Raw genomic sequence first — 57,993 nt, 5'->3', positions numbered from 1 at the left:
TGTAATATCCTCTTAAAATCCCTCTTACTTTTGTTGACAAAATTTACCCCTAGCTTAAAAATCTCCTACACACACATCCAGTGCAAAGGTGCAAATGAAATTTTACAGTTGCAGATTTATTCTTCTTTTTAAGAGTTTGATGAATAATAAAATGTTGTCACTTTGCCAGTGGCAAAATTAGTTTTGCGCTCATTAAAATAATCCATCAATTTATATATTATTATTCTTGATTATGTCAAAAAATATAAATTGTACCTTGTTTTGATGCATGGAGGAGGAATCCAACTCCATAAAAATGGTTTTCTTGAATAGAAATAATGATCATGAAGATGAAACATTCCATGCCTTGTTGCGAGCCCTTAGAAGTGCTCACCTTATTCAAATTTCAATTCTTTCTTATTTTAAATTTTAAGATTGAGAGAATTTGAACAATAGACACAACTAACATAAAAATAATAAATACAATAAGTTATCAACTATTATCTTGTTTGTAAAAAAAAAGAAGGAAGATGCACGGTTAACTTTAACAATAAGAGAAACGCAGAAATTTTTGTTTAAATACTTAAAAAAAAAAAAGACAACAGACATCATGAATGCCGTTTTTTTTTTTTTTGAAAAGAAAGTAAACCTTTCATTAAACTAAACTTTCAGCCATACATAACACATCAGCTGGGAAATTGTTTCTCCAAATAACAGATTCTGAGCTACACAAAGCTCTTTTAGCTAAAAAATGGGCAAAATCATTACACTTCCTTGGAACATGTTGGAAAGATATCAATTGGAAATCTTGTGTGCTCTTGTGGATGTCTGACATAGTCCACCAAATCTCTGTCCTGTTGCTAACTTTCTTATTTGCTAAGTCAGCTACATTTTTGCAGTCGGTCTCCATAATCACACTTGACAGACTAAGATCCTTGGCTACCTCCATACCCCACTTGACGGCATGAGCTTCTGCTATAGCTATGTTCCCCTGGAAATTCATGCTTTTCACTGCTGCTGCTAACACTTGCCCTCGATGATTTCTGATGACCACGCCCAAGCCTGCACTCTTCTTATCTTCTTTGACTGCTGCATCAACATTGACTTTCACTTTGTTGTTTGGTGGTGGAGTCCATATCTGCATCTTTCCCTCTACTGTATTTCCATGGCTCTCCCGTTTTTTAACCTGCTGTGCCTGATACACTTCCAAGACTGCTTTGCCCATAGCCACTGACCCTATTGGATCTATCTTTTTTCCTTGAAAAAGGAGTTTGTTTCTAGCATGCCAAGCAACCCACCAAATCGTGGCCACGTAATCTACCTCAGACTTAGCCCAATTATTCATGGCCCCAAGCATGACACTAAGCATGTCTTCTCTGATGACACTCTTCACCTCATTCTCCAAGTGAGTACATTTCCAGATTTTCCGAGCCACTCTGCATTCCATCAAGGCATGGAAAACATCTTCACAACCTGATTTGCATAAATGGCATATCGGTTCCTTCAGCACTTTCCTTCTCCACAGATTTTCTGCCGTTGGCAGCAGGTTCTTTGCAGCTTTCCACACAAAGATCTTAATTTTCTCTGGTAAGTTTAGCCTCCAAATATGTTGCCAGCCCTGTGGAGCTCCTGTAGATCCAGTTGGAGATTCAGAGAACTTAATTTTGAGAGCTAGTTGATATCCACTCTTTACTGAGTATATACCTTTCTTATCATAATGCCATATCACCATATCTTCTTGAGGAGTTCTCGGTAAAGGGATATTCCTTATGATTTCAGCATCTTCCTTTGCAAAGTTTTGATTGATCATTGTTTCATTCCATTGGTGATTTTGATCAAGAAGCTCTGAGACTCTAGATTCAGTAGGCAAGGACTGTACCAGGATTGGTTTGAAGGTTGAGGGCCTAGGAATCCAGTTGCTTGAATGAATCTGAATTTTTTCTCCATTTCCTATCCTCCACCTAATCCCTTTTTGCAGCACATGTCTCCCCCACACAATACTCCTCCAAATGTAGGAAGGGTTCGAGCCTATTTTTGCCTTGAGGAAATCTGTTTGCTTGTAATATTTTGCTTTTAGCACCTTGGCTACCAAGCTGTCAGGATTCTGTATTAGCCTCCAGCCCTGCTTTGCAACTAGTGCCTGATTGAAACTTGAGAAATCTCTAAAACCCAGCCCCCCTCTCATCTTGGCATGGCTTATTTTCTCCCATTTTTCCCAATGAATTCCCCTCTTGTCTCCTTTGGACCCCCACCAGAATCTTGCCACCGCTCGCTGAATGTCATTGCATAATCCTATAGGAATCTTGAAAACGCTCATAGCATAAGCTGGGATTGCTTGGGCTACGGCCTTAATGAGAGTCTCCTTACCACCACTTGAGAAAAACTTGTGTTGCCAATTAATGAATGCCGTTTGTTTAGGGGAAAGAGTGATATTTGTGTTCATAGAAATTATTTGATGTTTTAAATTATTTAATGTGGTATATTTAGAAAAGGGTTTTAGGAGGATAACAGAAGGGTGCCAATAGTGCAACTCATTGAAATAATTAAAATGATCCGCAGACCGGCTTTAACTTTACTATCCAACACAGTTAACTGAGAAGCCAAGGTTAATTAACTAGGTAGCTTGGTAAGTGCCATGTGATCAAAAAATAAAAGAAAAAAAGAACTAACTAATTAGTAAGTAGAGTGAATACGGACAAATTATTTGCAAGTAAGGAACTTATTGTGTCTTATTGATAGATTCTTGGACAACTGATTTGAATATTTTTAAATACACAATTTGGCATATAGAATAACAATAACAATTTGGACGGTGATTTATTTAATGCATCTATCTTTCAATTGTATCCGGTTAATGGAAAGTCCGAAATTAGTCGTCAAACAAAAATTAAATTAAAAAGAAGAAGAAAACCGTTCACACTTGATAGCTAGCATATTCCATAGTTGGCGGGCTCATGTCCCCAATAAATGCATAGGCTTTGGAATTTTAATATTTGAATTTTAACTTAAATTTCAATATCATGTGTTATTCATATATTAAATAATAAATTTTATCATTTATTATTTAACTGGGTTTGCTCCCCAGTTCGAGTCGCAGGGAAGTCGTTTTTGTTGGAAGAACATGTGCCTTCCGGTTCGAGCGGGGACTTCTAGTCTGGGTTGTGGTACGGGCTTAAAGGTGTCTCCCACAGTTGGGGCCTTTCCCAGAATACCTCATGGTTAAGACCAAAAAAATAATAATAATAAATTTTATAATTTATAAAATTACTTAATTATTATCTAATAAATAAATGCCACATTAATTAAGAATCAAATTGAATCATAGATTTCCAGTACCTACTATTACTCTTTAATCTTTATTTAATTCTAATTGAAGTCTTACTCTTTAACAACAAAAATATTTTTCTTCGTTGAAACCGACCCAGGAACAGCTAATCCTAACATTAATGACTTCAATTTAACGGTCAATAGTTGGCACACTTGTTCAAAAAGTCAAATTATATTAAGCGGAGAATATTGATGTGGCTTTTTTTGTTTTCTTTGGAAGAGAAACAAAAATTATGAGGCATCAATCTAAGCAAGGAGTAATGACTTTGAGACCGAGTAAATTGAAGAACGACAGGGTTTTAAATTTAAGCTTAGTAAACTGAAGACCCAGATCAGGTAAGAAATCACAAACTCAATTTTACTCCAGTTTTTGACATGAAGATCTTAAATATATCCCGTATCATTTTTCAGCCTAAATTAAACTACATCTAATGTTTATCAAATATTTAATAAATTTTACTTCATATCTAATGATTTCATTTTAGAATTATAATAAAAAAATCATATTGCTTTAATTTTAAACTTATCTTAACTAATTAAAGTTTTTTCTTCCTTCCTAAGGTCTATCTCCAGTGGTGAGAGCTGGGGTCCTAAAACTTAAGTCATAAGTTTGGACTTTACTTACTAGTGTGTGTGCATTAATTAAAAAAAATTAAAGGTTTATTTTTGTTTTCTCAATACGTGTAATTGATATGCTTATGATTAAAATTCAAAAATTCATTGATATATCATGAAAAGGGTTTTACCCCTTTTGCAGGGATTAGAAGCCCCTAAAAGTACCCTTATATTTACATTTGATAAGAGTAATTATGAGAGAGCATATGAAAAAAATAGGAGGGCAGTTATTGAGGTGGGGTCTCTGCATGGAGAGAGAAAACTTAAAAATTATTGATTATGTTATTTTGACAAATTTAATCAATTGATTTATCTTAATTCAACGAATACTAACAAATGAAAAAAATAAAGATACTTTCAGGAGCCGTTGGTCCACCCTCATGATGATACAACGGATAAGAAAAAAATTTGGACCATATAACAGTGTATTTTTATTTTTTTATTTTTAAGAAAAGAAGAGGTTCCCCAAAATCTATTAAAAACTGCCTTAGAATTCTGGCTGGACATGAATATCTTTGATCTCTGAACAACAAACAGTTTATGCAGAAGTTGAACTCAAGGCCTCAATAATAAAGAAGAAACACCAGTTCTCTCAACAATATGGGGCAAGTAAGTCAAAACGGTGAAATAGGTGGATCTAGCAGCGACGGCGGAGATAAATCAAAGCCTGAAGAAAGTAAGCAATCATCAAATGAGATCTTGGAACAAGGCCATGAGAACAACGTTTCAAGCTCGTCACCGAACTGTACCAATCAGCCTAATGTCCCGAAGGTCTCAAAGTCAAAACCACCAGCCAATGTTCATGGATTCGGTAATGAAGAGCTACATCTCCAAAAATTGCTTTCCAATCGCGGAACTGACGATCAGTTCAGGGCAATTGGGGTTGTAGGGGTTGCCGGGGTTGGCAAAACAACACTCTGCCAGAGAATCTTCCACAAGCCTGATGTAAAGACCCAATTTGTTCCCAGGATATGGGTCTGCACTATGTCTGGGCAGAAAACGGCTGAAAGTATTGTTAAAAGAATTCTCAACCGTCTTGGCGTTGATGATCGTACAACAAATTCCTTTGAGGGTCAAGGACTTGCTTTCCTGGATTATGTTCTTCAACAGCAGTTGATTGGCAAGAGATATCTGATCGTTCTGGATGATTTTGAGGACATGGAAGTGTGCAAACACCTTTCGAAAGTACTGCCTAGAGGATACGGGGAAAGATTGATTATCACAAGCAGAGATGAGAAATTAACTACGGAGATGGTTGGAGAGGAAAACTTGCATCAACTTCAGCCACTTTCCGATCAAGAGAGCTGCTGGTTAATATACAGAGACTCAGTTCGGGATAAGGATGCGGAGCTTAAATCTCAAGCTAGAAAAGATTTGGAGGAAAAACTTGAAAAATTGCAAGGCCAAAACGAGTCCGATGCCATGCTGATGGAGGAGAGAAAGTCAATATACAGAGACGCAGTTAATTTCCCAAGTTCAAAGCAATTAGTGGAGGAACTTGGAAAATTACAAGGCGAAAATACAAAACTGATGGAGAGAAAAAGGTCAATTCTAAGAGACTCAGCTAATTTACCAAATTCAAAACAATTAGAGGAGGAAGTTGAGAAATTACAAGGCCAGATTACAAAAATGATCGAGGAGAAAAGAGCAAAGCAGAGGGAGCAAAGAAAGAATGCAGAGGAACTCAAAAGAAAGTGTGGCGGTCTTCCATTAGCTGCAAAACTGCTGGGGGAAATTAAGGCCCAAGAAGAACTCCGAAGAAAAGAGAAGCTGCTGAAGGACATTTTGGATGAGATTGAGAGGGTTGTTGCAGCCAATAAACGACCTGAACCCGAAACTCAAGAACAAGATGCACAGACTCCGGCTACGGAGGGAGAATCCAATTCAGTCGAGCCAACGGCCAGCATTGTGAATGCTTAGTACTTCTTGTTCTTCTTGCTTCAAATTGCTTTGTTACTTTTAAATTCTGTTGGGTTTGATCTTTGCCGAGTTTGAGTTTTGATGTTGCTGTATTTCCTCTCATATGAATAAATTTTGCATTTCTGTTGTCTCTTGCTCAATGAACGTGCATTCATACTATTTGTACTTACAATTTAATTGAAAGGGATTTCCAATGAATATGACCCAATAACATTTAAATTACAGGAATATGAGTCAAAAAATGGGGGGAATTGCGCGGGATATACCCCATTTCCTCCAAAATACCCAAAATATACCTAAAATTATTACACGCTTTAATCTTATACATATATACTTTAAAAAAAATTAGAGAATATATAAAAATATCCTCTAAGTTGATTAACGAGACGGGTAACGAGTTGAGTATACTCAACTTCAATTGAACCATAACTAACTAAGTTCCCTAAATAATTCTCAACTTCTTTCGTGTAAGTCGATGACAAGTCGAGAATATTGGACCTCAATTGAACCATGATGATTAAGTCTCCTGAAAAAATTCTTGACTTCTTTAATCAAGTTGGGTAGCAAATTAAGTATAATTAACCTCAATTGAACCACGAATAATTAAGTATTCTAAAAAATTCTCAACTTTTTTAATGAAGTTCGGTAACGAGTTGAGTATATTCAAGTTTAGTTGAACGACAATCAATTAAGTAACTTAAAAAATCCTCGACTTCTTTCATGAAAGTTGGGTAACGAGTTGAGTATACTTGACTTCAATTGAACTATGACCAATTAAGTCGCCTGAAAAATTCCTGACTTCTTTAATGACGTCGGGTAACAAATTGAGTATACTCAACTTCAGTTGAACCATAACTAATTAAGTCCCTGAAAAAGTCTAGATTTCGTTCATGGAATTTAGGTAATGAGATGAGTATATTCAATCATGATTGAACCACAACCAATTAATTCCCCTGAAAAATTATCGACTTTTTTCATGGAAGTTAGGTAATGAGTTGATTATATTCGACTTCAATTGAATCATGACCAATTTAAGTCCCTTGAAAATTTTGAGACTTTTTCATGGAAGTTGGGTAACTCTGGACATTATCTGTATCAATAAGTCATTATCTTCCAAGTATATGAAAAAAGAATTAAAAAATAATAGTGACTGTAACAACCATAAAGAATCCAACAAAATTAAATACAATGTCATCTTATAACAATTAGTAAAGTCATCATTATACAATTTTAGTAGGGAAATCCTTACACAGTGACTCAGGATAGTCTTTCATCTACTCCAAGCACTCAAGCCATGACCTAAAAACTCCAAGACACCACCCCTTAAAGTTAACATACCATCTATGATCCTCCATCAAGCCTTGTATAGACAAATAATTTTGAATTTAGTACATGTTTAAACAACATCAAGGGAATAAATAAGCATAAATTGATGGCAATACATAAATGAATACAAAGAATTGAGACACTTGCATATAAATTTGAAACAAGGCGTTATCCTTAAAGACTTATTCCACTTTTACACTAGTTGTTCAAAAAATTACTCGACTTGTTTAAAGACTTACTAGACTTTTACATGACTTGTTCAAAAAATTACTTGGCTCCTACTCGACTTTAAAATTACTTATGTTCAAAAAACTTAAAATTGATACTCAACTTATTCAATAGACTTACTTAACTTAGACTCGATTTATTCATAAACTTATTTGACTTCTACTTAGCTTGTTCAAAGACTTGTACAACTAATTAGCCGAATTATTCTATACTACTTGACTAATTGCCTGATTTATACTTTACTACTAGGCTTATTATTACTCGACATATTTCTCAACTTCCTACTTGACTTACATTATAAGTTACTTGACTCACTTCAGTTTTTACTAGATTAGATATCGACTCAATCAACTCCCTTAGTTGACTTCATACTCAACTAAATACTCAATTTAATCAACTCCATTACTTCACTACTTGATTGACTAAATACTCAACTTCGTACTCGACTTGTTCCTGCAATCATTTTTCAATCACCCAAAACTTAAATTTAATATTTCAGTCTTAAATCCTTACATTTCATGCAATAGTGTGAGTGTGCAAGCACTAAAATGAATATAAACTATTTCATAAATCATTAGCATATATAATTGTAATAAAATTAGATCAAACCCTAAGCACACAAAGTATTTATATTTCAAACATACATTATCCACCAATTGACAATTCACATACTTTAAGTTTTTTGAAGAGTTTATATTTATCAAAAACCTTTGTATTGGAGGTAAGAGATGAAATAGTGAGAGTTGAGAAAATCATGAGAGAGGAAGAATGGTGAGGTGTGAAAAATGGCTTGAAATCTTGAGGTGAGGCGAGGAAATGTAGACATATGGTTTTTTTTTAAGGATATTTTTTTATTTTTCTCTCTTTCTTAGGGCATATGTATGTAATTGGGTATAAATTTGGTATTTAGGGGGCAAATGGGATATATTTAAACAAAAAACCCTAGAAAATGAATTTGCTAAAAATATGACAAATTCCATAATGAAACTATTAAATTATAAACACCCAACAATTTAAATGTTGGTTGAAGAACTATGGAGCATTTGTGTGTAATTGTGAAGAGTTGATTGCTTTTATGAAAAATAAGGAGTGTATTAAAACAAAATGTCAAAATATATAGAGAAAAGTATATTTACACTCACAAGGTATGGGACCTCCAAATTTTCAAAAAGGGATACTAAAGCCTTTTTTAATCATTATATTCTTTACCTTCATTATCCAAAAAAATTGACTTTATACTTTTTAATAAATAAAACTATTACATAAATAATTTAATCTATGTAGTAAACTAACAGTATTAAACTATTTTAATATTCTAATAAATTTAAATATGTAAATTATTATATTTATTTTAATAATATATTTTTATTTATTGTAGATAAGTTAGATAAATATTTGCGTTATATACATTTTACAATTAAAAAAATCTCACATACTAATAATGTTAAAATTAGTATTTTACTTAATATTCAAAATAATTTAAATTTTAATACATCTGTTTAATATTATGATTCTATTTATTATAAAATTTACATTAATATAATAAAAAATATATAATAGATTGTAAAATATTAAAATATTTTTTAAATTTGAAATTATCTTAAATGTATATATTATATTTATTTTAATGTTATATTTCTATTTAGTATAAAGCCTTTAGAGTCAGTTTTTTCTAGGATAACAAAAGGGGTATTATGGTAAAAAAAGGAGTTTTGGTGTCCCTTTTTGGATACTTGGAGGTGTTGGTGACCATTTTCCCAAACTTTGGGGGTATAAATGTCTTTTTCTTAAATACACACACAAAAAATTTAGGGGTTAGTAAGTCATAAATAAAAAATAAATCCTCACATTTATAACTTTTTTTAATATTTACTTTAGCCCTTTGCCTCCTAAAAAATCTGTTGACCTCTTGACCTATCAAATAAAACTAATAGTAACCACTAATTACCACATTGTATTTTGCTTCTAGTGCAAGAATATATTAACCAATGTTATCTTAATTAAAAAAATAATTGGACTACAAAATTTTGACAAAAATACAAAAAGACTAAAATATCAAGGTAATTATGAACAGTGTACTTCTTATCAAGACCTTTTAATCTTTTCATGATTTTTATCAAATAACCCAATTTTTTTTGTTGAAATCGTATTTTCCACCAAATCCAATATCATGGCTAAAACCTATAATTATTTAAAAGAAAACAAAAGATACAAAAGATGGTCAACAACCTAAAGGATCCGATCGGAAGAGAAATAAGAATAAATAGCATGCATGATAACTTATTCCACAATATAAAAAGACAAAACATATTGGTTCGAACGAAGCATAAATAAATAAAGAGCCACTTGCATGAATTATTGAATTACATATATCTTTATATAAAGTCTTCCCAAGTCTAATTTTATTTACGTTGATAAGTACGCCATGGCATCAATTGCAAGATAGACAATGGCATCAACAAATAAAAACTTGAATATAAGTTCTTGAAAATAACCTCAAGAATAATAAATTAAAGACTAGGAGAATACTGTATACATATGCGTAGCCTTTTTCTAAATTTCAATTACTCACTATTCTTTACTTACATTTTCTCCATGACCTTTCACTTCCTTTCTCCCACTTTTTCTTTTTCATTTAATTTAGTATCCTTAGGAACCCATGTTCCCACAAATCACAACCTCACTTAACTTTCTTAATCCCAATTTATATAAAATAACAATAGTCAAACATATACTCCTTAATCACAATCTACTCCTGTAAGCTGGAAAATTTGTTATTGATCTCTATGCAATTTTACTTTCGATTTTTTCAGTATTCTTGGAGAATTAGGATAAAATGTTCCTTGAAGCATATGTATATTTCCATTGCTAAATTCATATTTAGAAAGTATATATATAAGGTTTTTCATATATTTAATACATAACAAGGGAACAAATGCTTCATAATTAAGGACATGTAAAATCCATTTAGTTCTAGTGCACACCAATGAACAATAAGCAACATAAGAACAAAATTCAAATGAAGAACATATATAAAGTGAGAGGAAAAAAAAAATCAACTCATGAATTAATCAAGTGAGAAGAATGACAGAACGGATTAATTCATGATGCACGATGCTGTTGCTTGGAATTGTACAGATTGATCAGATCAGATTTTTCCCATATTCCGTAGCCATCGCATGGGCAAAGAGTGACTTTATGGCATTTGAATTTCTCCAAATATTCCAACTTTGGAAATAATTCTTGCAGCTCTTTCCAGTGTATCTTTAATTCATTCAAATACTTCAAACGTAAAACCTTAACTGTCTCCCACTCACTTCCCTCGAGGCTGTTGAGTCGTCCTCCTCTGATGTAGAGATTTTTCAAATTCTTGAAACTGTACGGATGTACCCAACTGGGCAACTTTTCATCAGGAAAACACTGGAAATCAAGCTTTTCTAGTTTGCTCTCCACATGTTGGCTTCTTTCCGTTACTCGTGTCCGGAATTTGGTTAAGGTCCTGGTGAAAAAATTACCTTTTCCGCCAGTTTGTGGTTCGGGTTTTGTGGATTTATTAGCAGATCCCCCGCCCCATGATACTTTCAACTGAAGAAGCCTTTTAAACGCTAAAACTGTGGACAAATTTTCTGTTTGAAATTTCTCACTGTTTATGTTGATGGTCAGCTTCCTTAGATGCTCTAACTTCTCCAGATCCTTGAGGCTGCACCACCGCTTCCATCTACGATCATCTTCAGCATGATCACTTATTACAAAGCCCTTTAATACTTGGAGTTTAGAGAGCAAGGACAGCTTCTTGGGTATGCCATCTAACAAAAAACATTCGGATATATCCAAGTGGGTCAAACTCTTCAGCTTGCCAATCTCATCGGGAAGTTTATCAAGATTGTAACAGGCTCTGAGATCAAGAATCTCCAAACTTGTGAGATATGAAATCTCACTCGGAAGCTCCTGTATTCCAGACATTCCTTGAAGGCTAAGAAGCCTTAGCTCTTTCATATTCTTCAACCCTTTCAAGTAGTCAGTGCTTTCTATTTCAATATGAGGAATATCATCCACCGTGCTCTGCCACCTTCCGAGATAAAGAACTTTGATTTTTTCCAATTTTGAAAACCAATCGTATTTGAACTCAGGAAATTCCTCGCTAACGTTGAACAATGTCTCGATCCTCCCCCTTTTCATCGCACAATCTTTAGCCTTGTTTTCAATTTCTTCTAGACTCAGATTGAAATTGAACAATTTCTTGATCTTCTCAAACTCAACAGCCTTTTGCTCAGGTTTCTCGCCGAAATTGAAGAGTGCCATGGACTCCGCAAACTGCACGGCCTTTTGCTTATCCTCACCAAGTCGCTTTTCTTCTAACAGTTCCATAGCTGCTAACTTAATAGCTGACTGCTCCAGCCGCAGCGGGACAGATCCTTCTTTATGATCATACACCAAGCATGCCCTTTTAAACGTTTCGTACTTCTGAAAGTTCATCGTCGGGATGCCCTCTGAATCGAAATGGAAAAAATTGTTCTCTTTAGCTAGCGTGATCACAGCAGAACGCACAAGTGGGCTCATCCGGAAGCTGTTGGCAACACCTCTGTGTTTTTTGTCCACAGGAAGAATAAATCCCTTCTCCTCAAATTCCCGAAGAAGCTTATCAGCAGCTTTCTCTGCTGAATTTTCACCTTGGATGCGTTCTTTCAGGAAGCCCTCACCGATCCACCAATTTACCAGCAACCTCTTCTTTATTACCGCATTTTCTGGAAATACAGCGAAGCACAAGAGGCATGATTGATCATTTCCAAGGCTTTGAAAAATTTTCTTAAATTCTATGAAGAAATCGTGTTCCTTAAATCTTGTTTTGTCGGCCATGTTAGGTAAGTCTTTGCTCTGATTGATCCGCCGACGCTGCTGTGCATCAGAATCATCGGATGAACTGCTGTTAACCGGTGGAATCTTGCTCTTCAAGTTCAAGAACTTTTGACTAATCCTCCGAATTTCGTCTTGCAGAGTCTCGACTTCCTGAACGGACTTTGATCCGGTGGCTTGTGATGTGAGGACAAGCTCAAGGTCGTCTTTAAGATCCTGGATTGATTTGCCGAATGTACCTTCAAAGCCTTTCAGCCTTTTTAGCGCGTATTGCATGTAAATCAAATCATGATCCAACTGGTTGAGTGGATGGACTTGAACGGACTGGTCAGCCTCGTTGGCGTCTTTCTCCTCATTCTTCTTGATCTGCTCACTGCTACTGATCTTTCCTTTGTTATTGCTGATGATTACATAATCCCAACAGTTGCCGTTGTTGGTGACGGAGTCCTCTGTTGTCGTAGGAGGCGGAGGCGGCGGCGGCGGCGGCGGAGGAGGAGGCTTCTTGTGATCTTGTGTGGACTGGGGAGTGTGTGGCGGTCGTTTTTCTTTTGAAACACGTTCATGCAAATTTGATAAAATATCAATGATGTTCCCAATTTCTGAGTACATGGTTGGGGCGGTTGATGGTTCAGAGGAATTTTGTGAACTCATGATAGTAAAAGCTATGATGAGAAACAAAATGGCTTGGGCTGGCTAGAGTGGTAAGGAAAAGATAGAAAGAACAAGTGCCACAAATTGAGCTTCTTGGTGAACTGGGCTGATTTTGATCCACTATCAAACTGAATCAATTTTCATTTTATAGGAATTCAATTGCAATCAAGGGTTTCCCCTAGTGTGAACTTAGGAATCACATAGATGGAACATTGAAAGTCAACTCCATGAGTTTTCAATTTTATATTGTCTTTAGAGACTTTTGACCGGGTCACATGTCTCTTTCTTCATGATGAGACAACTCTCTGTATTATTTAAACAAAGCCAACTAATCTATCGGATAAATCGTTAAGTCGCCCTATAATTTCAGGGGTAAGTCTACACTTGCAATCAATTTGAATCTAATTCTAAGTTGTATTGATTTCAAAAAGTTGTATTGTACATTGATTGCAGTATACAATCAAGATTTATTCACAAAATACTTTTATTTATACTTATCGATCATAATCGTATAGAAAGATCAACACGAAGCTCACATCAACATTGAAAATTGAAGTCAATTTCCATTAGTTGTTTAATTTTTGTATGATAAATTTCCTGCTTAAGGATTTCCCCTTGAGTTGAGAGATCAACAATAGACCCTTTATTTATTTATAGGATTTAAACTAAATATTGAGCTGAGTTTTGTATTCATCTTTTAGAATGATGAAATCAGTAGTTATTGTATGAATATATAGGTAGTTATAGATGATTAAATTTTAATATAGTAAAGTATCTTTATAGCAACACTTTATATATGAATAATCTTCATGTAGTCATAAAAAGTTATGGTCCTAATTTTGTGCTAAATAAGAATAAACTTCATATCGTTTTAAGAAACTTGCCTACACATAGCACAGTAAGATAATGAGAGAAAAACATTAAAGAGAATGCAAATGTTTAGGGACTTTTAAGATAATATTTAATTTGCTTATTTTAACACTATATAGAAAAATGTACTAGTTTTTTACAATTATGTATATCTTTTTTTTGTTAATGTCTATACATTAAATTTGACAGGCTCCATTAATTAAATATTAATATAGAGTATATTTTATCTCTACATCACTTGTACTAAATATAACTAAGTAAAAATAATAATTTTTGTAACTACAATGCTATTAAGTTATAACCTCTTTATAATAATAAAATTAGTTTAATCTCAACATTATAACTATTGAAAAATTTTCCTAATATATTACTATAAATGGATGTATAACAAAGGATTATGAAAATGTGTGCACAACTAAGTTCAATACTAGATCTAAATTCTCATTTAACATTGAACTAGACTATTATTAATTGGTACGCAGGTATCTAGCTAATTTTTATACCAATAAAAATGTAAAAGATTTTGTGGATATCACGTGGGTCTTGCTCCCTCTCTCTCTCAAGTTGCAAATTTTAAACTCTACTGGTACTTACTTTATTAGGAGTTGGCAGCAACAGACAAGAAATGAAATAAAATTTAAAGCAGTTGATAGCAACAGACAAGAAATGAAACAAAATTGAAAAGGGCCCGTGCTCCTTTATTGAAGTTTGGAATATAAAATAATGTATATAGTTGGCAATATTTAGGCACCAATAATGTACTTACTATTGACTGGTATTACTATTCGCATTCTCATAATAATGTGAAATGATGTATACATATAAATTGATAGCAATTGTGCATGAATTGATAATCTATAGCAACTTATATATTAAATATTAATGAACGGCGTTTACCTTGCAAAATTATTTACTTAACTAAGGGTTAGTTTGGTAATAATCATCTTGTGGGTTTTAAAACGATCATGGTCAGTTATGCTGAAGAATATTCCATTCCACTGTGAGTTATAAAGAAAGTTTATATGTGCTAATTAAAATTTTCCGTTAACATGTTGTGTCAATCATACGACTAACCTTATAATTGTACTGCGAAATAAAAAATAATTTCGCATATGCATACGTATGAATATGTAATTTTCATTTTATATGTTTTTTTTTTATCTCGTAATAAATAATTGATGGTGAAAAAACATAAACTATTATTTTTCATAAGGGTAAACAATAAGGAGATCTCCTCCATTCGTCTATCTACGAAAATTATGATAGCTACTTTTTGCAAGCAAGGATGTTGGTGTAATCTTTTCATATTAGGGCAATCGTAGCCTAGAACTATTACTCAGATGAATATTGTGAATTTCTTTTGAGCTATATTGTTTTAGGCAAAATATGATCTTTTAAATTGAAGTGAAGTTTGATTTGGAGGTAGTTGTCTTGAATTTCGGGAAGTCTAGGTTTTGAAAAATTGGGAAAGCCCATATTTTAGACGAGGTTATGTTGAAGTTTTGCTAGAAATTTCTTTGACATCTAAGCATATTACTCTCTCTATTTATTTTCTGATCAAATAAGTATCTCTTAACAAATAATGTTTTTAGTTAGCTAAACGAACATATTATTTTTCCATTGATTGTTATTTGTAAGTTTACTTTCTCACGTGCTTGGGTCAGGGCCTGACATTTTAGTTCTTCCATTTGTTCATCTATCCATCATCAATTATAAACGCCGAAGGCTATCATTTAGTAAGGGCATATTAATTTAATGCAACATCAGCTATCATCAACGCCTATCTTTCATTATTTAACTAAGGTTCTTAACTTATAGAACGTTCATGATTGAAAATTGTTGAAAGCAGCAGCTGTGAGAATTCAACAGCTGACTCTGATGACAAGCTGGCATGCCACCTCAGCTTCACTAATTTGCAATCAGAAAATGTAAAAGATTTACTGAGTTGCAAAATGAATTTACTGAAGAATCTCAACAAATGAGCACGCAAAAATTACGTTTCTAGAAGCTGAAAATGATTGGCTGATATTTGTCATATTCACAGGTTGTTATTTGTTAATTTCCAAATCTTACCCCTAGGCCAGCTCTTTCTTCTTTTTCCTTTCTGGATATAAATGAACCTAAGCTTGTATTCTCAATTCATTCAAGTCGTTATCTTTTATAAAGTATTTTGTGATTTATGCTCTGCTTGCTGTTCATAAGCAATTTATAGCAAATTTAAGTAAAACAACATCAAATTCCATATACTTTAACCGAGTAATCTTGATCATTAATTAAAATTAACTTCCATTATAGCTACGTCTTTATGAGGACATGATCTTGTTGATTGGCATAATTTTCCATACATACATACATACATATAGTAAAGATTGCTAAGTTTGGTCTTCATTCTCCAACGCCGTGATTGTTGCCGTGATTTTGGTGCTTGCATGTTGTTAATGGATGCAAGCAGTTAATTATCTTCTTTATGGTCTTTTCCTAATCCACCTCACCTAAAATCCCTTCTTTAAACTTCATTCTAAGATTAATGGATTAGTGAATCTTTCTTCTAAGAATTAAATTACTCATTTTAGGGAAGTGCGAAAATGGTATAGCCAATATCCATTTTAATTTAATGGGCAACCATCCTTAGCACAGAGAATGAATTTAAAAAAAAAAACAGTTAATAACATACCAACAGAACTTTCTGCTAGTAGGATATATATCAATGTCCGTCTATTATTAATAATAATATTATTATTATTTTACTCTTTGGAATGGGAGCTTTCAAAACCCCCCACGACTAAGTCCCCGTTTGGGATTGAGATTGAAACTCAATAAGCTGCTTATTTTATAATTTTTGATAAAAATAATGTTTGGTAAAATTTATAAAAAACTGCTTATTCCATAATTTTCTCTATTTCCCCAGCAGCTTTTAAAAGCAAGTAAAGGGTTGCTTTTCTTAAGCAGCTTATTCAATAAGTTACTACACCTTTTTAAAATACATATTATAACCTAAATATTTTGATAAAAAGGCAATTATATTGTAGTTATCCATAAACCCTAATATATAAATCATTAGATATTATATTACTGCCATAATTTTATTGCAAAAAATTATTGTGAATGTAATACATATTACTTTTTATTTTATTTAAATTATGTAAAAGAATAAATTTTTATCATATTGTATGTAATAGATTATGAAGTTCTTCAGAATTTTCTTAATTGAGTTTTTTTAATCAATTTTACATATTTAAGAAAAAAAATATGTCTAAACAATCTATTAAACATAAAATAAAAAAAAACAATTAAAACGTATGTCCACTTTGGTTATTATATAATACAACAACACTTTCGTAATAAGATTTACCAAACACATGTACTCTACTTTTCAAACTCACAGCAGCCGCAACAGCACAGTTTACCAACACCAAACAACTTTTTTAATCAGCAGCTTATTTCATCTGCACAGCACAAGTAGCTTATTTCATCAGCCTCCGCAATCCCAAATTGGTTCTAATTCTCGGTGTGAAAACAGATTATGTTCCAATGTGGAACGACATCTTGTGATAATGAACCATCTATTAAGATTATGCAATATGAATTCTTTAGAAGAAGTTATTTGTTCAACATTTAAAATTGATGTTAGCAGCTATGTTTATCAATACAATAATGCTAATTAAACTTACTTAGATAGAATACTTAGTTTGTATTCCAACTGATATGGTAAATGATGTGTCGCTAATTATTAATTGACTTAAGTGATAGTTAATTAATTATTAAGCCTTATCCTTTCTAATTTAAATAATAAAATTATATTAAGAACACATTAATGAAGATACAAATTAAATATCTCAAGTGAGTAAAAATAATACTACCCTTATAAATTAACTATTCTTCTTTGGACACCAGCTAGTTAATTGCATTGTAAATCACTAAAAAGCATCCTTTGGTTTCGTGGGCGTTAAACACAACACACAAATTAATTTGGATCAAGGCGTTAATTAAAGCCTTTTATGATTTTACGAGTTCAGCTGGCTGATTTGTTGAATACACAATTGATCAATGCCGAGAATTAGCACATGGGTTGTGGGATCCACCCAATGGCGAAGTTAAGGGTTGGCTAATCCGAGCTGCAGTCCGGGTAAGTTTTTTTAAAAAATAATAATTAATTATAATTTATGAATTTGTCTTTATTAATACTTATAAAAATAAATAAATTTAATAACTCACCCCAAAATATGGTGCTAGCTTCGCCACTGGATCCTTCTTCTGCTGTAATCTCTATGAAAACATTAGTTATGTAAATGTGCATATAGTGGATTAGTTTTCAATAAATTTCTGAAGTAATAATCCGAAATTTTCATGAGATTTGTAAAATAATCATCAGCTTTTCTTGTTCATCTACAAAAACAGACAAAAAATTTGTACCACCTATGGATTATAACTGTGTAAAATTAAGATTTAATTACAATCAGGACCTTGCATTTTATTCAACTCAAGATGATCAGGGAATACAATTTATACAAGTCAGCAGCTGATTTTATTAAAAAATTAGGGGAAAAAAAGACAAAACAGGTTATCATGAACTACCATTAGGGCAGATCCAAAGGCAAATAATAAAAAGAACACTAAATTATTCTGCATTATGAATGGAAAAAACAGTTCGGACAAACGAGGTATAAATAGATAAATTAAATAACCACTTGTAGGAATTAGGTATATCTTTACATAAAGTCTTCTGAGGTCATTATCTTATTTATCTTGATATAAGTAAGCCATTGGCCGAGACATCATACATAGGGGATAACATCAATGAATAAAACTTTTATTTTAGGTTTCATTAATAAAATGGCCAATGAAAATTTTGACTTAAAATAATGATATAAACTTTTATTTATTTATTTTTTAAATTTTAGCATTTGAACCATGGACCACTAGACCTAGTAGAATTCGAATATAGTATTATATGATATAAACTTTTATTGGGTCTTTCCCAATCCAATGGATGAAAATTTAAATACAAATTTTAAGTTGAAGGAAAAACCCAACAACATGTAAATTTTTTAGCTAAGCTAAAAATTGAACACAGTGAGAAACTAATGTGGAAACTTGAACGAAACAAATTTACTTGAAATAAAATGACACTGATCAATATTAGATTTATTTAGACGTAATAAAATGATCAAGAAGATAAGCGGCTTCCTGATCAAATCAATTCAAAGGACATGAGAAGCTTCACGTTTTTATACTCGTTGCCCTTGCGGTCATGAAGTGGAACCGCACGAATCCCTTGTCTTAGTTCAGAAACTGGTAAGCATGTTTGGCCTCCGAAATCATCCTTTTGGAGAATGTCATCACGCTCGTGAATTTCAATCCTGAGCAGAGCAAGTTCCGGAACGGTAAGCTGGAACTTGAATTCCTTGTTCCAAGCAGGTACCCAACTGTCCTTAATGGGCTCTGTTTGATCCGTCATTGAAGAAGTATCACCAGGGACTCCAGCAATACCCACCTTTGCATAAAAATCCGGAGGGGAACATGCATCAAAGTAAGTGTGATGAAACTCCTTATCCCATCCTTCTCCGGAGTATAGAGTCACCTTCAAAGTCGTTTTCACTGGTAAATTGACTTCGGAATCGAACAGGTCTCTGTAGAGTCCTGTCTTCTCCAACAGAAATTCCGGTTTCTTAACATACCCACACCCACCGTTGGCTCTGAACATTCCGTGCATCAACCAGAGTGGTCTGCCGTATCCCTGCATATTAAATGCAACCATTTGTGCCCCGTGCGACCAAGCAATTAGTGGGTTGTAATTCGATGAGTCTATACGTAGACCCTTCGGATACACCCTCAGTACATTACTCTGGGTGAATCTGACGATATCTTGTCCGTACTTTTTCGTTACAGCCCTTTCAAGCTGTAGCTCACTTAAGCTAAGACGTCTCACTCTATCGACCTCCACCTTCAACCATTCCTTTAAGCCACCTTTAGGCTTGCCAGCATGCATACTGATTAAATGTCTGTACTTTGGCGCCTCTACAACATTTTGCTGCGTCTTTCCAGAATCTCCATCAGCATTAGTGCTACCTTCTTCATCCGAATAATCTTTATCATTGGTACTACCATTAGTAGTTTTAACAATTCCTTTAAGGTTGGGTACCTCTTCTCCCCATTCAGCTTCATCGGCTGATGATGAAGCTGAGGGTCTTGGGTACTCCTGGTGCTTTGCTTTCTGTCCACAAACTTTTTTCCGTGTGTGATTGAACATTTTCATGAACGGTGGGAAGTTCACATGGCAAGAGGTACTCTTAGGCAGCTCATTCTCTTTGTCCTTGGCCTTATCCTCTGGCGGTTTGGTGGAAATGATGATCTTTCCCTTCAGCGATTCCGGGGAAGGGAATTCTGTTAAGCACTCTGAGCCGTCTGAGTCAGCAGTAAGCAAGTCTTTTTTATCAAATATTCCAGTCACCAACTCTGCTACTTTATCCTGAAGATTTGGAGGAAGATGATCTTCAAAGGTTATAACAACTGGATACTCGGATGCATCAAAGGCATACTTTTTGATAGTCTCCAAACATGTGGTGAGATCCACAGGAGCAGTAAGAGTGCCTCCATGACAAACCTCCACACCATCTTTCTTCTTGGAACTTGGCCACAAATCCAATTCAATCCCTCTCAAGCCTCTCTTAAGTGCATCTTTGATGGGAGCAGCGCTGCACTTACTATTAAGCTGATTCCCAGTCAGATAAGAATTGTGGCCTGTGTAAATGAAGTAATGGGACAACGGGGCTTTCATGTCTTGATGCACCCCACGAGAAGGACAAAGCGGGGAATTTTTTTCGCTAAGCAGGTACTTAAAGAAAGCTTCAAGATTGAGACCTTTCCGTTGATCAGAACTATGCGGATGCTTTAGATTGAGCTGATCGTCCATGCTGTCAATAATCGCTTGCGCATCTTCTTTCTTAGGGTTTCTTTCTTTCTGAACCTCAACCAAAAACCGATGCAGATGATCAACGGTCATGATGCCATTCTCCGAGTATTGATTGAACAAAGACTCGATGGCCTCCGGCGGCTCTGACACGCCAACATGGAACCATCGCCGAAAGCAGAAGCAGACTCTATAACTCTGTTTGCCCATGGGAAGTGGTTAATCCTACCTACATTGAATTCAAACAATTATTTATTCGTTTTCCATTTTTATTTGATTTTGTTAAAATAAGGATATTGAAATTTTTGCACAAAAATTTTCCAATTTCCAAAAGACAAAATCGTGTAACTCTAGTATATTGACTTTGTATTATAAAATTAAGCAATTTTTTTTTTTTTTTAAGATGTTCTTCAATTAAAAAAAAATTTAAGTTTCTATCTTAGGCGGAGATGAGAGCTTCAATTGAAATCGAAAGGCTAGAGAAGTGTGAGTCTAAGACAATAATAATCTTCTCACAGTATTAGGTTACGTGTCGGCCGTTTACACTTTTCAATGGATGAAAATTCATAAAGAAGAAACTATTTGTTGGACCTACGAAGAAATTATTAGTTGGACCTACACGTTTTATTTAAACTTTATTATTTTTATTCAACTAAATTATATAAACAGTTTGTAAATTTGTATGCATAAATATGAATGAAAATAAAAACAAATATTTAACAGCAGCATCGATATTTTCATATGTTGAGTTGTGTTCCCACGTTGATTAATAAAAGAAAATTATTTGAGTTGTGTTCTACATTAATTAATAAAAAAAAGTTATTAAAATCTATAAATATGATATGTCACTCTACTTTATAGATTAATTTTTTGAGTTAGATATATAAAAGTCTATACTAATCTCTTTCTAACAAATATTATTAAAGTGTGACCTTAATGCTCAAGTCAACCGTATCAAACAAAAGGACTAGGATCCGGCGGCGAAACCCCCCACACCATTAAATTGAATTTTATATTTTTAAACATCTTTCATGTTTTAGTGTTTTGTATCCCTGTCGTTACTCTACTTTAACAGGTGGGGACGTTTTGTAACTTTGATGCTCTGTTTCTTCACTCCTAAACGCTGCGAAATCTTTAACATTTTAAGAGAAAAACGAGTCTGTCGGCTGGTTTCTGGTTATTACATATTTTCAAGGAAAAAAGAAAAAAGAAAAGTACATAGAGTGAAAGAATCGGATGAAAAAAAAAATGATCGATAGAAAGAGAAAAGAGAAAAGTACCTTGGAATCTATTGGAATTGCAAGGCGCTTCGCTGTAGAGTAGACGCAGAAACACAGTCTATTTTCAGTAACAACAGATTAAAATACGAAAAAAAAATAGATTCTTATGAGAAACAAAATAGAGATGGAGAGATGGTGGATTTTATGTGTGTATATATATATATATAGAGAGAGAGAGAGAGACGCGCCACAGAGGCGGGCTGGAGATGATGGAATTGCTAGAATTAGTGTGATATTTTTAAAGTAAACTACTCGGGCGTTGACTTACCAGGCAATAGCAATAGGCATCTTTACTCATTCAAAAATTCCCATTTAATATTGGAATACAGTCCCCCAATAGCTTTAGCTAATTAGCTTGGTGGAAACTTACGACATGTGTCGTAATTACATTTAATATGTGATTGAGATATGTTCTTCTTTGTTCTCTCTGATTAAATGCATTTAACCAACCCCAGCTTCCTTGTATTAAACTCTCACTGCAACCAATGCCTCAATCCCCATGCCTCTAGCGTGAATTCAGGCTACCAAGCAGGAACTTGGATGCACTACAATTATAACGATGTCTCCTCTCCTCACCTCCTCATGTACGGTAAATACTCATTTATTATGTTGGATAAATTAATAATTTGGGTTAAATAACAAAATTGTCTGGTTTTAATTTAGATATATGTCCTGAATTAGTATTTTCGTTAAATGTATAAAATAATTTTTTTAAAAGGTAATTATCCATCGACGATCTGTTTTTTTTTTAATTTTTTTTAAAATACACAATTTTTTTTTAGCGGCGCTCCACTTGAAGTTAATATTTTTTTCACTAATCTACTTATATTATAACACTGTTAGAACTTTGCTAACATCATAAGAGTAAAATTATCTGTTTTTTTTAATTTTTTCAAAAAGACACAAATGTTTTTTTTAGCGGCGCTCCACTTGAAGTAAATATTTTTTTTTTCACTAGCCTACTCATGTTATAACATTGTTAGAACTTTGTTGACATCATAAAAGTAAAATTATTATTTCACAACAACATTGTTTGAAGACAGAAGTTAACATGTGCAAAATAATATAACTTTAAGTGGAGTTCAGCAAAAAAAAAAAAATTAAGAATTGTATTTTTTCAAAAAATGCAAAAAAAAAGTGGCTGGTGGATAATTATTTTTTTACATTTGGGAGTAAAAAAGTCATTTGTACAATATTCCGTTAGTTCTCTTAACAATTTGAAGACGGAAGTGGATAAATGCAAAATAATATAATTTCGAGTGGAGTTTAGCAAAAAAAATTTAAGAATTGTGTATTTTTTAAAAAGTGCAAAAAAATAGGTGGTCGGTGGATAATTACATTTTTTAAATCTTTTAGGACCCTATGAAAATAATTAATTAAATACAAAAATTAATAATGACTAAAATATAAACGTGCATCTAAAGTTTTTTGTTTTCACCTTGATCTTATATTGAATTGAGCTTCATCTATAATTTGGTGTAGAACATACATTGTATATGGTATATTTATCTTTCTTTCTTTCTAGCGTATTCCAAATTTAGGAATTATGTAACAAATTGATGTATATTCTAGTAGGCATTATAACAGATATTGTATTAGAATATATATGTAATATGTTAAAATCAGTTAGCAAGAAGAATTATGTATGGTAATCACTCGAGAAGACACTACGTGCTTGAGGAACTATGACTTTGTAATTTTATAAGTACATGTATATATAAACAAAACTCTTCTTAAAACAAAAATTTATTTCTAAATTAACAAATATTCCTTTTATCAGTAAATTAATAAATCATTCATTTCTTGATAAATAAATGACTGCACTAAGAAAATATACTTTCTTAGTATGAACAATGTTATGTTATAGAGATTCTGTTGTATATATACCAAACAACTCCTTAAATTATTCAATATATACAATAGTCTTTATACAGAAGTAGTGTTAGCATATATGTTTCCATAATGTTGATTTTGATGATAACAAACAAGATTAAGAATGATTAATCTTTTAAGTTCAAATTATTTTTTATACATTTTAAATAAATCATTATTTTCATATTATAAAGGTTTTATAGTTAATGGAAAAATGATTTCATGAAATTACTTGTTTTTCAAATTTATGGTTTAATTGAAAGAGTTTTGAAAAAACTTCGAAATCAACAAATATTGCTTGACATTTTGGAGAATGACTTATTTGAAAAGTTTCATAACATTTTGGGTCATATCATAATTTTAAAAAATTTTGGGAATAACAAGCATTATTTAGATATTTTGAAATTAGACTTATTTGTAAAATTTATAACGTTTTGGGTCATAGTACAGTTATGAAAAATATTGGGGTAAAACTATAATTTTTAAAAAATAGTTCACTATAGCCAACACTGTAGCAAAGCGGCTCAGCGGATGTTACAAAGCGGCAATCTGATTATAGGCAGAAACTCTTTGGAATGAAAGCGCCTAACCGGATTCATAAAAGCGGCATACTAGATGTTTAGAAATTTAAATTTTTGAATATAACGGTAAAATGAAGCGACTAACCGGATTCACAAAAGTGACAAGTCGGTTATTACCAGAAAGTCAATAACGACTAGTTTTCTTCCTCAACTATAAATTGACTCAAATCAAACTCATTCAAGAATATACAACTGATATTTTGAGCAATTATCTACAAATCTAAGAGCATAAACTTTGTATTCATTTTCATTTATTCACACATATTGAGCTTTCATTTGTATTCAAACACATTGTGTGAGAGAAATTTTTGTAATCTTTTTGTAAAATCAAATTGAGAGGTTGTAAGTGTTGGGATACACTTAGGTTAAGAGATTGATGATAATATCTTGTTGTAAAAGTTCATTGACACATTGGAAGTCAATTGTAAGCGTTAAAAATCTTGGGAGGCTTGAATAGTGAAATCATCAAGCCTGGTGTGCTTGGAGGCATGGATGTAGGAGGTGATTGCCGAACCACGTAAAAATTATTGTGTTTGCTCTCTCTTCCCTTACTTTTTATTATTGAGCTTTATTGAATTTATTGTTTTTTATTTGATTAAGGCAATAGATTATTGTTGTGCAATTTGTTTAACTTAAGTTTTAAAAACTCAATTTACCCCATTCTTGGATTACCTAGTTAGTATTTCAAGTAATAGTTAAGTTACATAGTCTGTAATTTATAACAACCCGAAATTAATTTCTTATAATCCTTCAATTATTATTTGACAACTAATAATTGAGTCATTAAAAAAAGAAAAAAATTAATTTTGAGTTGTATACATATATCTTAATATAAAGTCTTTGTAAGTCGCTCTAAAAATAAATAAATGAATAAATAAAAGTCTTCCTCGTAAGACTTATTTTATTCTTAATATATTGTTCACACCTTGATATAAGTAAGTCAGGGCATGACATCAACAACATGACAGAGGATGACATCGGCAGATAATATTTATATTGCAAGTGGGAGATCTTTTTATATAATCACACTAATTCATTATTATTATTATTTTAATAATTGCTATCGTATTCATTTTAAGTTGTTGAAAGTAACATTATCTGCTGACTCTTACGATTAATTTAATTCTTCTCTTTAGGAAGTATGCCGCTGCTGCCGTACGTCTATTGCTACGGGAACCTTACCTTCCCCAGACAAAATACGAAGTAAAAGAAATTTAATCTAATTAAATTACTTAATTAAAAAGTACTTATCTAGTTAAGGTTTTTCTCTCCTTTTAATGTTTTTTTTTCCTCTTGATCTGATCTATTTGGAATACTTAATTGAAAAGAACTTATCTAGTTAATTATGCAGATTATTTTTATCCTCGAACTTTTAAATTATACTTGGATCGTTTGCTTTGGTCTAAGCATAGATGGGTCACGAGCATTTAAAATTTAGTAAATTCAAGTCCTCCCTCGCCATCAGCAGTTGCATTATTTATATTCTGTTAATTTCAATATAAAAGATGTTAGTCAAAATGTTTTAATCTAAATATCAGTGCTCATTTAATACCATTCAAATTCAGAGACGAAAATTTTATTTTTTAAAGACATTTGAAAACTTAAGATGAAATTCTGACCAAAAAAAGTTATAAATTTTAAAATAAACTATCCGAAACCACAGAACTCTTGATGAATTGACTGAATTATTTTCAAGTAGGTTTATTTAATTAATCACCCGAAAAGGATAATAATTAAAAAATTAATTTAGATTTTGAAATAAAAATTAACTGTAAACGAGGAATTGAGAATCAACAGAATTAAAATAAAAAAAAAAAAGGCACGCCTGTAAGTTCCTACACACATCGAAATATCAAAAGAAAATTTTATTATTTAAAGGGATAGCCTTGAGTAATTGGTTTGTGAAGAATATGATAGCTGTAACTAAAATACTGTTGATAGATCCTTTTCGTTAGGCTGAGATTTCAAAATTCACAATTGCCAACTGCCATGACCAGTCAATTAATTTCGCTCAGAGTCCAGCAAATTTGCGTGCATTAATGTACAAGTTTATTAAACAACAACATTTGAGTTTACTTGCATTCCACTAATTGAACTTCGGCCCAGTGGGCCTGTGGGCATGAGCCCAATTCCTCCTCTTCGTGAATAACAGAGCAATCGACGGGGAATCGGCGGGCGAGCGAGTGAGCGAGCGAGCGAGAGGGAGGGAAAGTGAGAAACCTGCTGATGCCGGACAGAGAGAAGTTGAGCAATCCGGCGTCGTTTCCTTCCACTGTTAATTTGCTCCAAAAGGGTGGGTGACCCTCAACTCTTAAATCTTCAATTTTTGTTTACAAAGCGATCTGTTTAATCTCGCACTGGAATCTTTTGGATCATTAGAAGTAAAAACGCCGTGCTTTTGTTTTCTTCATAGTTATCTTTGTGTGACGTCATTAATGGATGTGGTGCTTGATTTATCTAGATACCCTTTTAAGCAATTTATTTGGTTTTCATGAAATTAAGTATAACATCTGATAGTATTCATTTACTTTAGCTTCAATCATTATATACCGTGATAATTTATGCTTTTCTTTTCTTTTTTTTTTGAATTTTGAGTAACTATGACCGAGTCTTTGCTAACTTAATAAAAACTCGGGTAAATTGTTGTGAATTGGTTATCGTGCAAATGAAAATTCACGGCATTCTTGTAAAAATTCATACTTTTTAGTAGGAGATCTGTTAGTTCATGGAAGCGAATTGACACAAGTGTCTTGTTCTCAAGTGTCTGACACGTCTTCTCTTCAATTCAAATGCTATATAATGCATATATTTTTTTAATATTTTTCTGTACTTTTAAGTGACCTAATGCCGTGAAAGGATTATTGTATGATTATTGTTAAAGTTCTTTGATGTTGGCTTGGTAGGTGTAGGATCCAGCTGAGGAAATGGCAGATGGAGATGAGGACTTGCCAAGGGATGCAAAGATTGTAAAATCGCTGCTGAAATCAATGGGTGTGGAGGACTATGAGCCCCGTGTTATACACCAGTTTCTGGAGTTGTGGTACCGTTATGTTGTCGATGTATTGACTGATGCACAGGTCTATTCTGAGCATGCTGGCAAAAATACCATTGATTGTGATGATGTCAAGCTTGCTGTCCAGTCTAAAGTCAATTCCAGCTTCTCACAACCCCCAGCAAGAGAGGTAGGTTAGCAATAGAGTTTTCCTTAATGTCCTAACCTTAGTCTGCGCTAACTTGTTTTTAGAGCACAAATGCGAATTCAAAGGGAATTGAGGCATATGATAATTTTCCTGTTTTCTTCTGTCCGGCATTTGTTTGGTTTGCCCTTGGTTCTGAATTTAATGTGATTGAATTGATTGATGGCTTGTACCACTCTTGTTCTGTCAATATATGCTTAGAATATCTTGCTAATCCAGGGATTTTATAACTTATTCATATAATATGCTCAAATGCACTTCTTTTGTATCATTTATATAGAGGACATGTAACATCCTTACTCTTAACCGTGGATCAGGTACTACTGGAATTAGCTAAAAACAGGAATAAAATTCCATTGCCAAAGTCAATAGCAGGGCGTGGTATCCCACTTCCTCCTGAGCAGGACACATTGATTAGCCCTAACTACCAGCTGTCGATTGAAAAGAAGCAATCTGCTCAGGCAGCGGAAGAAATGGAAGAAGATGAACAGAGTACCGAGCCGAATGCATCTGAAGAACAGAGGACAGATATGCTGCAACAAACCCCTCAAAAGGTCTCATTTCCCCTTGCTAGACGTACAAAGTGAGATCTTGATTTGCTGGCTTTTCGGGATCATCTCATCAACGCCGTGTTACCTGAGGACAATAGGGATAGGCTTGTGCCATCAACCATGTAAAAGAAGGAAGATTTAACATTCATCCTGATATTTTTTTGTATCATTGTAATAATCTGAAAATTTTCCTTGGCAGTGTTGATTTTTATTCGGGCCTTGTTTAAATTTATATATTCTGATGTAACAAAGTCATGCTACTATTAACTTAATTAAATATCAAAGTTGGGGTAACACGGCCTAGCCACTAGCCAGAAACCGAAAATAATTTCGATCTCACACTCTCGTGTTACGTGTTGATTAAAGAAAAGTGGAGAAGAAAGAGAAAAAAGTTTCTCAGTTCAGTTACTTGCTGTTTCTTTCCAGTCTAAGAGATTCTTTAATCCAATTCAAGAAAAAATCTTACAACCGAACAATTGGAGAGCGAAGCCACTGGTATTTTAGAAGGCGAAGGAAAAATATGCCATTGCTGTACGAAACCTCAAATGAAAAAGTTTATAGAAACCTCATCCTCAAATCAAGAGATGCTAGAAATGGCGAAGAGCAGGCACTTTATAAGGGTATTAATTTCAACCCGGTTATCTCTGCCAATGTAATACAACAGTTTCAAATGGGCAACGAGCAAGTCACTGAAGTAAAAGGAGCAGATAACTAAGATTTGTGGGGGCTTAAGACATACAACATAATCTGAGAATTTTTTTAACTCAAATGGGGGTAGTTGATCTCACTTGCCCTTCCGTTCATACAGACGGTGTTTAAAGGATCGACCGAAAACTGGAATTATCCCAGAATCAGAGTTTAAGAAATGGTAGTAAGTTCTTTACTAAATTCGTATCACCTTTTTTTTTTTCTTTTTTCTTTCTATTGGAATTATCTCAAATTTATCAGTTTGCACCAAATATATATATATACACACACACACACACAAGCAATTCGTTCGGTTTATTATACTAATAGTGCGTTTATTTTATAGGAATGGGAATATGGTAGAATGAGAATGGGCTAGGAATGTGAATGAGCTGGAATGAGAATGAGATTTCAATATTTACTTAGAAAAAATAAATGAGAATGGAAATGTGCTGGAATGCCATTGATGTGTTTACTTGGAAAAATAAATGGGAATGAGGAATGATAATGATAATCAATTTACCAAAATACCCATATTATTAATAATTAATAAAAATAATTAATTTATCATTATTAACAATATTATCATTATTGTTGTTGTTATCATTATTATTTTTATTAATATTATCATTATTAACATTTATTATTATTATTATATTTTATTAACATTTATTATTATTAATTACTATTAATATTATCATTATTATTATATTTTATTAACATTTATTATTATTAATTACTATTAATATTATCATTATTAACATTTATTATTATTATTATTTAATTAATATCATTTTTATAATAATATTTATACATGTATCTAGATAATGAAAATTACATTATTATTATTATTATTATTAAATTCATTATTATTATTAAGTTTTATTAACTTTTTTATTTTAGTTATTATTAATTATTGTTATTATTATTTTTATTAATAATATTATAATAATAATAATAATAACAACAACAATAATGATAATATTGTTAATAATGATAAATTAATTATTTTTATTAATTATTATTTTTATCATTATTTTTATTGTTAATAATGATAATATTAATAATAATAATAATAATTATTATTATTATCAATGACATTTAAAATAATAAAATTAATTGTTATTTGAATGAGGGAAATTTGAGAAATATAAAAAAATAGAGAGATACAAAAGTAAACATATATTCTATTTTCATTCTCAACCCCCCATAAGAATGAGATTCTAATTTCTTATTCCCAAATTGTGTGGCACCCACACATTTTATTCGCATTCTCAAATTACATTTTGTCAAATAAATATGAATTTCATTCTCATTCTTTCATTTCAATTCTCTATTCCACGAAGTAAACACACCATAAATAGAAACAGTCCCAATCATTATATCCTAGGAGAAAGATGTATCTGGACTTCTTGTGACCAAATAAGTAAATGCAAAGATAAAAGGCAAGCGTGCACAATAATTAGTCGAGACATAATAAGTTAATAATAGCTTGGACAAAAGACAAACAGTGCCTCAATTATTGGAGGTGGAGGCATGGTCTAAGTGTCTGTTTTGTTTTACGAGACTATTAAAACACACAACTTCCTACAAAACTGAAAGTCAAGCTTCTCTCACTTTTTAAAATTTTTAAATCTTTCAACGGCAGCAACAAAAGTCTACACAGAGGCAATGGAAACGGTGGAGAAGAAAGCAGCAGCCAATGCAAACGACGTCGTGATCCCGATTGCAGACGCCAAAGATGAGTATCTCAGCAGCAGAAGAAGCCAACTCTCCACATCCAAGAGCTCAGCTTCTCCAGCTCATGCACGTGGTGCCGATTTAGTTGAAGAAACGACACAATTGTTGACTTCACCAGCTGCTAATAATAATAATAATAAAGATGAGTATCTCAGCAGCAGAAGAAGCCAACTCTCCACATCCAAGAGCTCAGCTTCTCCAGCTCATGCACGTGGTGCCGATTTAGTTGAAGAAACGACACAATTGTTGACTTCACCAGCTGCTAATAATAATAATAATAAATTCACCGATTCTACTGGTGAAGTGAACTTAGAATCATATTCAGACTAGGACGAGGATGATGATTACAAGGACAAGCAAAAGCGCAAGATACTGAAAAAACCCTTTGTCTTGATTGAGTGGGCTGCATTCGGGTGCATAATGGCGCTGTTAATTTGTAGCTTGACCGTGAAGCAACTGCAGAACCATGTCATCTGGGATTTCAAGTTGTGGAAATGGTGCGTGTTGTTACTTGTGATTGTCTCCTGTCGACTGGTTACTAAATCTTTGATTAATGCTTTGCTTTTCTTGATTGAGAGGAACTCTTCGCTAAGGCAAAGGTTCATGTATTATGTCCACGGTTTGAGAATCATTATTAAGGTTTTTGTTTGGTTGTCCTTGTTTCTCTTAGTTCGGATTTTGTTGTTTCGGCATGGAGTTAAGAGATCAAAAGAAACTACTAAGATTCTAAATTATGTTACAAGGGTTCTTGCTTCTTCACTTGTTGGGGCTGCTCTGTGGTGTCTCAAGAGTTTCTCAGTTCTGTTACTAGCTGTCTCTTTCCAATCTAAGAGATTTTTCAATCCAATTCAAGAAACAATCTTTCATCAGTATCTTATTCAGACTCTTTCGGGTCCTCCGTTAATGGAGATAAATGAACAAGTAAGGAGCGAAGCTTTTGGGATGTCAGCAGGAAAAGAAAAGTATTTGATCGATGTACGAAAGCTTAAAAAAATTAAGAGGCAGAAGATTTCTGCTTGGACGATGAAAAAGTTAATAGATGTTGCCAGAAGTTCAAAGCTATCAGTTTTCTCAAATCAACTTGAGGAATTTGCTGAAGAAGAAGAAGATGATGAAGATGGAGAAATTTTCAAAAATGCAAATGATAAAAGTGATGAAGAGCTGCAAATGTACAAGTCTATTAAAAGCGAATTTGAAGCAAAGTCTGCTGCCAATTACATCTTCAAAAATGTTGCTGACACTGGTTGCGAGTAAGGATATATTTGCCAATGATCCAACTATATTGTGTTTTCTAATTTTCCTTTTGGAATTTTCTCACTGTTCTTCACTATAAATATTGACTAGTTACATTGGTAAGGAGCAGCTCTATCGGTTCTTGATAGCAGAAGGAGTAAGCCTTCTACTCAATCAGTTTGAAGGAGCGGCAAAAACTGAAAAGATCCAAGAGTTAGAATTTAAGAAATGGGTGGTAAGTTCCTTACCAAATTAGTTTTTTCAGCTCACTCTCTCTTTTTTTTTTAATCAGAATTATCTCAAATTGTTCCTTAATTGCTGTTATATTACGGGTTCCTGATTCCAGCTAAAGTTCTATAATGAACGCAAAGCTCTGTCACGTTTCATAAAACAGTCCAAAGCAGCCACACAGGAGTTGAACAGGCTATTTACAGGAACTTTAGTTGTTGTGATCATCATTTTGTGGTTAACTTTGATGGGATTCTTAACAACTCAAGCACTTGTCCTCATTATATCCCAGCTTGTACTTGCAGCTTTCATGTTCGGAAACACTGTCAAGAATATATTTGAATCAATCATATTTCTGTATGTGATGCACCCATTTGATGTTGGTGATAGATGCATTATTGATGGAGTGCAGGTGACTGATATATTCATCCTAAAAATTGAAGTGTATGTTAGTTTATTATATCGAGTTCTGTTTGCTTTACAACTTTTCATTGCAGATGGTGGTTGAGGATATCCGCATTTTGACAACAACCTTGGTGAGATACGACAATGGGAAAGTGTTTTATCCCAATTCAGTTCTAGCTACGAAACCTATCACCAACTTTTACAGAAGCACCGGAAATATGAAAGATTCGGTGGAATTTACCATTGATGCTTCCATGTCAACAGTGAGCATTGAAGCTCTAAAATCTAGAATACAAGAGTAAGTGATCAACTCTGTCATATAAAAACTACATTGTTGCGTCAAGGTGTGTTTTATATAGCTTGGTCTTATTTTTCATTCTTTTTATTTAATGGCAGCTACTTGAATAGCAAGCCTGAGCACTGGAGACCACAACACAAGGTGGTGGTGAAGGAGATTGAGGATGCAAACGAGATAAGAATGGCTCTTCACGTTACTCATACCATAAACTTTCAGAATTATGGGGAGAAAAGTAGCAGGAGATCTAAATTAGTCTTACAGCTAAAGCGAATATTTGAAGACCTTGGTATTGGTAAATACCATGTTCTCCCAGAAACTCAAGTCGGCTCCGCAGGATCAGCAGCATCACCAGTCCCACAACCCGCAAATTAATGGTATCATTTGACGTCCAAGTGCTCTTGTTTATGTGACTACGCAGGATATCTTGAGTTGACCCAATGCCTCCTGTTTAGAACCGGCGGCTGTATATCATAATTGAACACACCTTAAGCTGGTAGTAGCATATAGACACTGAATTTGATAGAGATTGTGAAGTGATTTTTAGCTGTAGATCATTCGTTCTCATTGTTCAGAATTGTTGATATTGAACTAATTGAAGAAAACAAAACCCATTATATGCACAGTAAAAGAGAAATTGATTGTATTTTCTTTACAAGTAAACCCTAAAGTCGCTACACTGATAGTGAGCGGAAAACGTTTCTACAGCATATGTGAACTAGTACTAATGTGTGATTTTGTTCATCTCATTTTGCTAGTTGTAAGAAACAAGAAAATACACAGTTTCAACTATCATGAGTATAATGTTCTGAAAATGCCCTATGACAACTTCAGAAAGCCCTCCAGAATCTCTATTGCATATTAATTTCCAGGTTTTTTTATTTAAATATACCCTATTTACCCCTAAATACTAAATTTATATTCTATTACATACATATGCCTCATGAAGGTGGGGAAAGTAAAAACTTCTCTTAAAAAAATCATGAATTTACACCATTTTCTTCCTCTCATGGTTTCTTTCTCTCACCATTTTTTCCTTTCTAACGGTTTTGTTCTCTTTTACCATGTCATTTCTTACCTCCAATACAGAGGTTTTTAATAAAAATAAACTGTTCAAAAGATGCATTGTCAAGTGGTTGATAAGATATGTTTGAAATGCAACCTTTTTGTATGCTTAGAGTTTGATTTGATTTCATTACAAGTATAATTGCTAATGATTTATGAGTTTTAATCGTACATTATTCATTTTTGTGCTTGCACACATACGATTACATAAAATGTAGGGATTTAAGACTCAATTTAAGTTATAAATGATTGAAAAATCAATTCAAGAAGAAATCAAGTACGAAGTTAGGTAAGTCGAGAATTTAATCGAGTAAGAAGTGAAAGAGATGAGTAAGTCGAATATCTGGTCGAGTAAATATATTAAATGAGTCGAGTATTAAGTGGAATAATTTTTAAAATAAATTGAGTAAAAATTGAGTAAATTTTTTGAACAAGTCGTGTACGAGTTATTTAATTTTTAAAGAGGTTGAGTACGAAATCAGGTAAGTCCAGTATATAGTCGAGTAAGAAGTGAAGAAAATGAGTAAGTTGAGTATCTAATAGAGTACAAAGTCGAGTAAGTACATTGAATGAGTTGAGTATTAATAATTTTGAAGATAAATTGAGTCGAGTATTAATAATTTTTAAAATAAATTGGGTAAAAGTCGAGTTAATATTTTGAACAAGTCGAGTAACAGTTATATTATTTTTTAAAGAAGTCGAGTAAATCGAACATTTAGTCGAATAAGAAGTGAAGTAAATGAGTTGAATAAGTCGATTAAGTAGATTAAGCGATTCGAGTATTAAGTAGAAAAAAAACCAAGTAATTTTTTAAACAAGTCAAGTAAACATTAAGTAAGTTTTTTAACACGTCGAGTGAGAGTCGAGTAATAATGTTGAGTAAGAAATCATTTAATCAAGTCGAGTAAATATATTAAATGAGTTAAGTATTAAGTCAAGCAATATTTAACACAAATCAAGTAAAAATTGAGTAAGTTTTTTTGAATAATTCAAGTAACAATTAAGTTATTTTTTAAAGAAATTGAGTACGACGTCAAACATTCAATCGAGTAAGAAGTGAAGTAGGAAGTTAAATAAGTCGAGTATTTAATCGAATAGAAAGTCAAATAAATATATTAAATGAGTTGAATATTAAGTCAAGTAAAAGTCCAGTAATTTTTTAAACAAATCGTGTAAACATCAAATATTATTTTTTTACTTCTTTTGATCTTGCTCAACTTTGTGATTTTGGGAATCAATTCAGTTTTGTTATGATTTTATTAAGGTTATTTTTGTACTTTCCCTAATCTTTTTAAATATATATATATATATGAGTAATTTTTCAATCAGGGATCCCTGACTTTAATAAAGTAAGGGATTAGCTAAAAGACAAAAAAGTTTAAATTTTACTACATTATATGATAAAATACAGTGCATTGGAATATATGTTTATTTGATCTTTTAACTAATTCCTGACTTTATTAAAGTCAGAGATCCCTGATTGAAAAACTACTCATATATATATATATAATTAAAGATTTTAATAGTTTAAGGTATATTTTAGGTATTTTGGGGGAAAAGGGGTATATCCCACGCAATTCCCTCTTAATTTCCCAAGTCTTGTAGGGCGGTTGCCGATGCTTTCGAGCCACAACTTGGAACAATTAGCAATCACAAGAACAGTCAATGCTTAATATTACTTCCTCACCAGTCAAAGTTCATCCAAGCACTACAGAAAAGTCAACTAAATTCCGGTAGTAGCAAATAATGATAACAGTTAGCCACAACCAAGGGGATAAGGAAACTGAAACGTGCAGAACATGATCACTGAGGTCAATTCCATAGTCCTGCAGTAGCATGGAACCAGAGGGAAAATTTCTAATAAAATAAAGAATGAAATCCTTTACCTTCACTATCGTAGATGAGATACACGAACTCTTTACTTCACGTCTCGGCAAAATTCACTTCCGCAACAACAATGAAATGCTTTTATAGGATGATCATGATCACTGAAATCGATTCCATAGTCCTACAGTTAATGTCATCCAAACCATCACGACAATGAGCAAAATGTTGATTAATTTTGTCACCAAATTTCAACTCAATTTTTGAGTTGTTCTTAATCAGCTACAAGAAAAAAATTATCCAGTTATAGACTAGAAAATATAATCAGAGGGAGGCACAAAATGTTACAACACCATAATTAACCAAGAGGGGGAAAAAGAAATATTTTCTTATCTATTCATCACTTAACAGAAAAGAAAGAATATGGTAGTTCCCTCACTGTCTATGACAATGAGGTGTTAGTGCTCCATGAAAATTGAAGACAAAAGCCAACAGGCCTGCTGATTGAAGACAACCTTGTTTCTTTATAAGAACTTAGGCAAATGGAAGTTGGTAAGTGTCACACATTTGCAGCCATTCCTTACAACTCTAATGTTGCTTGAAGGTCTTAAGAGATTGTCCGATTGCTTTTCTTTCAAAAACACTACTGCCAGTTAGAAAGATTCACAGCTGGCAGGAGTTGCAATGCTGTTGGAATAATTTTGGATGTGTATTTCCTGAACTCTTCAGTTATAAGTTACATTTCAATAAGGTTGTAGAATTGAAATTTAAAAACAGAGGGAAATAATCTATAAATAGAACTGTCCTGACATGCTGTAAAACATGTATTGCTTCTATGAATGTATGTACATATATCCTATGCTTGTAAAGCATATGATCGACAGTACATACAACCAAGTTAAATTCACAAACAGATAATTTGTTAACTGCACTGACTAAACCCACTTACCCAGGTCAGCTCTTCAGAAGCACTCACATCCCTTGTTGTAAAAAAAGCAAGCTGCACAAGACAAGCAAGAAAGTATGAGATGCACTTCTTTCAAAATTTATGACAGCAGAATGTAGGAAATATTGCACAGATGTAGCCAGTCAGATCCATACATGATAGTAGTGGCGATCAGGGGTCTCTATTTCAACCGGTATATCAATCAGGTTTGCATCAAAGCATCTACAATTGGGGGGGGGAAAAAAAAAAATTATATTGACAAAGAGCAGTGAAGGATACAAATAATGGTAGAAGAGAGGTATGATGCGCACCAAATTACAATCTCTAACAGGAGTCCAATCTCCGAAGAAAAGTTTAAAGGCTAGCCATCAACATGATTATAAAACATTTAAAAGTCCATGCAACAGATAATATAGATAAATTTCTTTACTCTAAATGGGTACAGCATGAAACATTAGCTTTTGAATAATACTAGACTTCCCAAGTAGTATTCCAAGTGTTGATGTGGCATTCATCGATTGAATGATCAATTTCATAACTTGTAAACTTATCCATCATTCCATCCCACCATCCAATGGATGAATGCCAGCACACGTGGGATGGTAAATTTTGGGACACTACTCAACAAGTGTAGCATTATCTTAGCTTTTTATTTCAGCATGCAGAACACATCTGCGACATTCATGGACCAAAATAGCATTTATTATCAAAGAAAAAGAACCCATGCAACAACTAGAACAAACATGATGCATATGCCCGATGTGAAAGAATAACGCTAAGTATACAAAGTTTTTTATCCCAAGTTTTTCTTATAAAGTGAACAGAAATACAGTCAAGTGTCACATGGATGATTAGATAATAGAATAAAAATGATATGAAAGTCCCTAAAGTGCCAAATCATTTTGTCTCCAAAACTGGGGTACAGTGACTTTGTATGTAGAACTAATAAGTGAAAAAAATTACCTATGATTAATAAATCTTGCAACATTTCCACAAAAGGTTGCATCTAAACAAAGTGCCTCTTCATCCCTTAAAACTCTCTCAGAACCCCAGTCTGCATCTAGAGTAACTGGGTATGTATGTCTCTCACTACCACTACTTTGCATATTCCGTTCATATAACTCGGTGTTAGTCAATATTTCCCCAACATATTCACAAACAAAGGATCCTTTAGGCAAATCCTGAAGTGTTCTAAGACCCCAACCTTTATGTCTATCAGTCAGAAACACCTGAAGCATAAGAGCATACTGATTATCCGTAAATGATGAAGAAACAAGAAATAAATATTTATAAATCACATGACTGATAGACAAAATTTACTTCAAATTCTTGCAAAGTTTCAATACATATATCTAAGATAGCATGAAAAAGTAATAAGAGAACGATCATATGATTGGTGTTTTCAGATAGATACAGTGATATTTGAAATGACAAAGGACGGCGATGCCTTTTGTAGAGATCTTATTAAGCAGAAAAACTGAAATTAAAAAAAAAAAGAGAAAAAAAGATCGAGAAGGTGAATATACTGTGAGCTTTAATGGTTTCTCAAAAAAATTTCTTATAGCAGGGACTCACTTTTTTTGTTTGGTTTAAGCAGCATACCTAGCCAAAAAGAGTAACAAAAGCCATAGGGTATTACGAAGTGGAAAATTTGTTTTCACAACTGAAGTCGTAAAGTACAAAATTTTAAATTATTCATAATAAAATGACATGTAACAATGACCAAAAAGGGAAGAGAAAACAAAATTCTGAATGGAAAATTAATATTAAGTCATTCGTACCTGCAATTTGCATGTAATACCTTGCTGTACAATTCGATTTTGACACTGCATGCTGCAGCCACATTTTCTCCAGCATTCTTTGATGAATTTCCTGACAATATGGCCCTTGCATTTTTCAGGACAGTATTCATTGTTAGACCTCTCTATTGGGCAGTCTTGACAATAAACAAGATGTTCCTCACAAGGCCCCTTCTTCATAGACATACAGGCGCTCAGAAACTCCTCTTTCAGCAGACCTTGCTGTGTGTATGCAAACTCTCCACCAGTTTCGCGTGTACACGCACATGGTATTGACAATGAGAGACAATCTCCTGAACAGTTTGAACAGCAATCCTCATCTGAGATTCTAGCAAGTGAGATGTGTACATAAGCACTTTGGTAGATTACATTTTGTGGGATGTAAGTAAACTTTGGCAAATCCTCATTGCAAGTCTCATCTACCAATGGAATTCGCACATTTTCTAAACCTTTTGCTATGTCAGTTATACGGATAGATCTCTTTTCATTACAAGTGACAGGTTGCTGCTGAACAGTTGCCAGATTAGATGAATTTAAACAGTTAGAACGGTTTGAGCTCTTCTTATTCAGATCCCTTTCAGAATCACAAACTCTAGAAGCTTGTTTTTTCAGTCCTGTGGCGGAAAGAGAGTCCTCAACATTTATGATAGCTTCAGGAGATGAGCCAATTGCAACTGGCCCACTGGTGGATTTATTACCCAGTTCCAAAAAAGTATCACACAAACCTTCCAGTAACTTCTTAACAGAAAATTGAGGCTTAACTTTTCCAGATATGAGATTTTTAAACTCAAGGTATTTAAATACCGCATCAAAATTTGGACTCTGAAAGTTTGGCCTTTCAAAAGCAGGGTTACAGTTCAGAAATATTTTCACCTCTCCCATTGCTGATGAAGCAATACTGAAGTTGTTGTTGCTGCTTGCACTGTCATTGGATACTGAAGCATCATCTTCATTAACAGTACGCTCATGTTGAGATGCCAAAGATTTTACTAAGTGTTTTCCTGTTGAAGAACCTGCCGATGAGCCTGGACCAGCTAAAGAAAATGTAGGTATCAAGTAACATAACTGATGCATTGCTTCTCTCAATTACAAATGTTAATGAAACACCTGAGAAGTATGGTGGTATATCAAGGAAGCAGATATGATAAAAAAGAATGTAACTCAGCATCTAATATTTGTTAAGCTAATGTATTGGGCTCCTCTATAATAATTATGATAACATAATTGTCACCAACGAGCATGACACAATGGAAAATTACAAACGATGGCGCTTGAATTTTTATAACTTTGTAACAACTCCTACATCTCTCTAAACACTTTGGGGCATGGTTAATGATGTTAGCGGTTGCATACATTGCAGATAAGAGCCCAGCATCAATCATTGCCTCTTCTTTCATAGGAACACTGATCTAGAAAGCCCATACCATCCTAAAAATTTGTAACCATTTCTGTGCCTAAGACTAAAAAAGTTATAATTATTGAGTGGAAAACTGATACTGGACAAAATTAATGCTACAGCCGAAGAATGCAACAAGTTTTTGCACTACGATGGAGGTACCAGAATCAGAATCATGAAAACAATATATTACCAATAGTACCTGGACACACAACTGAAATAGGTTCTGCATGATGTGTAACGCTACTAATAGGTTGCATAGTTTTTTTCTTAATCGATTTCCTGCTGCAATGAGACATGGCAGAATTTCTTGAGCTACGAGAAAAGCCATGTTTATCCAGTGGCTGTTTAAGATACACTGCCTGTGACTCTCCATTATGAGTTGATTTTCTTCCGCGAAAGGCCAAATGAGATGAAGTCAGGTCCTTCCTTTTGCAGCTAACTTGTGCATTAGGAATCTGAGAACTAGATCCCCTTCTTATGTCAGTTAAACATAGTTGAGAAGGTTTCTTACTTCCCTGTCCAGATGTAGGCATTGGGATTTCAGCCTCTTTTAGTGCATTAGGAATCTGAGAACTAGATCCCCTTCTTATGTCAGTTAAACATAGTTGAGAAGGTTTCTTACTTCCCCGTCCAGATGTAGGCATTGGCATTTCAGCCTTTTTTAGTGCTAATGTCGTACTTGAGTTAGCCATTGCTGATGAAACATGATCTTTTTGCTTTCCCAAATGTAACTTTTTAGAAGGTCTTTCCAGCCTGTCTTGCCCCATAACACGTTCATTTTCGTCTTCTACTCCCTATGCAGAAAAAGTTGAAAGGACAAAACCCGTTTGAGTGGAAACAGAAAAAGTAATCATTAAGGCAATAGTAACTAAAGCCATTGACATCCTAATGGACCTAATTGTGGTTGTTGTGGAATGTATATGTTTAGTATTTTGCACAGACTACCTGATTTTCCTTGAAATCGAAATATGTGTCTTTGAGTGCACGGTAATCTTCTGCTTCTATATATTCCCAGTTCCAATTAAACAACTCTAAGAGATTTACCAACACTGTTTGGACTTGTTTGTCGACAATACCTATTGCCTTCATCGCATTAGCTGCTCTGACAGCTCTCTCTCTGTCCATCGCGGATGAATAACTTTTTAGGAATCTTTTCGTACTCAGTGGCCTCCAATTTTTATTTTGTATGATCTTGCATGTCAAAGCAATCCGAATGAACTAAAATTGTAAAAGGGTAATCAAAACACACAAGCACAATCTGCATTAGCATTAACATAATCTGCACTTCTTTTATTCCCAGGCAGGCTGGCTACTGAGGAATTCAGTGTTGTAAGAAAGAGATTATGAGTCTTTTAAGTTGTATCATTACATGGGTTGAGTAATCAAAGCCTTCACTCAACTAACACCAATGTAATAAAAATTTTCCCCCACTTTTTCAAACATCAAACACCCCCTGAAGTATTACAATGACACTTCCAGCATTAATCTCAGCAATGAAATAGTGCCAAGATTTCACTTTTGACTTTTCCTCCGTCTACCGCCTTTCCACATATTACACACCAAACCGAAAATTAAAAAACACCACATTTTATTTACTTGCTAACCAAGAAAACCTTAAAACAATCCAACTGCAACAAAAACACATGCCTCCAGAATACTGTTATTTATAGTAACAAAAAATAAATTAAGGAATTTACAAGAACAAGAAATTGTTTGGAATTGAGCCAATGTCAGTTTAAATTCACAATTATGTGGAATCAAATGACTTGCAGTCAACTAAAATTGGAGCTATCAACTAAAATTGTGTGTGAGCATCTTTAAACATCCCAAAATGTAAAATTTCATCCCAAATGATGAATGGTGAGATAAAGTCATAACAAGTTCAGTTAAAATTTATAAAAAAATTATCAACCACTTAATAAATAAGATAATACTCATGCTATCGGAATAAAATCATAACAAGTTCAAATTTCATCAAATATAAACACTTAAATAGTCATTAAGGAAAAAATGTAGAAAGTGAATTAAGCTCAATTTTTTTTTTTGGATAAAAATCCTATCAGTACTCTTGATTTTTTACAGATCTTATACAATTATTTTAGTATAAGTAAATAATTAAAATTTAATTATTTTTTTTAATTTATTAACCACCAATCATATTTATTAAAGATCGTATATTATTATTTTAATATTAATAAATAATTAAAATTTAATTTTTTTAAATTTATTAACCACTAATCATATTAATAGAATTTATTCTAAACCAGATCACATTTATTTCCTCAGGTCACTTGAAAATCGCAAGCAAAAACTTCATTAGCCATCTTTTGACATGATAAGACCAAAATACCCTTTAAACCAAGACGCACGTTATTTTTTTCTTGCTTGTGATGTGACGTAAATAAATGTCTGCCTCCGGCAAGTTTGGAATGATCGGAGAAGCTAGCCGCCGGAGTGAAGCGACCAGTTCGTTCGCCCGGCCATCCGCTTTCTTTAGATCCAGTTATATCCCAAGTGCCAAGATTCGAGCCGAAAAATAACAGTTGAAAAATCTGATACAAAAAGCAAGCAAGAATAACACTACAACTTACAGAGCCAGAGACGCGTCGGCCCCACGACTGAAGTACACGCCTGAGGCCATTACTTCTCCCACCGCACCGGCTGTCAATTTTTTTAGTGGATTTTTGGGTGGCAGTTGGTCCAACTTATAAGATCTCATAAGTTTAAAGATATTAAAAACTATTTTTTCTTTTTAATAAAAAACGATCTAGGGTTTGTTTGTCATTACGCTTGAGAGTTCAAAAGTAATTTTAAAAAATTAAATATTAATATTAATATTTTTTTAATTGTATAAAAATTATTTACCTGTAGAACTATTTAAACTTATAAAAAATTTATTTATATTCATCCGTTTATAATAATTTTTATTACTAGAATGACTTATAACAAAATTACTTTTAAGGATTTTTTTTTTTTGGGCATAAACTACAACTTTCTAATACTTCCTTAAAAATGGGTAAAACAATAAGATTAAATCAATTCAGAATAAAAAAACTTTATTCTATCGTTTAGAAATTTTAGTGAAAATATTATGCATGTTCTTTTTACAGGTTGTGGAATGTAATTTTTTTTTCCTCAATTTGATCTAAATTGAAAATTTTCAAGAAATTAATCTCTAAAGACTTTAACTGTTCAAATGGTCAATACCCATTCCAATATTTATAATTTAAACCGCTTGGCATTGTATAAGGAGGAAAGAAAAGAAGTAGAGAAAACGAAGGAAGAAAAAAACTAGTTGCCGACTTATTGATAGTAGTAAATAATGTAGGGTTATTTATGGATTTTAAGAGGGTTAATAGAGTAAAACATTAATTTCTTAAATTTATAATATGGGTTATTGAGAAAATAGGCGTGGAAAGGAAAATTATGGGTTCAAATAGCTCGATCATTTTAGTAAAATCACTCTATTTTATAACAGATTTTAAAAAGTAACGATAAAATAGTTTTTCAAAATATGATTTCAAAAATCAGTTTTATACTTGATATAATTTCATATATATCCTTATATATATTATAAAAATCTAAAATTATCACATAAAATCGTAGTATAACTAGCAACAATTATTTTAAAAATTACAACATTATCAAATTGTTCCTAAATAGAATCTTTTAAACACAAATTTTAAACTATTGATCTGTTATTTTTTTGGGTGGAAATTTACAAACAAAAATGGGTATATTACAATCCTCTTATATGTAATTAATAAATTTTACGAGCAATTAATTTCATTTAATCTCGTTCAAGTCTTGTAGAGTTGATGAATTCATATGTTGAATATATTAAATTTTTATTTAGATTTTAACAATAAAATTGTAAAGATCAGTACACTTAAAATTGGATGACATTAAAGTATCATGAATTTATTTAATTTTCAAAGTACACATTATTTGGGACAATTTTTTTAGATTGAATTTATTTAATTTTCAAAGTACACATTATTTGGGACAATTTTTTTAGATAAAACATTTGAGATGTGTAGTATTACTCACCTCATATACATTAATGTTAGACATTCTAATTTTTTTTTACATCAAATTTCATCTAAATGATGTGTCATTAATTAAGTGATTAGTAATTGTTTACAATATATATATAAATTAATTGTGTTATTCCATAAATCAATTGATGAATGTCACATAATATATAATAGTTTTTTTAGATAAAAAATTTAGGATATAGCACTGCTTATCTCGAGTAATGATTGACATATCAAATATTTTATCTCAAATTCCATTCTGAACGTATGTCATTAACTGAGTGGTCGGTAATTCTTTAAAAGATATAAGTGAATTATATATATATATATCTTACAAACAATTAATGAATATCACATCATCTTGGATAATTTTTTATTCTAAAAAATTTAAAATGTATGACACTACTCATTAAATATTCTATAATTTGAGATATTGTTGTTCATTGCACATATATATCATGTTTTACTATCTACATTTAAATGATCATGTACTTAAATTATAAATGGAAATTTGATTTATTTCATTTTAATATGAAGTTACAATTCCTGTCCTTTTCTATTGAACCCATCTTTTTACAAACAATACATTCGTGTAACATAATTCTTCGATCTATAAGCCATAGTTATTCTAATTAACAACTAACCGTAAAGGAAAAATTTATGGGTGTTTTAACAAATAAACACCACCAGCAGTCAAGTTAAAATTATTACTTATAAATTTTAGAAATTATTTTTTAGTAAACAATTGTGAAAAAAAAAATGATGATTATGCCAAAAGCTGAATTTATCATTGTTTACCAAACAATTTGACTTGAGTAGCATAAGCTGAAAAAAAAAGAGCATTAATCAACTCGGATTACTATACAATTTTCATGTAATTGAAAGATATATATTGTTAATTGTAAATATATACAAAAAGGTTAAAAGATTTGAGCCACTTTACTATAAAGTGATAACTAGATTATACAATAGATAAACATTGATAAGATTAATTTATCTCCAGACATTTACTGCACCTAAATGCAACCACCAGCTAGCTTTGCACATAATTTCTAGTTAAAAAATGTAGCAGACGATCACCAACCCACCAGAATTTCTCTGGGATATTATCATTATCAACCGTTTTCTTCTTTGACAATATCTGCTCCAAGTAAACACCCAACAAAAAATCAACTTATATTAAATAAGAAATCAAAATTTAAAGAACTTATTACCATAAAAATAAGAAATTAAAAGTTGAAATAACTTACCATATACTATCTTTGTCTCCACAAGACCTGAGGAACGATAGAAATATAAAGCCCAATGCCAAAGCTGCTACCCCTCCCAAAACAATTGCCACTGTTTTCCCAGTATTACTGTCTCCTCCACTGCCTTTGTGTACATGCATGCAGATCAAATAATTGACATTAATAAAAGCAAAATATGTTATAAAAACAAAACAAACCCATTGTATCATGCAATGTTAGAGCGTATAATTGGCATAAATTGATGTAACATAAAAGTAACATTAATTAAATAAAAAGATAAATTAAATAATGTCTTGTGATATTTTTTCACCAATTAATAGTGCTATTATGTCACATCAATTTGTGGCAAGAAAGAATTTGTAGGGTTACTTACTTTTTTTGTTATCTGAGTTGCCTGAAGCGCCTGAAGGCCCTGAACCGTGTGGAAAGTAACTGTAGCTAATAAAGCACCTATCCAAATAAATTTGGCCTGAAACTGAACCGACGCATTCTTCTTGAGCAATCTGCACAGCATTGCTTACACATTCACCACAGTCACAGTCTATTAAGTCACCTTCACACTGTGCCATGGCATGCACAGACTCATAATCCCCAGAGTAAAACCCTTTACCGTCAATTACACCACTCTCCATGGCTTCAAAGGCCTTGTCTCTCTGTCCTTCAAAGCTTGAGTCCTTTGCCTTCTGGCCACAAACCTTGTGAATCAAATCATGTTTCGAAGTCTCATCATCAACAATGAACTCATCAGTCTCATAGTAGAAGTAGCACCCATGAAGCTGAATCCTACCGGCTACAGCTTTGTTGCACAAGCTGTTCGATAAGTCAGGAAGGGTGTTTACACAATCGAAGCAATCTTTGTTGCTTAAATCCCCTCTGCATTGGAAGAAACCGGAGACAGCGGCGCTGGGATCGTCACCTGCAGTGGCTTTAAAGAACTTGGATTTGGAGGATTGAGGAACCAGTTCTTGAAAAAGGGAGTGAAGGGATTTTGAATGAGACTCATTTGAGCCTGCGAGTGTTTGGCTTGAGCAATTCTTGTATACCAAATTGTTGTAATCTGAAGCCTTGGAGAACTGTGATAAAAGAAGTAGTGTTTGTGAGAGAACAAAGAACAGTTTCAAGGTTGAATCCATGTTGGAGTACTAGCTACGAAACTTTCTTAGAGAGGTTTCTGATGAGGCATGTGTTAATATCATTTTGGATCTTGAAATATTGCCAATGGTTTTAGCTTTTCGAAAAGATGAAAGATCGTGAATGCGTGGGGAGTTTGATGAGTTTGGGGATTTATTTTCTTGCCTAATTCTAACTAACATGATCTATATGGAATTGGGGGATTTTGTGACTGTCACATTAAGTACAAGTTTGTCAAAAGAGTGAAAAGAATTATTCAACTAGATTCTGATCAACCAAATGCAACAGCATGTCCATATTTGATATAATATTATTGAATAGCCAATAGGTGTATGTATACAGGATTGTTTAAAGTTTAAACTTCAAAATCAAACTCCGGTTTCACATGCTAAATAGCTTTCTCGATGCAATTTGGCATAAAAGTTTCTATATTTAGCAAAAACTTGCATACTAATTTTTTGCTATTTTTTCGAAGGTTGTCTCCAAAAGCATAATGATAATTTATTATGAAAGAGGAAGAATACAAGAAGAGCTGCTAAATACATTATGGAAAACGATGTTCAACCCGAAGGTAAAGCCCCGAATTGGGTCTGACCCCTTTTTAAAAAATATTTTTATTTAATTTTCTTCTAAATTTCTTTGGATTTTTGGGACCCAACTCGGGTCCTTTCGGTGAGTGTATCATAATTCAGGCTGTACAAATTATAAAAAGAAAAAAAATGAAATCTAGCTCCCATTAAATGTTCAAATGGTTGTGACAAATTAGTTTTTGACTAATTAAAAACCTAAACGGATAATCAAGTTTTAATTTGTAGATAATAAATAATTTATTTCATAAAACTTGTAGAGATAGGTAGAGTTCAAATCAAAATTTTTTTTTCCTTCACCAAACTCACCCTATTGAGGTTCATTTATCAATTTAAATAGTCTCATAATTAAATGGGAAATTTTCTCATATAGCCACTTTCAAAAACTCATTATCAAAACTAGCCATAGAAGAAAATTTCCTAAAATAGAAACCACACGCACTTGTTACGGACTAAATTACCCTTAACATAGGACCATTGTCCAAATTGCCCAAATCACCTGAATCTTGTCGTTGCCCATCATTGCTAGTCATCTCATAAATTTCTTTCTACAGTCCTATCATCACAATCTCACCATCACAGCCTCCATCAGCAAAACATTCTACATTGTCGGCATGAGAATTGACTTTGACTCAAATGTACGACCCTCTTACATAATCACAAAATTTTTTAATTGATTGGTGGATTATTATTGATAGAAAAGCGCATTAGGATATGTATTGGCATGAACAATTCAAAATTTTCTTAAGATTAGTGTTCGCAAAATATGACACAATAGGCGTTCGTTAAAATGTCTCTAAGAATTTTTTTTCGATTATCTCAAATTTGCTGAGCTAGTTCCTAGTAATACACTCTTTAATACCAAAAGTATTTATTAATATGAATTTTACACTTCATAAATTTTTGTTTCTTTTATGTTGGTTATCGACGGGGTGTGGACGATGACACCCATTGCCCGCAACATGCGGGCACCATCGCTCACACTTTCTTGCACCGGCCTAAATGAATTTTTTTGTTTAAACAATAATCTAATATCTGTCATATTTAACTTTCAGATATGTTCTGCTATAAAATGCCGCCTTAAACACTAAAGATACCAACTGAAAATCACTTCCCATGTGTTCTCACAAATTTGATGAAAATGAAGAGAGTGATTAGCCTTATACAAAGAAAGTTGACGGATAAACAAAAAAAGTTATTCAAGAAATCAATATTCGGGCATTTTATCATTATAAAGGAAATTGGATTTAGTGGCATATTTGTGCATAATTTGTTGCTTAGATAACTAGTATAAGAAGTTGATAAATATCAAATGTGGTTTCGCGTTGGCGATGAGTTGTTATGTTTCTCGATTCAAGAATGGTTTCTTATCACAAGACTTAAATGTGGTGAATTGAAAAATTTGGAAAGAGTTCAAAAAAATAGGCAGTATTTCGCGAATACGTTATGTTTATTTCGATGGCAAAGATGAATTTCAACTTCAAGAATTAGATACAACGTTTGAAACTTTTGATTTCACTAAAATCAATGACAATGATGCATGGAGAATTGCCTTGTTTTACTTTGCGGATAGAGTTTTGTGTGCAAGACCCAATGAGAGGCCAATCTATAAATTTATACTAAATGTCATCATAAGATTTGGAATGTTTTAATAACTTTTCTTAAGAAATATATTTGTGGAATATTGTTTATGATCAAATAAATACTTCATTGAATGAAAAAGTTGAAAATTTTAAGAAAGAAGCTAGTAAGAAGCACAAACATGAGACTTATAATTTCCGCGGCTTTTGTTATGGTGTGTAGCTGTGTAAGATATAAATACAAGTGTCTATGCATAAATATAATATAGTATTTTATATTATTTTTTTCATGTAGGCCTATATTTTTTAAATAGTTGGAAGAATCACATTAAAGTCTAGCACCCCAACAAAAGTGAATCGTCCTTGGATAAATGGATGGTCTCAAAAAACATACAACATTTGGAACTATTAGAAAAATTTAGTGCACTTATTGTAAGTGTAGGCAAAGCATGTAATTTTTTGTATGCATTTGTCTACAATTATGCAATCTTAATTTTTTCAGTTGCTCACAGAAATAGAGTTCAAGCAAGTTTTGAAAAAGACTGGTAAAGAGAGCAAAGAACCATGCTATCAATCTTCGAGAAGATATTGCACTAAGATTCCGATTTGGGTCAATAAGGTGAGAAGATTTTACAATATAAATTGGCTACTTGTAATGCATTTTGCTGAACTAAAAACTATAAATTAATGTTTGTAGTTTAAACAACTTGTAGAAAAAGAAAAATATAATGACGCTACATTGCCATCGGATAACCACCATTGATCACTTATAAATGACTTTAGGCCACAAGACCCATCCAAAAGTTTGTACGAACTAGAGGACTTGGATATGATCTATACTAGATTTGTTTGGTACTTTACGTTCAATCTAAAGTCACAAATAACTGAGGAATTTCCTACTAGAGTTAATTTTTTAGTCGAGGTCGAAGAATTGATATGATTATGTTGCCGAAAAATTGAATAAGCTTGAGGCTTATGTTGCTGAAATCAAGGTAGAAGTAGCTAAAATCAAGATGACAATGGTTGAAGATTGGAAGGTGTTCGGAGAGGTCAAAATTGGATTTGATGAGATGAAACATGCAATCTTGAAATTTATTGCATCACACACTAATTCCACATTTCTGCAATCATATGGTAAATTCTCATATCAGCACTCACACTCGGTATGCAAGTTATACAAACATCAAAATATACTTCTTATTTAATATTTTAACTCCACATCTGCAACACTTATATATTTGGGCTCCACATTTGACTAGTGCCTCCAAATTTTAGAGAATCGAATATTCCCAATATTAAACTATCTGAATATGATGCGAGTGACAGAGGAAAAACTCCAACATATAGCTGGGAGAGGGACCTCTATGATCAAATGGTTTGTGACACGACCCGCCCCGACTTACATGTCTTATTTGAGGCGAATCGTGCAGACTAATAACTAAAACTTGTGGCACAAATTTAATTCATGAAAATATGTATATAATATGGCCTTTCCTATAAACACATAACCACCTCTATGCCTTTTCTAAAATCATAAATGTATTCAAAACTTGCATAACTTATGTCTCATTGTACATACTGACATTTCATATATATTTACATATAAAACACAAGCAATATAAACGTGCTCAAAATGCAAGACATGCAGCAATGCGTCTCATAGCCCAACCTCAATTAACTAGAACTGATATGCACGAAATCCTGCGGAATCCTGGGAGGAAGTGGGTAAATAGAAAAATATTGAGCTTACGGCTCAGTAAGTGGATGTAATTATATATTAAAAATATTAATAATTATAATTATAATAAAGTATGTGTACTAGTGCTTATACATAATCATGTAACATAACTCTACATTGAATACCACACATCAACAAATATGGAATCCATACATACATACATCACAAACTGCACCAAATAGTACCCAGGGAATATAACTCTCAATACTTATCGGGATCATCATCGCACGAGTAGAGCGGGGGAAAAACCTCTCAATACCCAGCGGAATTTAGCTACATCGTTTGGATAGAGTAACCTAACTCTCAATACGCATGAGCAGAGTCTAGGGGACATGTACATGTATGGTGACTAGCAATCACATTCATGACTCAATCAAACACATAATCATAACATAATATTAAATCATAATATCAAACATAAATGCTTCATAGAATATATAATAGTAATAATAGTATCCACTCACAGATCATGTTTCACTCTGGGGTTCGTTGGCGCTCTTGTAGATTCCTGAATTCTCAAGTTCCTCCTAAAATACAGGGTTTGAAAATTAACTGTTAGAACTGATATAAAAACTTATACGTATCATGCAAATTGTAACATAACTGCTCAAATTTCATAAATTTATTACCCACTGATCCAATGTATATAATTCTAACTATCCAATTCTATTTTCTGTAACTTTTCTTTTCAATTTCTCTTTTCCCCACTCTCGGCTTATTCATTTTCCTTCTTCGTTTTCTTTTCTTCTTTTCTTTTTCTTTTCCTTCTCTTTTCTCTCAGTTTTTCTTCTTTTCTTCTCTTGGTATTGCTTTGTTTTTGCTCTCGGTTCTTAAATTTAGTAAATGAAGCAATTCTCAAAATGATTCATTTTATATAGTCACGACTGGGCCACCGAATGCAAGCAAGCAGCTCTCACTTTATATATATATAATCACCGCCTCAAGCAAATGGGAGGAACATGCACGTGCCAAGTAAAGAGATGAAGCAAGCAGCTTGTATTGCATGCAAGGGTGGCTGGCCACTTATTTTCCTAAACATGTTTGGCTTCTTTTTTTTTTTTTTCCTCCGACCAGTGCATGGCAAGCGGTGCATGACAGTTTGTATATTGACAAAGCAACCAGACGCGAGTTTATTTGGATGTTAATTGAAGAAGTTGAATCTACTAAGTAGTCCATACACAATTTCCCCACCTAGAAAGCTCGTAATATTGAAAATCTTCTCGCAACTAAAGCTATAAATGTTGATGACACAATACTTGTTGATATAGATCTATTGAAAGGGCTTGATAATTCAATATTATTTTTTGAGTTCGAGTAGTGGCTCTGCGGCGAAATCATTGTGAGTCGACCCATTGCATTTACGAAAGATTTTTTTTAGATAATTTTGCATGACAATAAGAGCGGTCCACCCAGATGGCTGGGAGATGAGGTAAGTGCTCGTACTTTGATCGATGGCTTTTATCGCTCGTGGTAGGTTATTCAAATCGCGGGTGATGCCAGCCATCGTCTGGGCGATGCCAACCTTCGCCCACGATCTGGTTTCCTTTACAATATCGTAAAAACACAAAATTTACTAGATTTTTCCTAATTTTTGGATTCACATAAGCAAATATCTACCCACATTGTAATAACAACTAACAAAGATATTTGTTTCTACAAATATCTACAAAACCCATATATAAAACTCGCTTAATCCTATTATTTAAATTTTAAAAATACTAACCTTAATTCCTTCTTGAGTTTCTTTTTCTTTTTTTAACTTTTTTGTGTTGATTGATTTTGTCTTTAGTGCTAAGTAACAATTGTTGTTTGATGCATATGAAATGGAATTAGTTTTGTGTTTAGTTGTTGGAGGGAGTTTGAGAAGTGAAATGAGAGGAGTTTTGTGGAGTTTGTATTTAGTTGTTGAGGTGAAATAGTTTGTGTTTAGTTGTTGGCGTGAAATGAAAGAGGAGTTTTGGGGAGGGGTCATTTGGTCTAAATAAGGTGAATGTGATTAATATTGAAAATAATTTATTTTATAACTAGTTTTAATAATGAGTTTTTAAAAGTGGATATATGGAAAAGTTTCCCTAATTAAATCCCCTCGTAACTATTGAATTGAGGGAGGAAAAAAGAACAAAAGAAAATTGCGTTGCCTTAAATATAGAAAGTTGAATTGAATGTCCCTTTGGCCTTTACTAGCCCTCCTTTTTCACAAGGGCTTGTTCTTCTAACGTGGGACTCTTGTTCAATCCCACAACACCACCACAAAAACAAAAAAAATAATAATAATAAATAATAAATTAAAATCCTCTTGGACTGCCATTCGGTTCTTTCCTATTGAATTTTTTAAGTTTCGAACCCATATACGAACAAGAGCTTCTTCAACCATGTATAGCCATAAAGGTATTGAAGTACAAACAGTTTGATCCGTTATGTAGTTATTTGTTAGATTCTTATCCTATTATATTTTGGGCACTAGTGTCAGGTTGTATGATGCATTTCAGTTTATTTTGTTTTATTTTTTTTTCCTACTAAAAGTTTCTCGTTTTGTGCTGTTGAAGTATACAAAAATTACAGTATCACATTAATTTATTAAATCTAAATAATAATTATATTTTTATTTTACAATTGATTTAAAACATCCAACTATAAATGAATGGGTACATGCATAATATATATAAGCATGAAATAGATTATCCTTAAGTATATGTGATTACTAATTAGAATAATCTTCCAAACCAAACTCAACAATAATTTCTGAAATGATTACTACACCAATATGTTGATAATTTTGAAGCAGGATGTGCTAATTAATTTCTGAAGTATCATCAATAATTCACCCAAAACATATAAAAAATAAAATAAAATAAAATAGAAAGAAGTGAGAGGGGGTACTTGAATTACAGGTTGTACAAAATCCTAATTTATAATAATTCAGTATAACCAAGAAACCTGCTTAAAAAGACATGGTGGAGAAGCTCTCAAACCTAACAAATCCCCCATAGATTTCGCCAGCCTTTCCAAAATTAAATCACCTCAAATAATTTCCACTTTCTCGAGCACATAACTTGCTCTTCACATGCTGCATCCCTAGCATCATAACCCTCGGCCGCGAGTGGGATCCACTGCTAAATAATCAATCACCCCCCACCCCCCGCGCGGCCAACGCATTGCGTAATACATACATACAACTTGTTGCATCTCTCAATCTACCGCAAGCCCTGATTAATTTTTAATCAAGTTGATTACGCGTTTCATTATGGTGCCTCCTCCGCGAGTTCTGGAGATTAGCATCGTGTCGGGCCACGACCTTGCCCTTGTTTCAAAGAGCATGAAGACTTACTCCGTTGCATGGGTTGATCCCGAACGCAAACTGACCACCAGGGTTGATCAGAATGGCCTCAACAACCCTAGCTGGAACGAAAAGTTCGTCTTTCGTGTTGACGACAGGTTCCTGACGGATGAAACCTCGGCTATAATGATCGAGATCTACGCGGCAGCATGGTTGAAAGATGCCCTAATCGGCTCCGTCCGTGTCCTTATCAGCCATCTTTTCGGTACCCTTACGCATAATAGCTCTTCGTCCACGCGCTACGTCGCGCTTCAGGTCCGCCGCCCCTCTGGCAGGCCTCAGGGGATCCTTAACTTGGGTATCACGCTGTTGGATAACACCATGCGTAGCATGCCTCTCTTCGCTGAGCTCTGTGGAGCTGGTGCCAATTTTAGCGAGGTGTCTTCGGGTGCTAATGATGTAATGAAACCGGAAACAACAACAGCACAAAACAGTAAGCAGCCTAAAGATGATCAAGAGCTTGAGAGAGTACTCAAGCCTAAAGACAATTCATTATCAAAGGCGAAACTACGTCGTTCGCAGAGTGACAAGACGGATTTGACGAGCGAGGATTATTCAAAGAATAGCAGTCATCAAGCACAGCAGCCCACAGGCACTGGTTCTGTTGTCACCGGCTCAATATGCAACGGAGGTTCTGTGGTGAAAGGGAGCGGGAGCATGGTGAACGGCTCCCAATGCTCGTCGGACGTGGGGCCCTCGGCTTCCGTGGTGGCTGCGGCAATCGCGAAAGGGCTGTACAAGGCACCCACGCCTCCGAAGACGGGGGCAGGAGGGTTGGTCACCGAGGAGTGGACGGCGGCGGCGAAGGAAAGCGATCAGCAGGAAGTTATGAAATCAAAGGTCGAGAGGTGGCGGACGGAGCTTCCGCCCATATACGATAACTCAAAAATGAGTGCGAATAGTAAGCACGGGGGACGTCCACGGCGGAGAACGGACAGCGGAGGATTGTTTTCGTGTTTTGGAAATGCATTTGGGTGTGAGATTTCGATTACTTGTGGAGGGGGCAACAGCAGCAAGAAGAAGTATCAAAACGGAAAGGTATGTAACCTTAGCTCCGTGGACGACAATTCTAGTCAGTCATATGTATGAGAGATGACAGAGCCAGGAATTTATTGGACCATATCAAAAGTTCTGACATTTTTTTTATTTTTAGTCTGTACGTGGAATTATTTACAATATTTTTTTTTCATTTTTTTATTCCTTTTTTTGTGAAGAGACTACCTTTGTAAGTGATTCTTTGTCTAATAACTTTGGTTTTTTAGAATCGAAGTTGCTAGCAGTTTGCATGGATTCCTTATGTGTGTAACTTTCTAGACTTTCAATGGAGTGCTTCAAATTATTTTAATGATTGTTTTCTTTTGCTTATGCTGCTTATGTTGCATATCAATCAAGTAATTTGGCACCAATAAAAAGGAAAAATACCAAACAGAGCCTTAATTAAAAATCCATCTTAGAGCATCAGGATATCTGTGATAATATATATAATTAGTAAACATGTAAATTTTAGATCGGAACCAGTCTAATCCCCAAGATTAATCACCACACACTAATAACTAAACCAAGAATGAAAAACAATAAGATCACCGCCAAACAAACTCGAAATTAAAGAAAGAAAGATGATGAAAATAAAACAAACAAATTATAGAAGTTCAGCCAAGATGGCCTATATCCTCTAGAGGAGCAAAGCAGTGGGCTCTTACATTGATGCAAATCAAGTTACAAGCTTATAGAGAAAGTTACAAGGAATCGAATGAATCAAAATTCAACCTTAAAGCCCTTAGAGAGAACCAGCAAGTTGGTTATATGACTAGCTTTCGTTCTGGGTTTGTTGTAACAATCCTAGAACTTTCCCGCCCTTTTCAACTGTCTCTAACAGCCTTTTTCACATGCGAAACAAGTGAGAAATATAAGCGTGTTGAACGAAACTTGCGCTTGTCATTTTGAGCTTATAAAGTTCTAAGTCGAACACGTGAAACTCACATGCTTTACTAACTCTAATCATATGACAACGAAGGAGTATCATACATGCTCAAGGAGCTTATTATTGACATGTCATCCAATATTTACTGACCCAAATGACAACATCGTTCACTTTGGAATTATGATTCTAGTTCACATTGCAACAATATCCACCTTAGACCTGAATCCATGCATCCCTACAACTTCTTCTTCTCAACTATCTATATCTTCATCTTTTATAAATGCCAACTAAGTCTAAACAATGCTTAAACTTAGCACTAGGGACTGATTTGATCAGCACGCCAACTATATTATCATTGGTATGGATTTTTACCAACTAAACAGTGCCCTTAGAAACTTCTAGTACGATGAAATGGAGTTTAATGCCAACATATTAAGTCTTGTTATGGTGGACTTGGTTCTTACTTAGATAGATAACGCTTTGGCTATCACATAAGACTACAATTGATGATTGAAAACACCTCAATTCCTTTAATATGTGTTTAAGCCATATTGCTTCCTTAGAAGCCTTTACAACAACTGTACACTCAGCCTCTGTTGTTGATAAGGCTACAACACTTTGCAATGGAGTTAGAGATTTGTTTCTTTTTGCTAGTTGAATAAGAGAATGAATAAACTCATATTTCTTTTAAGCTTATTTATTTTATGAAACTGTAATTTGGGAGTTTTGAGACTTTTGTTATATTTATGTCTTCGGAAGAGATTATTTAGTATTAGATACATGGATTAGTGGTTTTAGTTGATTAAAAATTTGAAGTATTTTAGATTGAGATTTTCGTGTAAGAATTTAGATTTGTAGGTAATCTTCTTCATCGCTTGCTCCGTACGTGTTAGATTTGGGATGTTACACTTAAATCTAGTATTTGAGGACCTGTCTAGGATACACTCCTCATAGAATTTCAAGGCATCTATTTAATATTTACCTACAATTCTCTACTTTTCTAGTTCCTTTAGCTTTTTTTTCACTTATGTGCCCCAACCTAAAATGTCATAGTAATATTTTATCTTGAACTTGGTTTTCAGCAATACCTGCATCACCAGATATGACTGTACATTGTACTATATGCAAGCCATTTATCATGTCACCTTTCATTAATACCATAGACCTTTTAATAATTTTCAAAATACTGGATTCAACTCTAATGATACATCATATCTTGTCCAGCATGTTTAGAGAGATTAATTTCCTTTTAAGTTTAGGTACATGTTTAACATTTATTATCCCTCTTATTGTGTCATTAGACAATTTCAGCCTCATAGAGCAAATACTAATGATCTTATAGACTTTACCTCTCGTTATATGACTGAGAGAATAAATGTTTATTTGTGCATATATGGTAAGTACAACCAGAATCAAGAACTCATTTATTGTCAGTTTGGCTACATGAGGCCACAATAACTCTAACTAAGTCATATCCTTCTTCTTGATCATAAAAAAACAATAACAACATCACCATTAGTCTACTTAAACCTGGTTTTTCTTTCATGGCAGTCCCTTAAGCTTGGTCTTATTCTTAGACTTAGATTTACCTTTTTTTTTTCTCTAGCCATCTCTATTTTCTATTATTCCTCTTGTTGTCAACCCTTCCCTATCCCTTGTTTTAGATTTCTTTAAGCTTTTTTTTTTTTAAACTTAAAGCTTCTTTAAAATCTTACATTATTAGAGACTATCTTCCATACAACAATATATCAACAAAAATTTTCATAAGAGGATAGTAATAAAGATAAAATAATGATGGTTTTGTTTTCATCTTCAATTTTCATATTGATGTCTTCCAGATCTAGTATAATCTTATTGAAGGCATCAATATGAGTAGATAAAGAACTGCCATCTTTCATTTGGAGGTTATACAACCTTTTCTTTGTAGCCAATCTCTTAGTAAGAGATCTCTTGATGTACAAATCCTTCAATTTCTTTCAAAAACCAACAACTGTAGTACGATCTCCTTCCATTTTTAGAACACCATCATCAAGACTTAGAATAATGGTGTTGTGTGCTTTGTCCATGGCATCTTGAAGATTATTATCTTTATTTTATTGTGTTTCTTAAAGCTGGTGTATCCTAAGACTTCCTCAATCCCCCAATGAACGAGCAATGCCTTCATCTTGAACCTCCACAAATGAAAATCATTTTCCGCAATGAACTTATCCACATCAAACTTCTAAGTAGCCATTCTTAGCTAAGGGGGCCTACATCCTCTTAAGAAATAGAGCAACGTACTCTTTCATTAAGTTATAAGCTTATAGAGAAAGTTACAAGGAATCGAATAAATCAAAATTCAGCCTTAAAGCCCTTTATGTACAGTCCTAGGGAGATCCAACAAGTTGGTTATATGGCCAGCTTTCGTTATGGGTTTATTGCAACAATCCCAGAACTATCCTGCCCTTTTCAACCATGTTTAACAACCTCTTTCACATGCGAAACATGTGAGAAATATTAAGTAAGTTAAATGGCATTTTACCTTATCGTTTTGAGCTTATAAATCTCTAAGCCGAACACGTGAAACTCACAAGCTATACTAACTCTAATCATATGACAACGAGTGGGTATCATACATGCACAAGGAGCTC

At 33.3% G+C, this 57,993-nt stretch overlaps 6 protein-coding genes across 13 annotated transcripts; 3 read left to right on the top strand and 3 right to left on the bottom strand.

Moving 5' to 3' along the window:
* Window positions 1-18,905: 18,905 nt before the first annotated feature.
* On the bottom strand, window positions 18,906-21,991 carry LOC18043460 (phosphoinositide phospholipase C 2). Its single transcript, XM_006437414.2, has 2 exons — window positions 21,961-21,991; window positions 18,906-20,909 (listed from the first exon to the last, which is right to left on the bottom strand). Exon 2 carries the CDS (start codon window positions 20,888-20,890, stop codon window positions 18,962-18,964), a length of 1,929 nt encoding a protein of 642 aa, XP_006437477.1. The 5' UTR covers window positions 20,891-20,909; window positions 21,961-21,991; the 3' UTR covers window positions 18,906-18,961.
* A 4,594-nt stretch (window positions 21,992-26,585) lies between these two features.
* On the top strand, window positions 26,586-28,372 carry LOC18043332 (transcription initiation factor TFIID subunit 9). 2 transcript variants are annotated; one of them, XM_006437412.2, is made up of 3 exons: window positions 26,586-26,706; window positions 27,317-27,595; window positions 27,928-28,372. In XM_006437412.2, the coding sequence occupies exons 2-3, from the start codon at window positions 27,338-27,340 to the stop codon at window positions 28,195-28,197; spliced, it is 528 nt and encodes a 175-aa protein (XP_006437475.1). In that variant the 5' UTR covers window positions 26,586-26,706; window positions 27,317-27,337; the 3' UTR covers window positions 28,198-28,372. The 2 variants fall into 2 exon arrangements, with proteins under 2 accessions (XP_006437475.1, XP_024041677.1); XM_024185909.1 differs by having other exon boundaries at window positions 27,314-27,595.
* Window positions 28,373-30,959: 2,587 nt separating this feature from the next.
* On the top strand, window positions 30,960-33,137 carry LOC18043331 (mechanosensitive ion channel protein 10). Its single transcript, XM_024185390.1, has 5 exons — window positions 30,960-31,838; window positions 31,933-32,056; window positions 32,168-32,461; window positions 32,547-32,752; window positions 32,851-33,137. Exons 1-5 carry the CDS (start codon window positions 31,009-31,011, stop codon window positions 33,122-33,124), a joined length of 1,728 nt encoding a protein of 575 aa, XP_024041158.1. The 5' UTR covers window positions 30,960-31,008; the 3' UTR covers window positions 33,125-33,137.
* On the bottom strand, window positions 33,123-42,551 carry LOC18043330 (histone-lysine N-methyltransferase SUVR4). Of its 7 annotated transcripts, none has more exons than XM_024185386.1 (8): window positions 40,728-41,693; window positions 39,982-40,576; window positions 38,366-39,417; window positions 37,548-37,813; window positions 36,740-36,806; window positions 36,588-36,638; window positions 35,701-35,822; window positions 33,123-33,196 (listed from the first exon to the last, which is right to left on the bottom strand). In XM_024185386.1, exons 1-7 carry the CDS (start codon window positions 40,905-40,907, stop codon window positions 35,733-35,735), a joined length of 2,301 nt encoding a protein of 766 aa, XP_024041154.1. In that variant the 5' UTR covers window positions 40,908-41,693; the 3' UTR covers window positions 33,123-33,196; window positions 35,701-35,732. The 7 variants fall into 7 exon arrangements, with proteins under 7 accessions (XP_024041154.1, XP_024041155.1, XP_024041151.1 ...); XM_024185387.1 differs by having other exon boundaries at window positions 33,134-33,213; XM_024185383.1 differs by lacking the exon at window positions 33,123-33,196 and adding an exon at window positions 42,374-42,551 and having other exon boundaries at window positions 35,465-35,822; window positions 40,728-41,323.
* A 2,371-nt stretch (window positions 42,552-44,922) lies between these two features.
* Window positions 44,923-46,202, bottom strand: LOC18043329 (cysteine-rich repeat secretory protein 11). Its single transcript, XM_006437407.2, has 3 exons — window positions 45,443-46,202; window positions 45,070-45,193; window positions 44,923-44,960 (listed from the first exon to the last, which is right to left on the bottom strand). Coding segments are annotated over exons 1-3 (885 nt in total). The 3' UTR covers window positions 44,923-44,959.
* Window positions 46,203-53,158: 6,956 nt separating this feature from the next.
* Window positions 53,159-54,597, top strand: LOC18043328. The gene has a single exon (XM_006437406.2). It carries the CDS (start codon window positions 53,350-53,352, stop codon window positions 54,529-54,531), a length of 1,182 nt encoding a protein of 393 aa, XP_006437469.1. The 5' UTR covers window positions 53,159-53,349; the 3' UTR covers window positions 54,532-54,597.
* Window positions 54,598-57,993: the final 3,396 nt, after the last annotated feature.

Source organism: Citrus clementina, unplaced genomic scaffold (genome assembly GCF_000493195.1).
Source record: "Citrus clementina cultivar Clemenules unplaced genomic scaffold, Citrus_clementina_v1.0 scaffold_4, whole genome shotgun sequence".
In the NCBI taxonomy this organism is placed as follows: Eukaryota; Viridiplantae; Streptophyta; class Magnoliopsida; order Sapindales; family Rutaceae; genus Citrus; species Citrus x clementina.
This window is presented reverse-complemented; position numbering and strand designations above follow the sequence as displayed.

What these genes read in the sequence shown, in the direction of transcription:
- LOC18043328 (XM_006437406.2), top strand. Translation starts at nt 53,350, where the DNA reads ATGGTGCCTCCTCCGCGAGTTCTGGAGATTAGCATCGTGTCGGGCCAC.
- LOC18043329 (XM_006437407.2), bottom strand. Translation starts at nt 46,202, where the DNA reads ATGGATTCAACCTTGAAACTGTTCTTTGTTCTCTCACAAACACTACTT. An exon ending in CAACTCAGATAACAAAAAAA is followed by an intron (nt 45,194 to 45,442) that starts GTAAGTAACCCT and finishes ATGTACACAAAG; the next exon opens with GCAGTGGAGGAGACAGTAAT.
- LOC18043332 (XM_006437412.2), top strand. Translation starts at nt 27,338, where the DNA reads ATGGCAGATGGAGATGAGGACTTGCCAAGGGATGCAAAGATTGTAAAA. An exon ending in CACAACCCCCAGCAAGAGAG is followed by an intron (nt 27,596 to 27,927) that starts GTAGGTTAGCAA and finishes ACCGTGGATCAG; the next exon opens with GTACTACTGGAATTAGCTAA.
- LOC18043460 (XM_006437414.2), bottom strand. Translation starts at nt 20,890, where the DNA reads ATGGGCAAACAGAGTTATAGAGTCTGCTTCTGCTTTCGGCGATGGTTC.
- LOC18043331 (XM_024185390.1), top strand. Translation starts at nt 31,009, where the DNA reads ATGGCGCTGTTAATTTGTAGCTTGACCGTGAAGCAACTGCAGAACCAT. An exon ending in GCATTATTGATGGAGTGCAG is followed by an intron (nt 32,462 to 32,546) that starts GTGACTGATATA and finishes TTTTCATTGCAG; the next exon opens with ATGGTGGTTGAGGATATCCG. An exon ending in CTAAAATCTAGAATACAAGA is followed by an intron (nt 32,753 to 32,850) that starts GTAAGTGATCAA and finishes ATTTAATGGCAG; the next exon opens with CTACTTGAATAGCAAGCCTG.
- LOC18043330 (XM_024185383.1), bottom strand. Translation starts at nt 40,907, where the DNA reads ATGGACAGAGAGAGAGCTGTCAGAGCAGCTAATGCGATGAAGGCAATA. An exon ending in TCGATTTCAAGGAAAATCAG is followed by an intron (nt 40,577 to 40,727) that starts GTAGTCTGTGCA and finishes TTTTCTGCATAG; the next exon opens with GGAGTAGAAGACGAAAATGA. An exon ending in GTATTACATGCAAATTGCAG is followed by an intron (nt 37,814 to 38,365) that starts GTACGAATGACT and finishes CTTATGCTTCAG; the next exon opens with GTGTTTCTGACTGATAGACA.